Raw genomic sequence first — 72,089 nt, 5'->3', positions numbered from 1 at the left:
CTTATTGATCAATATATATATACACGTAAGAATTACCCTAGTTCACAAGGAAAGGAAATCCTATCAAACTAGGAAACATATAACACGTAACTTGCTATATATATATATATACACGTATACACGTGAGTTAACACCCCCCCTCAAGTTGGAGCATGGAGATCACAAATGCCCAACTTGCGAAGAAGAAACTCGAACTCTTTGCTGCCAAGTGCCTTTGTGAAGATATCAGCTAGCTGAATATGAGTAGACACATAGGCAGGCCGTATGTTGCTTCGTTGAATTTCGTCTCGGACAAAATGATAGTCAACTTCGATGTGCTTGGTCTGTTCATGAAACACGGGATTGGCAGCTAGATGAAGAGCAGCCTGGCTGTCACAATACATGTGCATGGGTCGTGAGTGATCAACTCCGAGAGACATCAACAACCCTTTGAGCCACTTGAGCTCACATGTAATTGTTGCCATGGCATGATACTCGGCCTCAGCAGAGGATCGCGCAACAGTGTGTTGTTTCTTAGATTTCCAGGATATAGGAGAGGATCCAAGCATGACAAACCACCCAGATAAAGAACGCCGAGATAAGGGGCAGCTTGCCCAATCAGAATCACACCACCCATAGAGTTGCAAATCACAATCTAAGCTTAAAAACACACCTTGACCAGGGTTACCTTTCAGATAGCGAACTACCCGCAAAGTTGAGTCCCAATGTCGCTCCCGCGGGTGCTGCATAAATTGAGAAAGCAGATGAACCGAATAAGACAACTCTGGCCTTGTAGCGGAAAGATAAATTAATCTACCAACGAGTCGTCTATATGTCGCAGGATCAGAAAAATAAAGGCCTTCGGCCAAAGCTAGCTGATGATTCGGTTCCAAGGGAAATGGGGCTGGTTTTGCACCAAGTAATCCAGCCTCAGAGATAATATCTAACGCATACTTCCGCTGAGACAGGAAGATTCCTGTCGGATTTCTTGCAACTTCAATACCCAAAAAATATTTCAATGGACTCAGATCTTTCATATAAAAACAATCACTCAAATACATTTTGAATACTCGAATAGTTTCGCTGTTGTTTTCCGAAACAATTATGTCGTCAACATACACAAGCACAAGTAGATGTATGTTATCCAGATGCAAGGTAAAAAGAGAATAATCCAAGCTCGATTGAGCAAAGCTGTAAGTCTTCAAAATTGCTGCCAACTTTGCAAACCAACAACAAGGAGCTTGCTTTAATCCATATAATGACTTTCTTAGACTACAAACCATTCCAGATTCGTTTGAGGTGAAACCAGGCGGTAAGCGCATGTAAACTTCTTCATTAAGCTCACTGTGTAAGAAAGCATTGTGAACATCCATCTGATGAAGCCCCAATTCTTAGCCGCAACAACAGCCAAAAAAGTTTGAACTGTAACAAGTTTTGCAACAGCAGCAAATGTCTCTGTGTAATCAATTCCTTCAACTTGCTTGTTCCCAAGGATCACCAAGCGAGTTTTGAATCTTTCAATTGTACCGTTGGCATTGTCCTTAATCCGGTACACCCACTTACAGCCTATAGCACGCTTTCCAGGTGGTAGAGACACAACAGTCCATGTGTTATTATTTTCCAGTGCCTGCAATTCAGAATACATGGCCTCACGCCATTTAGGATCTCTTATGGCTTCAGCAAAAGAGGCAGGCTCAACTCTTGTAGTAATCGCTACTAGAAAAGCACAATGTCGAACAGAAAAATTATTACAATTAACATAATCAAGTATGGGATAAGGACTACCTGCAGGAAGTGATTGAGTGTGTGAGCATGAAGAGGGCCGCGAAGAGGGACTCAAATGCTAAACAGTATGTAAGACATAATCTTTTTAACTTAATCGATTATTGCCGCTGTCTAAGATGGCGCCCCAACGCCGGTTGTTGTTGCAATGATGTCTCAATAGCTTCAATGCCCCCCCTGTCATCAGAAGCATGCTTATCAAAAGTAGGAGAAGCGGGTACTGGTGATGGAGTATTAAGAACATCGCATGTATCCTGTGAATCTGGTAAGACAACAGGAGCGCTTAAATCATGTGATAAATCCTCAGCTAAAACCGGTTCATTACGCTTAGGTGCAAGCATGACAGTAGTAGTTGGTTCGGTTAGAGCCTTGTAGGGAAAGTCATGCTCAACGAACGTTACATCCCGGGAAGTAAAGAATGACGCACTCTCCAAATCATATAAATACCATCCCTTTTTACCAAAGGGATAGCCTATGAATATACAGCGACGACTTCGACTAGCGAATTTATCACCGCGATGACCATGGTTGTAGGCATAAGCGAGGCAACCAAATGACCGAATATTTGCATAAGATGGTGCCTTGCCAAATAGTCGTTCATAAGGAGTCTGGCCGTCAAGAAGAACAGAAGGTGTTCGATTGATCAAGTAGCAAGCAGTTAAGACACACTCACCCCAGAATTCAATGGGTAAGAAAGCCTGAAAGCGCAGAGCGCGAGCAACATTGAGAATATGCTGATGCTTGCGTTCAACTCGACCATTCTGTTGAGAAGTACCCACACAAGATGTTTGATGATGAATGCCATGCTCAGCAAAGAAATCAGATAAGTGTATAAACTCTGTCCCATTGTCTGTCCGTATGATTTTAACAAGTTTATGGAATTGTCTAGAGACCATACTCAAAAAATTGCGTAATACACGCCCAACCTCATTCTTCACGATTAGCAGATATGTCCAAACACCGCGAGAAAAATCATCAACAATAGTCAAGAAATAATGAGCACCACAAGAACTAGCTGTGCGATAAAGTCCCCACAAGTCACAATGAATCAATTTAAAAATATCTGAAGCTTTGTTATGGCTTAAAACAAATTTGTCATGATGCTATTTTGCTCGAAAGCATACATCACAATTCTGAAAACTAGACAGACAAGAAGCCGAATCAATAAATGGAAGCAGCTGAACAACTTTAGAGGAAGGATGCCCCAACCTTCGATGCCATAAATCACAAGCTCGGTTGGCAACACTAGATAGACCGGAGGCCGAACCAATGTCCCAAAAATAATAGAGTCCCTCTCGCTGCTCACCCGCTCCAATCAGCATCCTCGTAATGCGGTCCTGTATCACACATAATTGATCATAAAATTGGATAAAACAATTGACATCTCGAATCAGTTGCGATACAGAAATTAAATTGCAAGTTAAACTTGGCATAAATAAAACATTATTTAGTCGTAGGTGGCTCGCAAGCACAACTGTTCCTTTTGTATTTGCTATTGTCACATTTCCATCAGGTAGCCGAATAGAACAGGGAATAACATATATACTGTCGCATAAGATTTTTCTGTTTCCTGTCATGTGATGTGAGGCCCCAGTATCAAGAATCCACTCCATTGAATTACGCTTACCACTGATTCGTGAGTGGCTGTCTTTTTTACTGTTCAAAAGATTAAGCAATGTGTTCCACTGCTCACTGCTCAAACCGCTGAGACTGCTTGCAGCTGATTCCGTGCGTTCTCCAGATGGATTGTTAGACCCTGTCGCGACTTGAGCAACGTTGGCTCGAGCAAGACCTCCACGACCACGCCCATTGTTTCCACCATTCTGTCGTGAATTGCCGCGACCACAACCTGCATTCCTCGTGGCTTTCGGTCGTTCACCCCACCATTCGGGATACCCAATAAGCTGGAAACAAGAAGATTCTTCATGTCCAATCTTGTTGCAATGGGTACAAAGTACAGAAGTCTTATCACGGTTATCATGTGATCCTTGCGCGGCTTGAACGGCAAATGCTACAGGTTCACTTCGTTCTTCTTTAGCATATGTCATTGACTGAACCTGCTCCTCCTGAATGACTATGGCATAGCATGGTTCAACTTTGGCAGCGGCTCGGTGCTTAGAATATGGGACCGCACACCACCGTACACGGCTTCATCAAGACCCATCAAGAATTGATGCAACTTTTCTTCATCTCGTTTCTTATCCCATTCCACACCTAGATTACGCGTACAATTGCCGCATAGACAAGCAGGCGATTGCTCGTAGTTACTAAATTCTTCCCACAACATCTTGAGTTTTCCATAATAATTCAAAATAGTCATACCTTGCTGCTTGCAATTCGCCAACTCAGATTTGAGTTGCTGCACACGTGGTCCATTCCCAACAGAGAACCTTTCCTTGATATCATCCCACAACAACTTAGCAACTTCTGTATAAGTCACAGTTGATCGCAGGTTCGGTTCAATTGTATTCTGTATCCAGGAGACCAACATTGAATTCACCATCCACCAATCCTCCAAATCAGCCGAGTCATCAGCAGGAGGTTTCACGGTTCCATCAACAAAACCGAATTTCTTCTTGACGCGCAATGCAGTCCGCATAGCCCTTGCCCACTCGTCATAGTTGGTTCCTCGAAGTTGCACTTGAGTAATGATAGTTCCAGGATTATCACTGGCCGAGAGAAAGTAAGGAGACATCATTGTCTTGCCCAATCCACTTCCGCTAGCCTTTTTATCTTTTGTTTTTATTTGAGTTTGGTCTTCCATCTCGCTCTGATACCATGTAGAATTTTACGATGTAAAAACAACAGTGGCTTGCATGGTCTGACCTTTGCACTCTTATTGATCAATATATATATACACACGTAAGAATTACCCTAGTTCACAAGGAAAGAAAATCCTATCAACCTAGGAAACATATAACACGTAACTTGCTAACGTAACTTGCTATACATAAACGTAACTTGCTATAAATATATATACACGTATACACGTGAGTTAACATATATATATAGATAAATTGATTGATTGATTGTTAGAGTGCAATTTATGCACTAGTTTTGCATTATTTACTTCCCTTAATATTAATGTTTTATACTTAATAATAGTGATTTACTTGTGTTTTACTTTTGTAGGTGCAATTCTATTGATTGATGATAAAATTGAGCTATAAGATGATGTTTAAGGATGATTGTTCCCTTGGAGAAATTATGAGCGTCAGAAGAACTTTGTTGATAAGGCGTGGGTGCGTGCTGTCAACTGCGGACCTGCAGTTTTTAGTTTAACGTGTTTTGTATTTTTGGTTATTTTTGTAATTACGAATTTAATATTTCAGATATTAGGATTTTATTTTAAATAGAATTCTAAAAGAGAAGAGAGAGAGAGTATTTAAGGGAGGAATCTATTGTGAAAAAGGGGGGATTTTTGGATTGGAGAAAAAGAAAGAAACCCTAGATTTAATTTTTCTCTCCTCTCTATGAAGAACTAAACCTATTTTTCTGGTTGAAGGATAACGAAGCTTTGATTCATCACTACTGTGAGATCTTTCTTGTGCTTTAATTGTTTATTACTTTTTGGGTATTTGTTTATTCTCTGAATTAGTTTCATGATTATGTTTGTTAATTAGGTAATTGGCCACTATTTAATTATCAACTTAATCTATTGTCAATTAAAGGATTCATCGTATGAAGAATTTAATGCTTGTGACAAATAACATAGCAGAGAGTTGTGTTGTGAGAATAAACAATCTAATTTAAATGAATCATCATATGTGTTGATTAGGATTTGGGTCTCTCTGGTTTTTCAGGCCGTCAATTGATTAAATTCTATGATCGTATCTAGGGTTGTCTATTGATTAGGGAAATAACCAACGGTCGTACCTTGGTTATCGACTAGTTAAGGAGAGATTGGCTATTAGAGGGTCTCAGTAGCTATAACCGGTCTATTCATGAGTAATAATAATCTATATTTGAATCAATGATCAGTAGTCGAATCAAGCTGAGTTAATTCCTTCAACCAGAGCTTTCTCTAATTTGAATTACAACTTTAATTTGCATTCTTGTTATTTTAATTTGATTTTTATTATTGTCAACAATTCCCCCATTTTACGTTTTACGTTGCAAAAGGATTTAATTAATTACCGATCTCTGTGGACACGACCCTGCTCAATCACTATACACAATTTATTTAGAGTATGAATTTATTTTTGTTGGCTTCGACACCCATCAAATTTTGGCGCCGTTGCCGGGGATTGGTGTCATTTATTTAATCCTTTTTACGTTTTACTTGGTGTATGGTTCGTTCTTCTCGTACAGGTACACTTTCGTTTGATCCTGAAATTGAGAAGACAGCTCGCCAGCTGAGACAGCAGACGAAGCAAGCTAAACAACGATCATCGTCGCCTTTGCTTTCTGAAATAGATACAGTACCTGATTTAGTTGAATCATCTAGCGATTCAGAAGAACAAGTGATGGATAAACCTGCACCTGTAGAAAGAACTCTTAGAGAGTTAGCTGAACCAGACTTGAATCAACAACCACTCTGCATTCAATATATAGATTTGGAGGTAAATTTTGAATTAAAGTCTGGTCTTATTCATTTATTACCCAAGTTTCATGGTTTTGCAGGTGAAGATCCTCATAAACATCTTAAGGAGTTTCATGTTGTGTGCTCAAGTATGAGGCCACAAGGCGTGACTGAAGAGCAGATTAAGCTGCGTGCTTTTCCGTTCTCTGTAGATGGGCTAGCTAAAGATTGGCTATACTACTTGCCTCCTGGATCGATTACAACGTGGAATGGTTTGAAGAAGCAGTTCCTTGAGAAGTACTTTCCTGCTTCAAGAGCTGCCAACATCAGAAAAGATATTTGTGGGATCAGACAACTTCCTGGGGAGACTTTGTATGAGTATTGGGAGCGATTCAAACAATTGTGTGCCAGCTGTCCTCAGCATCAGATTTCTGATCAACTTCTTATTCAATATTTTTACGAAGGACTGTCATTGATGGATATGAGTATGATAGATGCTGCTAGTGGAGGCGTGTTGGTGAACAAGACCCCTACTCAAGCAAGGGAGTTGATCTCAAATATGGCTGCCAATGCACAACAATTTGGCAGCAGACAAGATGCCACTTCAAGAACGGTGAATGAGGTAAATATTTCTTCTGTTGAACAACGTTTAGATAAACTTACTTCTCTTGTGGAAAAGTTTGTTGTAGGTAATGTGCAACAGGTGAAGACTTGTGGCATTTGTTACAATATGGGTCATTCAACTGATATGTGTCCTACACTTCAAGAAGAACCCGCTGAATAAGCCAATGCAGTTGGAGGATTTCCAGGCATGCCTCAGAGGAGGTATGATCCTTATGCACAAACATACAATCCGGGATGGAAGGATCATCCCAACTTCAGCTATGGAGTTAGGCCGTCAGGATTCCCACAACAGTATCCACCAAGACAACCAACACCTCCACAGTCAAACTCCAAGTCAGGTATATCTCTTGAAGAAATTGTTAAATAACTTGCGACTAACACTCAACAATTTCAGCAGGCAACTACAGCAAGCATTCAGAACTTGGAGAACCAAGTGAGTCAATTGGCAACTACGATGAGCCGTCTAGAGTCTCAAGTATCTGGGAAATTGCCTTCACAATCTGAGGTGAATCCAAAGCAAAACGCCAGTGCCGTCATCCTTAGAAGTGGGAAGGAGTTGCAAGAGCCTAGTAAGAAAGTGACAGAGCATGTAGAAGATGAGCTTGAAAAGAATGAATTGATGCCTAAATCTCAGGATGCGCAACCCACAAGAGCGAAACCCCTACCTATTGTGATACCTCCTCCTTTTCCAAGCCGGTTTGCAAAATCCAAGAAGGAGGAACAAGAGAAAGACATCCTTGAGACATTTCGCAAGGTTGAGGTAAATATTCCCTTATTAGAGGCTATAAAACAAATACCTCGATACGCTAAATTTCTTAAGGAACTGTGCACCTCTAAGAGAAAATTAAGAGGAGATGAAAGAGTTCATATGGGGGAGAATGTTTCAGCAGTTCTCCAAAAGAAATTACCTCCCAAGTGCAAGGATCCAGGTATGTTTACTATCCCTTGCAAAATTAGTAGTGTTAGAGTTGAGAAGGCTATGTTAGATCTAGGAGCTTCTATTAATGTCATGCCTCGTTCTATTTATTCGTCTTTGAATATTGGTGCATTAAAAGAAACTGGCGTGATAATTCAACTAGCTGATAGGTCTAATGCATATCCTGATGGGGTATTAGAAAATGTCTTAGTACAAGTTAATGAGTTGGTTTTTCCTGCTGATTTTTATGTACTTGATATGGAAGATGATAACTCCTCTAATTCTATCCCAATTTTGCTAGGAAGACCTTTTCTTAAGACTGCTAGAACTAAAATGGATGTACATAAAGGGACTCTTACTATAGAGTTTGATGGAGAGGTTATAGAGTTCAATATGTATGATGCCATGAAATATCCCAGTGAGGAACATTCGGTATTTTCTATGGATGTTATTAACCCTATAGTGCAGGAAGTTTTTTATTTGGATGTTGAAGATTCATTGGTAGCTGCTTTAAATAACAGTTTGGGCCTCAAAGGATTGCAAAAGGATGAAAATGAGTTTGTTTTAAATTCTGTATTGCAAGAGACAATTTATGAATTAAATTCTTTGAGAACTTTAACTCATCATATGTCTAATAATGAATTACCTTCATCTAATGCAAAACTTCTTCCATCTATTTTGCAGGCACCAAAAATAGGGCTTAAACCATTGCCTAGTCATCTAAAGTACATGTTTTTAGGAGATGATGAGACACTTCCGGTGATCATCTCTTCAAAGCTTAGTACTTTGGAGGAAGAGAAACTTATTAGAGTGCTACGAGATTACAAAAAGGCTATTGGGTGGACAATTGCAGATATTAAAGGGATAAGTCCGTCCACGTGCATGCATAGAATACTGCTGGAGGAAGATGCCAAACATTCAATTCAAGCTCAACGCCGTTTGAATCCACTCATGATGGAAGTAGTGAAGAAAGAAATTCTAAAACTTCTTGATGCAGGTATAATCTATCCAATTTCGGATAGCAAATGGGTAAGTCCGGTACAAGTGGTACCAAAGAAAACTGGTATAACAATTGTTGAGAATTCTTATGGTGAGTTAGTTCCTACCCGAGTTCAGAATGGGTGGAGGGTTTGTATTGATTTTAGAAAGCTTAATTCACTCACTAGGAAGGATCATTTTCCTATTCCTTTTATTGATCAGATGCTTGAAAGGTTGGCAGGAAAATCTCACTTTTGTTGTCTTGATGGCTATTCAGGTTTTCATCAGATACCAGTTGCGCCTGAGGATCAGAAGAAGACTACCTTCACATGTCCTTTTGGAACCTTTGCGTACCGACGTATGCCATTTGGTCTTTGTAATGCTCCCGCCACTTTTCAGAGGTGCATGGTCAGTATTTTTTTAGACTATATAGAAAACACTATAGAGGTATTTATGGACGATTTTACAGTCTATGCTGATTCTTTCGATGATTGTCTCTATAATCTGAAGAAAGTGCTTGAAAAATGCATTGAAACAAACCTTGTCTTGAATTATGAAAAATGTCATTTAATGGTAGATCAAGGCATTATTTTGGGTCATGTAGTCTCTGCTAGAGGAATTGAGGCAGATAAAGCTAAAATAGATGTTATTAAATCTTTACCTTATCCCACATGTGTGCGGGAAGTTCATTCTTTCCTTGGTCATGCAGGTTTCTATAGACGATTTATCAAGGATTTTTCGAAGATAGCTCAGCCTTTATGCAAGCTTCTTCAGAAAGATGTGACGTTTGATTTTAATGAAGCATGCAAGGTAGCATTTGATAAACTTAAGGAGTTGTTGACTTCAGCTCCAATTATACAGCCACCAGACTGGAGCCTCCCTTTTGAGATAATGTGCGACGCCAGTAATTATGTTGTTGGTGCTGTTCTCGGACAAAGGGTTGGAAGAGCTGCTCATGTGATATATTACGCATCAAGAACACTTGATAGTGCTCAGTGCAATTACTCAACAACGGAAAAAGAACTTTTAGCTATTGTTTTTGCTTTAGAAAATTCCGTTCATATTTATTGGGTACTAAAGTGATTATTTTTTCTGACCATGCAGCTCTCAGATATTTGCTCGCCAAGAAAGAAGCGAAACCGAGACTTATCCGCTGGATCCTATTACTTCAAGAATTCAACTTGGAGATCCGTGACAAGAAAGGAACAGAAAACTTAGTTGCAGACCACCTTAGTAGATTGACCACGAGTGAAGAAGCAGCACCTTTGAAAGATGATTTTCCAGATGAGCATCTCTTTGTAACTCAAGGTATGGTTCCTTGGTACGCTGACATTGTCAATTACTTAGTTACAAGAACACTACCTAGTGATCTGACGAGGGCTCAAAAGGATAAAATTAAGAGCGATGCTAAATACTATGTTTGGGATGACCCTTACTTGTGGAAACATTGCTCTGACCAAGTCATCAGAAGGTGCATATCTGAGTTTGAAATTCCTTCTATTCTTCAATTTTGTCACTCATATGCATGTGGTGGTCATTTTGGTCCCAAAAGGACAGCATCCAAGGTGTTAGAATGTGGTTTATTTTGGCCTACTTTATTTCGTGATTCATATATGTTTTGTAAGTCGTGTGAGAGTTGTCAAAAGACTGGTAATTTAAGTCATAGAAATCAAATGCCACTTACCCATATTCTTGTATGTGAAATATTCGATGTGTGGGGCATTGATTTTATGAGACTTTTTCCCTCATCTTTTGGCAATTCTTACATTCTTTTAGCAGTGGATTACGTTTCTAAGTGGGTAGAGGCTAAGGCCACCCGGACTGACAATGCTAAAGTTGTTGTAGATTTTGTCAAGTCTAATATTTTTGCCAGGTTTGGTGTACCGAGAGCGATGATAAGTGATAGAGGCACTCATTTCTGTAATCGAATGGTGGAAGCTCTGTTCAAAAGATATCATGTTACCCACCGAGTGTCTACCGCCTATCATCCACAGACAAGTGGACAAGCTGAGATATCAAACAGAGAAATCAAGTCTATTCTTGAAAAGACAGTTAGTCCAAATCGAAAGGATTGGAGTTTGCGATTAGATGATGCATTATGGGCGTATCGCACCGCTTACAAAACTCCCATAGGTATGTCTCCTTATCGTTTAGTATTTGGTAAGCCTTGTCATTTACCTGTAGAACTTGAGCACAGAGCATACTGGGCGGTTAAGCAATGCAATATGTGGATGGATGAAGCGGGAAAGCAGAGGAAGTTGCAGCTGCAAGAGTTGGAGGAGATTAGAAATGAATCCTACGAGAGTTCGCGATTTTATAAGGAAAAGACGAAGACATTTCATGACAGAATGATTTTGAGAAAGGAGTTCTCTGTTGGTCAAAAAGTTTTTCTCTTTCACTCTAAACTTAAACTTTTTCCTGGTAAATTACGTTCTCGTTGGGTAGGACCTTTTATTGTTACTAATGTTTTTCCTCATGGTGCAGTTGAGATTCGGAGTCTAATCTCTAATAAAGCCTTTAAGGTTAATGGTCATCGTTTAAAACCTTTTTACGAAGGTTTTTCGGTGAATATTGTGGAGGAATTGGCTCTCGAGAACCTATTTATGGAGATTGATACATAAATGTGTCTAGCCAAAGACATAAAACAAAGGCGCTTTTTGGGAGGCAACCCAAATGATTTGTTTATTTTGGTTTTTGTTTTATCTTCTTTAAAAGAAAAAAATGAAAAAAATGAGTTTGCTTATTTTGGTCAGAAGAAAATTTTTGATAAGGCGTGCCCACGTCTTAGCTAATAAGTACTTCTGTAATTTTTAATGTCTCAAAGTTTTAAGGCGTGCCCACGTACTTATTAGAAAAGTACTTCTGAAATTTTTAGTGTCTCAAAGTGATTCATCACTAAAAAAAAAAAAAAACCAAAAATCGAAAATCATCATTTATTTATTTATTTTCGTTCCTTTCTTTCTTTTATATATTTATTTATATATACCAAAAATCGAAAATCACTGTTCACAAATCCCTAATTCAAAAATTACTGTTGATTATCGTTTTACAGCAGCATTAGCCCCAGCCACAACCAGCAGCATCAGCTCCAGCCTTCACCGCGCAACCAGCAGCAGCAGACGAGTACGCCCAGAACCAGCAGCAAGCTCCAGCATCCCCAGCCCGCGCGCGCAGCGCGAATCAGCCCCAGCCGCCGCGCACAGCATCGCGCACCGCAACCAGCAGCAGCGCGAATCAGCCTCAGCGCAGCACATCAGTCCCGCGCGTGCAGCGCAACAGATCCGCAACGCAGACCCGCAACGCGAACTGGCTCTCGCGCGCAACAGTCCCGCGCGCGCAACACAGCAACGAACCAGCACCCGCAAAGCAAGCCTCAGCAGCGCGCACAACCAGCCCCAACTCGCGCAACAAGCTCCAACCGAGTAGCAAGCGCAACACAACCAGCCTACGCCCTGTATTCCAGCCGGGTAAATCGAAATCCATGAGTGCAATTATTGTAACAATGCCGAAGAGGAAAGCATCTACTTCCAAGTCGTCGAAAAAGACACCCGTCGCAAAGAAATCTAAGATTGCCGCTCCCACTACGGTTCCATGGAACATAATTTCAGATTCACGCCAAGCCGTGCGACAAAGATCGAAGCATGGAAAAGGCATGAGTGTTTTGCCACTTGTGGAATCCAATCTCGGAGGGTGCCTCGCATTCGCGACTCAACAAGAGAAAGAGAGGTACAAAGATATTTCCACGCGCAAAATACTTCCAGCTAAGTATATTCATTACCCGACTCTTGAAAAATTAAATGTTAAAGATAATTTTGATTCTTTGATAGATAAGATTGGGTTGCGTAAGTTTGTTGATGTTGATTGCTTGGGTTATGTTGAGTTGATTAGGGAGTTTTATGCTACTTTTCAATTCACTATGCCGAATGATTTTACTCTGCATACCCCGGATGTCATTAAGTTTAGGTTAATGGGACGAAATTTTTCACACTCTATCACGGATTTTAACCTAACTTTAGGATTCATTGATGATGATTATTCTACTAGTGATGAATATTTAGGAACAACTTGTGACTTTAGCGAAAATTTTGAGCCTTATGGTCTTTGGTGTAATTTATCTGTTGATCACAATGCCTATGACCCGAGTAAATCAAAGAGTTCTTTCTTACGTGATTCTGTTTTGAAATGTGTGCATCGATTCTTAGCATATAATTTTTTAGGCAAGAAAGATCACTCAGGAATTTTCTCTAAAACTGAATTTTATTTTATCTGGTGCATGTTAAATGATGTGAGGCCTAATTTAGGTTTTTGGTTAGCGGATCAATTTCAAAGTGTGCTTAAACGGTATAGGACTTTATTTCTTGGTCCATACATTACTCTGTTAGCTATAAACCTATGTGTGCTTGATCCTGACAATAATGATTTGCATCCTGCTTGCAAAAATGAATTTTTGGATATGTCTGTGTTTGAAAGAACAGGTGTGGTCGAATTCAAGGAGGGGAGATTTCAGTTTACTGAACCATGACCCACTCAACTTCCGAAGAAGCTTTATGCTAGGAGTGGTGCTACCTCTGATGACGAGTTTGACGACGACACTGTTGCCCCGCCAACTATTCCTTCTACATCCGCACCACCTTTGAGCATTCAGTTAAAGAAAATGGAGCAGAATTTGGCCGCATACTTCGAGAGTGTGGGATTTACCCCACCATTTCCGCCAAACCCATAGACGTTATGTGGAACAAAGCTCACAATTCAGGGAAGTTTCTTTTTGCCCTTAAACTTTTATCCTTACGTTTTAATTTTTATGTGAGCTTTGATTATCTTACATTGGGGACAATGTAAGTTCTTGGTGTGGGGAAGGGATTTTTGCATTATTGATGTCTGGAAGTAGTATTTTCACTCTACTCATTTATTTTCACTCTACTCATCCTTAAATGATTTTGGAGTTAGTATGCTTTATATATTATTATTTTATCTTTTCTTTTCTTTCTCACTATTTTTTTTCCCATCTATCTCAAATTATTTACATCTATTTTTTTTTCATATCATACTCTTTCATCACTCACATTTTATCTTTCATTTTTTTTTACTACATACATCTTTCTCACTTATTATCATTTTTACCTTTCCTTTTATATCTCATTCATACCTTCATCTCATTCTACACCACTATTGATGATTGATTCATTTGAAGAGTGTACATGATTTGATGGCAAATTTACCAACTTTGTGAGGATTTGAGCCTATGAGCAACCACTTTGCTCTAATTATTTTTGTTATGTGAATATCAATCCTAGTTTGTTTATTCTAGAGCTTGCTTTATTATGCATGTTGAAGCCACATTACGGGATTTTATGCATTAAAATGATAAGGGCAAACCATTTACCATTTTTCTATTCTCGCATTTTCCTTTTTCTTTACCCGAAGACCTTTATTTGCTACCTTTGTTTGAGCCTTAACCATTACCCATCTAATTCTCTCCGTCTACTTAACCATTTTTCTTCTTTTTGAGCCTCAATTTAAGGAGATTTTTGGACTCATTGTATGGATATATTTTGTTGCTTTTTCTACCTTGTATTAAAGTTTCTCAATTAGATCAACAAGCATTATGCTTGAATTCAATTGTGCAAGGTTCGTTTCTTTTGTTTGATTCGAAAAAAAAAACAAACAAAAAAAAAGAAAAAAAAAGAAAAGAAAAGGAAAAAGAAAAAAAAAACCAAAAATCGAAAAAAAATGTTTACATTCTTGGTGACTTGAGTAGAAATAAGCATTTTGATATCATAAGTTCATTCAATGAGTTTATTCTTCTCGTTTTGATCTCTTTTTCTTTCGTAAACCTTTCTTTTTCATTTAACCCCATTACAACCCTTTTAAGACCCTTAGATTTTTGCATTTTATTCATGTTTTGTGGATTGAGATGTGATATATAAGCAAGCTTATGGTAATAGCATTCTTTGATTTGATTTGAGTGCATAAATGACACCCTAAACACTTTGAGTGCATGGAGTGAAGTCAATGAGAGGGTTATTAAATCTTGTTGCACTTGAATTTTGAATGGATCTTCTTGGTGGTTGAATGTTCTTATTCTATCTTATGAGATTCTATGCTTTAAAAATCCTTGTCTCTCGAATGTTGATCGACTTAATTTCTTGAGGTATGCTTGCTTAAAATTATTTTTGGATGAGTTGAGATGAGAATTTAGTGGAGATTTGAGATTAGTCTTGAGTTATATGCTTGAGGACAAGCATCATCTTGGTGTGGGGGAATTTGTTAGAGTGCAATTTATGCACTAGTTTGCATTATTTACTTCCCTTAATATCAATGTTTTGCACTTAATAATAGTGATTTACTTGTGTTTTACTTTTGTAGATGCAATTCTATTGATTGATGATAAAATTGAGCTATAAGATGATGTTTAAGGATGATTGTTCCCTTGAAGAAATTATGAGCGTCAGAAGAACTTTGTTGATAAGGCGTGGGCGCGTGCTATCAACTGCGGACCTGCAGTTTTTAGTTTAACGTGTTTTGTATTTTTGGTTATTTTTGTAATTACGAATTTAATATTTCAGATATTAGGATTTTATTTTAAATAGAATTCTAAAAGAGAAGAGAGAGAGAGTATTTAAGGGAGGAATCTATTGTGAAAAAGGGGGGATTTTTGGATTGGAGAAAAAGAAAGAAACCCTAGATTTAATTTTTCTCTCCTCTCTATGAAGAACTAAACTTATTTTTCTGGTTGAAGGATAACGAAGCTTTGATTCATCACTACTGTGAGATCTTTCTTGTGCTTTAATTGTTTTATTACTTTTTGGGTATTTGTTTATTCTCTGAATTAGTTTCATGATTATGTTTGTTAATTAGGTAATTGGCCACTATTTAATTATCAACTTAATCTATTGTCAATTAAAGGATTCATCGTATGAAGAATTTAATGCTTGTGACAAATAACATAGCAGAGAGTTGTGTTGTGAGAATAAACAATCTAATTTAAATGAATCATCATATGTGTTGATTAGGATTTGGGTCTCTCTGGTTTTTCAGGCTGTCAATTGATTAAATTCTATGATCGTATCTAGGGTTGTCTATTGATTAGGGAAATAACCAACGGTCGTACCTTGGTTATCGACTAGTTAAGGAGAGATTGGCTATTAGAGGGTCTCAGTAGCTATAACCGGTCTATTCATGAGTAATAATAATCTATATTTGAATCAATGATCAGTAGTCGAATCAAGCTGAGTTAATTCCTTCAACCAGAGCTTTCTCTAATTTGAATTACAACTTTAATTTGCATTCTTGTTATTTTAATTTGATTTTTATTATTGTCAACAATTCCCCCATTTTACGTTTTACGTTTCAAAAGGATTTAATTAATTACCGATCTCTGTGAACACGACCCTGCTCAATTACTATACACAATTTATTTAGAGTAGGAATTTATTTTTGTTGGCTTCGACACCCATCATTGATAGATAGCCACTTCACAAAAAAAAAAAAATTGTTAATTTTTTGAGTTGACAACCAAGATCGGAGAACCTCTACCAAATAGTATCGGAGCTAGACTTTGGTACATGGTTGAAATATGATGGTTTTAAAATATCACTCAAAAAGTGAGGATAGATCTCAAGGGCACTACAACGACAATTACCCGTTTATAGTTCAATTAAAATGGACGTCAATTAAGTTAATTCAGGTTATGGTTACTATACAATTCATGTAACAAAAAATTTGGGAGATATAGCATAAATTTGGAGAGACGCTCCAAATATAACATAAATACCTAATTACATCCTTTACGATATACAATTTGATCTACCCAAACGTTTCACCTTCTTCTGATCGAACCACCCAGCTACTATACAAATATTTTCCATGCAACAACTGTAGAGCTAGCTAGTAATTAAGAAGTCCTTAACAACCCCACCAAAAGAAAGCACTTATGAGTTTTGACATTTCAATGGCCTTTTAATAAATATTTGGGCACAAATAGAACAACCGTGAGCATAATTATTAGTAGTTAAGCAATTGAACGTGAAAAGAGAAAGAAGCAAAATCTGAGCAAGTATTGAATATTTATTGATGGCACCTTCACATGTCTCGGCAATGCTTGTGGGTTCGTGGGGTTGGTGATGTGTCGGTGGAGTTCCTTCAATTCACACCCATGACGTGGCCGATTCGCTAGATCGGGTTGGTCGTCGGTGACTGGGACTCTCTATACTGTTTTTTTGGATTCGGTATGATACCATTTGGGTCCCTTCATTCTTAGTTTTTACAAAGTAGGATTATAGTTCGTCCATTTATATCAAATAGGCCTTCGACTCTTTGTGAAATGAGCAAAATACCTATTAGCTAGTATTTTATTATATATTATGTATGAAGACTAAGAGACTGTTTGTTAAATATCTAAAGTCTGAAATTGTATTAATTTCAGACATTTTTCTAAAATATACTTGTTTGTTTTTTGGAACTTATGTATGATTTTCAAACATTTACATCTGAATAGAAAAAATAAACTTTTGTGACTTTTATCTTAATAGAAAAAGGTTTGAATGACAAGTAAATATTATATTCTAAAAATATCTCTATAAAATAACTTATTTCCTAAACTATAAAATCTAATCCTCTTTTTTTGTTTTAATGCATAAGGACATAAATATCAAATAACCAAGTTTAAGATATTTTTTATTGTAAAAACAAACAAGATCCCACTTATATTCAAATATTTTAAAAAAAGAAAAATAAATGTCATTTAGATTTTCGTATTCAGACTTTAAAAAAATTCAGACTTATTTAGATTTCAGACAAAAAAAACAAATGCTACCTAAGTATGACTCAATTTTACTCAATGATGAGTTATTTTAAATGCATCTGTTTCACAACTTAACGCTAAAAACTTGATAAGTTATATCTAGATAAACACAATTGATTCATAAAAGAGTCATATTTAAATCTTATTAGATTCTTATACATCTTTTCTTATTGATAATATTCATAAAGTTAAATATGTAAAATCAATTTTTTTAATTTTAAGATATTTGAATCAAGTGCTTAAAAAATAAACAATTTATTTAGATTGATATATACTTATGCATGCAGATTTAGTCAAATTAATTCATATTTATTTAGGATTCAGATTAAAGAAAATATTGTCTTGTGTTGTGATTGTTAAAGATAAGAATCAGAGACCTATTTTATATAAATAGACATTAGTGTCCTTATTTTTTTAAGAACATAAGATGTTAGGGATCCAAACGTTATCAACCCTTGTCGATATCTGCAACTTACTTAGCATCTTTGATTTCAATTAATGAACACCAAACACCAGAGGCACCGTTGGTGAGACTGATCAATAGTTCAACGAGAAATTGGGAATGTTGTAGCACAATATTAATTGTTGCAGATGAAAGCAACATATTGACCCATTAGCTAAATCGAGTTTTTTTTTCTTTTTTAACACTAAAAAGGATTTTAGATGTGTTTTAAAATATAAGAAAATCTTGATTAATTTTATCATACAACAAGAAACCCAATAAACATTTCGTATATATGAATGAACGATCCAATAAGCATTGAAGAATTCTATCAATCTTGTTCATTCCACTAAAATAACAAAGAAAAAGATGGATAAGAAACCCAACAATAGTAGCTCCAAAATAAAAGATATACAAGATATTCTTAAATGTTTTATTCATAAACGATCCTTAACTAACATTAAACATTATCCACGACACATGCATGAGTACACGAGAGATGAGACAATTATAAGATATCTTATTTTAAGGATGGAATTTATAAAGTATACGTTAATGTATTAAAAATATATTTTAAATTGGAGGAAATAAAATTAAAAATAATATAAAGCAATTAGTGAGGGCACATGGAGGTGGGTTCTTTAGATTGGGGAGAAGAAGTTTGGGGGAAGAAAGAAGAAACCAAAACAATAATTCGATTCACATGCATTTGAGTTTTGAGATTTTGGACTCTTTTTTTTTCCCCCAATTAAATTATCATATATATTTTAGAAATATGACCATTTGCAAATTTCTCCTTTGGCCTTTTGGCTTACCGGTGTAAAGGGGTGAGGGAGAGGCCACATTGCCCTTTTTGTCTTTGTTGTGACCCTTCCCGTATGCAAAAGTATACTCATCACTATACGTGAGGATTAGGGATGTCAATTGTACCCGCAAACCCGCCCAAACCCACCCGCCAAAACCCGCCCGTTGCGGGTAATTTTATCCGTTGCGGGCGGGTTTAGTATTATAAATTAAAACCCGCATATGGATGCGGGTGGGTTTGGTATTAACCTTATACCCGGTGGATACCCGCATGGATATCCACCAAACCCGCAATAATTTTTTTCAAATATTGTTAATTTAATTTAAATATAAAAATATATAAAGAAAATAATGTAATTAATCAAATTACCGAATAGCCAAAGGCTCAAAGTTGTGTATGTGTGTATATGGCTCATCTCTTATTCTAAAGTCATAACCTAAAGAAAACTAAAGGCATTTCCCTTCGAATTAGTATTTGAAAATAATAATCTTAATTATTATTTTAGGCATTGTGTTAGATGGGTGCTTATGGTGGTGAATAAAATAAATATATTCTCTTTGATCTTGTTTTAAATGATAATATGAAATGTAATTATTATTTTTAGATATTAGTTTGTGTTTTTTAAATAGATTTGTATAATTTATACTTAAATTTGAGAATTTGTGTTGAATTGATGTGGAAATTTTAATTTTTCATTTACATTGTTTAAATATAAAATTGAATATGTTATATGGAACTTGAGGTTATTATTATAAATTTATATATTAAATATTTGTGATTTTAAATACGGAAACCCGCAAAAGATCCGCTGGATACCATTGCGGGTTTGGTAATTGTTAAAACCCGCTGCGGGTTGCGGGTGGGTTTGGTAATTCAAATTTTGTGCGGGTTTAGGTTTGGTAATGGCAAACCCGCTGCGGGCGGTGCCCATTGCCATCCCTAGTGAGGATAGACATCACAAAATTTTATTTTAAAATTATTAATGTTTATCGACTACTGAATAATTTTTTTATATTATAATTTTGTGACATTCAATTTCTTTCTCTCCCACGTGAGTGGAATGCGAATCGGATATCATTTATTTTCATTTAAAAGATTTTATTAACTGAATTAATTAGCACCCACAACTACTGAATCAATCCATTTTACATAACGAGTAAATTTATATTGCCATTGTTGTAAATCAAACACCCCCTAACTTTAATACCAAACTTAACTTGAGTCTTAATTTTAAATGATAAACTCAAAAAAAAACATCAGGAAAAATCGAGGACTCTTTAACTTTGATTTAGCGACCCGATAAATTTGAATTGGTAGGTACAACTAAAATAAGAATAAATGAAATAAAAATTGAATCTGACAAAAAAATTAAAATATTAAACCATCAGGAAATCTAATGAAAAAAGTAGAGGAAATTTTTTTATGTATTTTGTTTTCATGGTCGCAATATATGAAATTTGTCATTGTAAATGCAATGCTTAAATTCTATGTTGAAAAGAATGTTTGGCAACAAATGGATAGGAATTATGGCTTGATGTAATATTGAATAGGGTTAATGCCAATATGCGACTGCCCATCAAAGTGACACTTCAAAATGCTTGTGAGTATTTAAAAAAAAAACAAAAAAATAAGTTGGAGATTAGTGTTTCTTATTGAGTTTTAAGAACATATTTATTATTCTCAGGAAATTTATAAAAATAGCCAAAAAAAATTAAGTGTTTTTCAACTTTAAACCCTCAAAGTTTTTTCTATCATAACTAGCCAAACACCCTATTTTTGGACTACATTACCCTCATCACTTTCATCAGATTTACAAAGGCATGCCACTATTCCCTTTTCAATTCTAGCACTTCCACCACTTTTCTCTTTTCAACTTAACAAACTTCATCACTCAACAAACTCCATCACTCTCAATAAATTAACAAATTTTATCAAACAAGCATTACATAATTGAAGATATAATTATCAATTGGAGAGTTTTTTAAGGTTAGTTTATACTCTTACCATAACCTAAACTTTTAATCTATTGATTTTATCATTTGGGTTCAAAATTGAAGTGAGTTTTTATTGCAAACGTTGTTATTTTTCATTAACAAAACAATGTGACGTGTTAAAGTAGTTAGTTTGAGTTGATAAATGAAAATCAATCATTGAAACCCCTGAAAAATCGAGCAAAACAGAAGCCCAGAACAAGTGAGACAGGCGCTTGTCGCACATATAAGCCCACTAGTTTTATGTGTGACAGGCACCTGTCTCACTTATTATCATTGGTTTTATGTGAGACAGGCAAGTGGGACATGTGCCTGTCTCACTTGTTCCCACTGGTTTTATGTGAGACAGGCACCTGTTCCACTGCCTGTCTCACTAAATTTGAGTTATTTTCCGAAAGTAATAACTTGGGCTACATATGTCCGTTTTAGGCGTATAATATATCGTTTTGAAGCTTACGATGAGACGAAGCAAATCCAAAATTGTATACTTCATTTCATCCACATAAATGCACTACATATTCACTTTACTAGGTTTTATAGCGTGAAATCTTATCTCTTTTGTTTTTTTTATAGGTTTAATGGATTCCGTTGTACTTCAATTATGTTATGACGGTTGGTGCGACAGTCGCGGCCTCCCGCGCGAGATGCTCCCCTTCACTTCCCCTTCCCTTTCTCTTCTCTTTCTCTTCCTTTCCTTTCCCTTTCCCACATGCATGTCACCCACCACCGCCATTAAACACCACCAACAACAACAACAGCCCAAACAACAACAACAACAACAACATCAACAACAACAACAATGGCAATAACAACTCACCTAGGGTTTCCAATTTTTGTCTTTGATTTTGGAGATCTCCGACGATTTTTAACGTGATTTAGCTTCTTTCAGCCGCCGACAACTTCCTCCGCTGCCGATTTCCGCCGCCGACGATGTATACGGGATTCCAGTGATGAGATTTTGGTGAGAGGGGGAGGAATTTGCTTGAGGGAAACGTGAGAATGAGGGGGGTAATTTCATCCACAATTTGGTGATTTGGCTAATGTTGATTGAAAAAACTTGGAGGAGTTAAAGTTGAAAAATACTTAATTTTTTTGGCTATTTTTATAAATTTTCCATTATTGTCACTCATAAATGGAAGCAGTTTTTCTATGGCTCAAATTCTATGTTCAGATTTCATGAATGCTTGAATTAATTTGAAAAAAAAAATCTGAATTATTCTCACTAATAATTTTATGCACCCATCAAAATTTATTCCCCTTTAATGCCGTGTTTACAAATATGTTTTTGTTATAAACTCATAAAATTTTAAATTCATAAAATGAAGCTTTAATAACCAAAATCCCACCGAACAAAGTAAGACGTGGCACGCCCTCGTCCTTTCGACCTTTACTTAGATAGAGTTGCTATAATTAATTTATTAAATGCTGTAAAATAGTAAAATAAATAAATAATTATTTTTTATTCAGAAAAAGCCTGAACGGAAAAAGAATGGGGAAGCGAGTAGCCGCGCGAAAAGGATACGCGGGTCCCACGTAGCGTGAGGCGGTGAGGGGCATCCAGAGCAGCAAGCAAAATACCAAATGCGAACATGGTCTCTGTTGGTTTTGTTATGTTACCACAAGGAAAGGACAAAATGGTCCCCACAATTTACGCGGTTTTCTCCATTTGGGCTTTTTCCTTTTTCTTTTTCTTTTTTAATTTTCATCCAATTTTGGCGAGTAGCTTTTTTCATTGGGGTCCCTTGACATGGCATCGGTTTTCATTTTAAAAGGTCATTGTTAAAAAAATAATATTGGAAAATAATAAAAATTAAGATAAAAGAAAAAAAAATGAAATAAGGCCAAAAGTGTGATGAAATCCCAACGGTGAGATAATAGCGCCGCTTGGAAACGAAGTGAAGTGGGTTCAAGTTGGCTTGATTAAATGATATGCGATAGTGCATGTCGTAAGCTGCCTAATATGTTTAATATTTCTATTTAAAGAATTCAAATCGACTTATCTTCTTGACAAAATATTTATCGTAAAAGGATAAAATTCATCACTTACCATTTTCAACATTCTTACCAATCTCGCATGTTCCCACTATATTATCTTAATTATCATCAGCTTAAAATTAACTTTATTCTCTTTTTATTATTATTAGCGAAAAACGCATTCGCAAAGAACAAAAAAAAACTAAAAATAATAATTTATTATCAACAATGATCATTATTTATCATCATTAAATAAATTATTATTTTTAGTTATTTATTTTTTGTTGGTTGAGCTTGAGCCCAAAACCACAAAAAATAAAAAAAATAAAAAAAAAGGAAGGAGGACCAACTAAACTAATCCGAATCTCAACTTTACCATCTTTTTACTCACAACACCAGTCATAAAAAGTAGAACATATTCACTCAACTAAGTCCATAGAATATATTCAACGTAACGGATGATAGAAGAAGTCAAAGCAATGAACCTAAAAGTATTACCATCTAACGACGCTTAAACTCGCATCAAGTGTGAACACGAAGAAACCAAAGCCCCCGTGTTTCAATCAACCAGCACATGGCAGTGCCATCCATTTGATCGCCCTACCCCTCATGTGTGGGGTCGCATGTAATCCCCCATTGGTCCACTAAAAACAAAAAAAAATTAAAATTAAAAAAGAATAGATCTGAAGAGACGACGAAGACTAGCAGTAACAAATGGGGGCATTAAATTACATTCACTCTCGAGTGTCTATTCACATTCACTAACCCTTTTCTTTTTTCACTCTTTACCCTAACGTACCCCTTTAAGTACCCCCACTTCCTTCCCGCTTTCTCCATTCGCCACCTCCTGCGCGCTCACTCACTCACTCACTCAACTCTCTGTCTCCCTCTCTTCAACTCCAACAATGGCTCTTTTCAGAATGCTCTGCTTTTTCTCAGTGGCACTCTCCTTATTTGCGACGGCCAACGCCAAGATTCCCGGTGTCTTCGCCGGTGGCCCCTGGCAATCGGCCCACGCCACTTTTTACGGTGGCAGCGACGCTTCCGGCACTATGGGTATACTTTAGTTCTATCTCCTTACATCTCTCCATTTCTCATTTCTTTTTTTTCTTTTTTTTCAAAGAACTTTTCTAACGGTGATATGTGTATATATTTTTTTGTGCAGGTGGTGCTTGTGGGTACGGGAATCTGTACAGCCAGGGCTATGGAGTGAACACGGCGGCTCTCAGTACGGCGCTGTTCAACAACGGCTTGAGCTGCGGCGCGTGCTTCGAGTTAAAGTGCGGCGGCGACCCGCAATGGTGTAACCCGGGTAACCCGGCCATTCTGATCACGGCGACCAACTTTTGCCCCCCGAACTTCGCTCAGCCCTCCGATAATGGCGGGTGGTGCAACCCTCCTCGCCCTCATTTCGATCTGGCCATGCCTATGTTCCTCAAGCTCGCCCAGTACCGCGCTGGTATCGTCCCCGTTTCTTACCGCAGGTGAGTGTTAGAGTTGCTGTCGATTTTACTCAAATGCCCCTGCTAAAGTTTACATTTTTATTTAATATGTGGTTTCTTTTCTTTGTCTCCAAGTTTTGTTTGAATGTCTTCTTTGGAAGAAATACCGGAAACCCGGGAAAAAGTCGGGCTGTTTAATGTGTGTTTTTATTTTAATATTTTCCCTTTTCTTTTCTTCGCAAACAAACAGAACCCGGAAATAAGTTTACTGATCAGTAGTTTATGTCGTTTATCCCAACACAGCCAACGGCAAACCGTTCAGCCCTTGTGCCCTTTTCACCCTTGTACTTTTCGGTGTTGTTTAAATTATAATTATTTTTATAACTAAAATATGCTCGCATGTATGTAATTGTTTAATTTCTACGAGGACATTGTCGTCAAATAAAATAAGGGTGCTTTAGTAATTTTACGTTTCTCAAATATTACCGGAAAATCAGGATTGGGTGGTGGTTCTAAGTCAGAAAATCTGGGGCACAGTTCACGTTCTCCCACGCGTGTGTCTGTTCACCATTTTTTGGGACCTTGTACCTAATTACTGAAGTATTTATTTTTTAATTTTTTTAATTTATTTTAACCAGTCAAGGTTTTAGTCTTCAAACGGGGCCTAAAAGTTGCCCTCAAACCGTAGGGCACTGTTATGGCAGGTCTTAACTGCGACGTTACCCATTTTTTAAATAATAATTATTATTTTGTCTTTGCAGGGTGCCCTGCAGAAAGCGAGGCGGAATCAGATTCACAATTAACGGTTTCCGTTACTTCAACTTGGTCTTGGTCACCAACGTCGCGGGCGCAGGGGATATCGTGCGCGTGAGCGTGAAAGGGGCCAACACCCAATGGCTGAGCATGAGCCGCAACTGGGGACAAAACTGGCAATCCAACGCTCAGCTCGTGGGCCAGGCACTTTCGTTTAGAGTCACGGGCAGTGACAGAAGGACCTCAACCTCTTGGAACGTGGCGCCAGCGAATTGGCAGTTCGGTCAAACCTTTTCGGGAAAGAATTTCCGCGTCTAGTGATATTTAATCTTTTTTCAACATTTTCATGTTTCCCGCCTTCCAAGATTTTTTTCTCCTTTATTTTCCCGGAAAAAAAATTGAAGCGAAGGAAAAGGGGGTTATGGGGGGTCGTGTTAGGTTTTTAAAGTAAAAGTGGGTCAAAATCAAAATGATGGTGATAGGTAGTAGAAAAAAGTGACAAAAGGATGTAGTGTGTGTGGGTGGGGTAACTTCTGTTTATTTTCAGTTTTTACTGTTTTTGTTTTGTTTGACTTGTTTACCGGGGCTGGTGGTAATAGTAAAAACCAGTCTCGTGGGTGAAAGTGTAGTGGCTGAAGTGGCTGCAGGAACAAACTAAAAAAACATGTAGCCCGCAGCTGATATGATTTACTATATATGGTATAATTAATCTTCAATGTTTCAAATGTCTATTGTTAAGTAATAATGCTAATGTTGTTATAAGTAATAATGCTAAAGTTGTTATACTTTGAGATAATTAATTTCTTTTGAATATTAACATATTAATTATAATAATTTCACCAAATTTTCTACATGAAAACTTGTAATACTTCAAGCTCAGGACAAGTCAAATAATATTACCAAACAAGAAGAGTGGAGGCAAGTTGAAAGTTGTTGAAGGCAAAAACCATCTTGAAATGGGCAAAATGCAAACAGTGCCACCCATTTGTCGGTGGATGTGTTCAGAGCACCATGTGCGTTTGTTCTGAGCTTTAATATTTTTTGCATCATAAATGCATGCATTTTTATCATACTTGATCGCTTCAAAATCGAGCATAATGTGAATGGTCTGTTCATTAAAAGAAAATCTTGAAAGCAGAAATAATTACTTTGTGAAACTTTGCCTCCTATGCCCACTTAGTGTTTTTAGAATGTTAATGTGTTTATACGATACAAAGAGTTTTGGGGGCAATCAACTCACAACTACAAAGAGAAAGGGTGTTACTGTTAGAATAAAGTTTGTGGGGCTTTTATTTTTGCAGCAAAATCCCACATTTTTTATGTAATTATAAACAATGCTATAATACATGACACCGTCTACTTAATCGGTAACTTTTAACTTTTATTTACAAAAACACATGATCACATCACATGTGACATTTTTTTTGGGTGGGGGGGGGGGGGGGGCATGATACTCACATTTCAAGCTTATACATAATTACCTTCCAAGTTTCAAATACATTGGTATTCCGATTTTACTTTAAGGGAAAAAAAAAAAAAAAGGTGACAGTTTTGGTAAACAATAGGCCGGTGATAGGTTCTGTTAGGATAAGTGCGTGCTCCCAACGAGGGAGAGATTAAAAAAAAAAGAAAAGAAAAGAAATCCCGTCTGCTTGTACAGAAAGAAAAGTATATACATACATGTACAAAATATCGGGCATTTATACCCTTATCAAATATGTCATCAATAAAGAACCTTCGGTATGAAAAAAAAAAAAAAAAAAAAAAAAAAACAATAGGTAATATCAAATATGGACCCACTTCACATTTTGATTTCAGAAGCCTAAAGGCATGGCAACAAAATTCTGTTAGGATATATATGTTCTATCTTTCTATTTGCTGGTACACTTGACACAAGATTGAGAACCATTTAACAGATGGGCTTGTAGGGTGTATAGGGACAGTCGACAAAGGAACTTGAATATATACCAAGATGATGATGATGATGATGATCCTTTCGTTTTGTTTGAAAGTCAGGAATCCTAGCTAGCAATTGTCCGCTACAACTTGAACTTGCAAGTGCAATTTTATGTTAAATTTTGTATTTTCTGGTTACATGAACACAAAAGATTGTGTATTTAGCCCACTGACCATTGGATGGGTTAGCATTGTGGCTTGGGCCGAATGTGATTAGTCCAATAGTAGAGCTTCCAACATCCGTTTAGAACTCTTAGGGTGCATTTGGCAGCTCGTAGTATATTGTATTGCAATATTGCATTGCATTAAAGTATTATTCTTATATAATGATGCTTGACATTAAAGTAAATAGGACTCAAATCAAATCAATTTTGCCTATATATATGCCTTATATTCTCATACAAAATATTCTAGAGGAAAATGCTTATGTTCTCTCACTAAAATTCTTTATTTTAAATTTATATTTCCAAAAATTCGATAGCTAGTTTGACCATTGAAAGGTTTATGCAGGCAAAGACATTCTCTAATATTTTTCTTGTGTTTGTAGAGTATCATCTGACAAATTCGTCCTCATCACCTAAGGAAGTAGACTCATAGGAGAAAATCCAAAAACCCATTAAGACCGGTCCAAAGAAGAAATTCATCATTGTCAGATTCAATAAAAAGGAAGCTTAGTCCTAAGAGGACCATCATTTGTTGTAATTACTACATAATAATTTGGGACAAAATTTGCACCAACAAGAACATAAATTTTTTTTGGTTCATAAAATAAAATTTATAAAATTGAAGAGGCTGATAGTGAGAATATAATGAAAAAGTAGTGTTTTAGTCCAATTGTTTTTCTTTTGGAAGTCAAATTACTATTGTAATTACTATACTCTTACTCATTCTAAAGAAATTACTTTTTTTTTCTTTAATTACGAATTGACATTACTTTTTTTTTAATTACAAATCAAAACTATTTTTATTCTCCCTTTTAATATGAACATTACCGCTTGACTTTTTTTTTTTTAAATGAAAAAGGCCAAAAAGCCTTTTATCGGATCTAAATCAATGACTTGCGCCCAACCACAGAGTTAATGAATCACTGAGTTAAAAAAGGAGCCACTAGATGGATGAGATAGATTTATATCTATCTATTCATGTATATATATTATGGTGGTATTTGGTTGGGAGGAGAGAATGTAGGAGAGGAAATTAATTTAAATTTTCTTTTTATTTCTATTGTTTGGTTTGACAAAATATATAAGAATTTAATTTCCATTAAAATTTAATATCCATCATAATGTAGAATTTGAATTCCATACTAAATAGTAAAGAATTTAAATTCCTCTTATATTAGAAACTAAAGTTTCTAAAATTACCCTTCAATTTTTTAACTTATTTAATGCCATTAATAATAATAATTATTTATAATTTTATTTTATTGATTTAATATTATAAATGGACATCCACCGAAAATTCATCGAACCACCGCCGGACCATGCTGGAAGGTCACTGTACCACCGTCGGGCTTCACCGGAAAGTCGCCGGACCTCCGCCGCCGGCCACTGGACCGCCATTTTATTATATATATATATATATACATATTATTACTCATATAAATAGTTTAATATTTAAGGTAAAATGATAAATTTGTCTAAAGAAAAAAATTATAATTCATTTCCTTATTAAATTTTATATCAAACCAAACAACAAAATCTAATTTCACTACTCTTCTCCATTCCTTTCTTCTCCCTTCCTCTCCATTCCACTCTTTTCATCTCCTCCCTTTTCTTCAAACCAAACATGACCTATAAGTATATGCAGCTAAGCGGATAAGATAGATCTACACCTATGTATGTATGTATATTATAAGTGTGTGCAGTAGACTCATAGCGACTAATGGCCCGCAAGGGAATAAGAATTTGAATTTAATTAATAAGTATCTGTTAACTAGGATTTATTCATACTGGAATTGGTAAATATCACTGAAATGAATTTATTATAAAGAAACTCTCGTCCGCTTGTTGTAGCGTCCTCACATTCAAGTGAAATGAACATGGTTGAGACCGTGCTTTTGTCCATTTACAAAAGCTGAATGTGGTGGGGCATTTTGCAATAATAAGAAGTTTAAAGATGAATTTGGATTTGAAATAAAGTTTATATTTATGTGTTTATGCTGCATTCTTGGTGTTTGGTTACCAATAAAACAGAGAGATTGTGAAATAGGAAAATGATAGAATGCAAACGAATCTCTTAGATTTGTGTTATAACCAAATTTACCTAAAGAAATACAAATTATAACGACCATAGTAAAGGCAATTAATTCATACTGTAAGCTTTCAAAAATAAGAAACAAAATATGGGATTTTTTTTTTTTAAGAGGAAAAAAAAAAGAAAAAGCAACAAATATGGCCTAGTAATCAGGCTTATGGGCCGACTATGATAAGGGCCAAAAAAAAAAAGGTAGAAAATAAACTGAAATACGCCGTCTGTGGGAATCGAACCCACGACCACATGGTTAAAAGCCATGCGCTCTACCGACTGAGCTAAGACGGCCGATTGCTTTGTCTCCAGAAAAACCATATATCGCATCGTTGATTTACATACACGACCACAACGCCGACCACCGCCAAGTCAAGCTTTGAGGAAGCAATGACACAGAGCAATGGCAATTGAATTAAGTTCATACATTCTCAAATCACGTTACATTGTAATTTTATTGATATTGAGAGCTCAAAGAGCAAAGACTTGATAATCCATCTGATTTCGTTAAATAAATCAGATGATCTTTGCTGATTACATTTGATTTAATTGTGTAAACTCAGATTCAAAAGGAACAATAGAAGACACGTATAAATAAATCAGTTGTGATACAGATAGACGATGCACATTCGCTAGCACAATTTGCCTGTTCTGTCAACTGTCATTCTGCTGGATGAGAGAGCCTAGGCAATTGAGAGCCTGCTATAATCTTCAAAACCAATTTTTTAACTATGTACCAATGCGGCAACAGAACCTGTTTTGAGCTCGAGATAAACAAATATACTACCTCAGAACTCTGTTTGTGCTAAGAACAAAGTTTTCTTCACCGGCAACTGTGGAGTGCAGCCTTCCTGCTGCCCAACCATTGTTCATTACACGAACCGCGGCCTGGGCAGGATCCCGAGTTACACGGCTTCCGTGAATTTGTTTATCGAATTCTGGAAGACCACTCGCCCTTCTCTCTCTCCTTCTCTTCCTTTCCTCATCTCTTTCCTTCCTCAGCCAACTCTCCACTGTTCTCTGCAAGTTATGCAATTTTAACTAAGAAAGTAAGCACAGAATCCAAATTAAAATAAGCTAAGAAAAGCCATCTCAATCAACGATGAAAAGGCAAGGGCAGAAAGTCAAGATTCCATGTTTAGATATGGAAAGCTAACCATTAGTGACAACTTGCTAGCCTCCTTAACTTTATCCATCGGCATTGCTAATTGCAACTTCCCATGAGCTACATACACCTGCAGATAATGCAAGAGTTTTGACGGTGAGAAGTATATATAATAACCCATATTTAAAAGATATTATTACCTTCTCAAAAAAGAAGAAGATATTATTACAATACTAGATAGTTCTTGAAAACGAGAAACCAAGACATACAATATGTGATGGCCAGTTCTCCAGACCATCAAATATGTGGGTTGCGTAGATAATTGTGGCACCGCGCTCTTCACATTCTTTTCTCAGAAACCTGAGGAGGTCAGCTCTTGCTAGCACATCAAGATCAACAGTTATCTCATCCAGAAGAAGAACCTAGGTAAGAGGAAGGTACATGAATAAATTCTTAAGAATATAAAGATTCTAAAGAATTCCACAAAGCGAGAAAATGAAAGCATAAGGAATGAACCAAATATAGCTGATACAATTGAAGTATTGAAAGAAGGAAATACCTTGAATGGCTTGAGGAGGCCCATGCAAATTTGAACACGTCTTCTCTGACCATCAGACACCTTGTGCATCCTCCATGATAGATCAATGTCTAACACCTAAACAATCAAGAAAACAAGATGCATATATATATTTTTTCCTTTTAAATACTGGCCAAGCCCCAGAAATCAATAGAGGTTAGCAGCTACGATTAAAAGAGAAGTCATAAGATTTTCACCTTGATCAGTTCAGCTCTTCTCTGTGGATCAATTCCTGCAACTCCAAAAATCATTTTCTCCGCTGACACATCCATTTGAATCGGAACCTCAAACCCAGCAAATGCAACCTCTCGCCTCCACTGCAAAAACATAGCTATATTTGGTTTAATTATCATGCTTCCACTTAATTTTGAAATCACAACCATTAAGGAGTTTGCTAGACACTCTTTAGCTAACAATTAGCCACAAATGATTCCATTTCAATGTTCACAGCAGTGGTGGATTAAAAACCATGAAACCTAAATCTCAAACAAACGCTAACTCAATATGATATTGCTACAACAAAATATAGTCACATTCATCCAATGCAAGTCAAGATTCACTTTGGATCACTGAATTTATATTTTAGTGAGAATTTCAAATAAACTTTTTTTTTGGGGTTAAAAATTAAAAGATAAAATAAAAATAACCAACCTCTCCTCCAAGATAGAAGAGATCACCAGACGAAGTCAAAGCGGTGTCGTGGAAAGCAGACCTTCCCAGTGCTTTCACCATTTCTGGTTCTACCATGTGCTTCCCTCCAATTATCTTTAATATCGTTGTTTTTCCTGTATTTAATCGATTAAATAAATAATTATCATTTTTTTTCAGTTTATGACAAACAATTAAAGTAAAAGAAGAGGAAAAATGGAATAAACCAGCGCCGTTGGATCCAACGAGGAGGCACCGGTCTCCAGCATTGAGAGTGAGAGTGAAATCGTTGATTAATGGAGTGGACCCCGGCGGAGGATGGCCGTCGATTCCCGGATACGTGAACTTCAGTGCGTTGATCTCCACCGTTGGTTTTGAATTCTCCATCACGGCCATCTTTCTTTCTTCGTCTTCTTCAGTTTTGTGAAATGGAGTAATGTCTGCTATACATGTAATTCGCAAGCTCACCTAACCAGGCACCGTCTTCGTTATTAAAAAAAAAAAAAAACAAAATAAAATAAAATAACACACGTCTTTTGTCTGACGGTTCTTTAGAAACCACAAAGTGAGAAAACGCTGCGTATTGAGGCCAAATTTTAAAAGCCTTTTTCTACGTGGCCCTATGACAGCCGTCTGTAAATAATTTATGCACTTTTGTTCTAATAAATGAGGATAAAAAGAGTTTGGTGGTGCTTGGTTTGAACTTTGAAGGAGAGGAGCGAAAAAATTAATTATTATTGTTTGGTTTCACATTAAATTTGAAAGGAAAAAATATTATATATTTTTTATTTGGATAAATATATCCATCATCTTTCATGTTAATATTGTTAATAAATAAAAAATAATTAAACTATGAATTAATTTAATCTAGAAAATAAATTAATAACAAAACCTTTAATTTTATATTATATTTTTAATTAATTCATTATTATTTTATAATCAAAATAAGTAACATTGCAATAACTAGTTATATATTTAAGGTAGTTTTTAAATATTTATAATTATTGAAAATAATAATATATTAGCTATTGAAATTACCCAGTTAAATAGAGAATTTTATTTATTTTTAAATTACAGCATCAGGTCCTCCACAACAGTTGATCGCCGCCGGCATTGACCGCCATTTATTTTATTGCATTAAATACATAATAATGATCGAAAATGGACGATTTACTCATGGGAAGTGTTATCTTGCAGAAAATACAGTATATGGTCGAAAATATGAGAGTTAAAAATTTTCCAAACATGTAAACACGATTTGAGGTAAATAACAACGTGTATTAGCATTTCTAATTTCATGGAGTTGTAGATCGGCTCATGAGGATTCCATTGGTACCGATTTTGGGTGAAGCGCGTCTCCGGTGTAACTCCGACGAGTCTCCGGTGACTGTCCGACGATCACTTTACTACTTTTTCTTTTTTCAAATAAGTTTATCCTATTAATTTAAGAAAATAAATATAAATTATTTGCACTTTAACTTATTTAAAATTAATTTTATGTAGAGGATAATATTGAAATTTAATAATCCAATAGATGAGGAATTTGAAATCCTTACCCATTGATGCGGAATACAAGTTCTTCAATTTGATGAAAATTGAATTTTAATGGAAATTCAATTCCTTCAAACTTTGATCCAACCAAACAGTGGAAAGTGGAAAAAAAAAATCAAATTCTTTTCCTCTCCTCACTCCTCTACCTGGAAGCAAACATGGCCTTAAGGTAATTATCATTTTCATCCTTATAGTAGCCCATGCTAAGGTAACCAATACGTCTTCAAGTTTAACACTAGTCTCAATTTTGTGTATAGAACATAGAATACCACACTTAGGGAAGGCAAAATCCTATGGGGATGGGGTCTTGAGGGATTTTTTTCATTGGGTTATTATCATTTTACTACTTTAAAAATTGACAAATATCAAATGATTACAAGAAGTATTGTCTTCTATCATTTTCCTACTACATTTTTATAAAAAATATCATTTTACTACTTTTCTGTTACAACCGTTAGTTGACCAGTTAGTTGACTAACAAAATACCGATTTTACCTTTTATGATTAAAAAAAAAAAATACTTGAAGCTTATTTACAAAATCAGCTCTTCAACATTTATTCGATCATCTAAGTTTCATTTCCAACATTAAAATATAAAAATGGAATCATTAATAAGACGAATTTGTAATCCATTTATAAAAATAGATACAAAATACCAACATAATTCTTTTTGCTAGAATTATGATATATTGATTACAAATTTATCTTATAAATTATTCCATATCTATATCCTAACGTTGGAAATAAAACTTGGATGATCCAATAAATGTGAAAGAACTGATTTTGTAAATAAGCTTCAAATATTTTTTTTAATCATGAAGGGTAAAATTGGTATTTTGTTAGTCAACTAACGGTTGTAACAGAAAAGTAGTAAAATGATATTTTTTTTGTAAAAATATAATAGGAAAGTCATAGGGGACAATACTTCTTGTAGTCATTTGATATTTATTAATTTTTGAAGTAGTGAAATGATAATAACCCTATCTCATTTGAGAAGGGTATATAGATAATTTTATATTTAATCTCTTATTTGAGGGAGGGAAAACACTATTTTTTTATCTAATTTCTTATTCAGGGAATGAATGAGAATAAGTTGGAATCCCCATTACTGCCCTATCTTCCCTTTTCCCCATTTTAATTTTTTATTTTATTTTTATTTTTGTAGAATTATTATGGAATAAATAATAAAATTTAAATTGTAAAATATTAGATACTTAGGTAAATAACAATATCAAAATATTTATACAAATAAGATAAATATTAGTTAATATAAAGACTTTAATGTAATTTAAACTTAACCACTGCCTAAAGTCCACAACCTCGCAAACTTATAATCCACAAATCAAGCTCTAAGCCACTCTCTCGTGGTCTCACTTATCATTTCTAAATTATTTTCGCTGCAGCCAGAACTACCTTGTCTTTATCTCATCATATCTTAGTGGCACATCGCGTCATTAGGGGCAAAGTAGCCTAGCTCGCAGTGTTTTTCATGCCTTAGTTAGTGACCAAGAGGTATCAATGTATCATTGCTCACGGATAACATTCACGTCAATATTATATAAAAAATCACATTATTTGAATTTTTTAAAAAGCATTATTTAAATATTATATATACCCAAAGTTTGATGGAGTAGAATGAAATAAGACCCATTCATGATCGTTCTCATTTAAGTTAAGAAACTAAAAAAACGTATCAACTACTTGGTGATCTAGGATTCTCGGGACCCTTTGTTATTATTTGGAGACCCCATTCCATCCCCTCAGGTAATTCTAACATGGATGGGGAAGGAATAGGAACATATGCGGGATATCGGGGATAGATACCGAGATGTCGGTCCCCTTCCCTCAACTCGCCTCCCTATTGCCATCCCTAACTATACTCAAGTCAAGTGTGTCTTAAGGAAAATGATTTAGTATTTAGATGAGTACTGAATTAATGGTTATTCGGTAAGAGAAATAAAAAAAAATAAAAGCACAAAATAAATCTTAGTATTGATTATTTGTTTGGCAAAAGTAAAGCTCGGCATTGAATTCTAATATGCGTTTGAGTCATTTTCTATTTTATGGGAACAAAAATTAATAAAACTTGGTTCACATTTTCTATGAGAATGTGAAAGAACAAATCATTTTTGTTTGGATTATTATCTATTAACTATTTCAAAAATTATAAAATATCAAATGACTACTATATCTTTGAAAAACCTTTTATTTTACAATGTTTTTATTAACACAAAACAAATAATCCAACATTGATGTCATGCTAACATTATAGGGGTAAAAGTATCCTTACATTCAAAACCAAGATATAATTGTATGTACTCTAAAATTACAAGGGCAGTACAGTTATTATTGGTTAAAAAACAAGGAAAAAAAAAGGGATTACGTGAGTCCTAAATATCCAGTGTCATCATCTTCTTCTTAAAATTTTTTAATGCATACAAGCCATGCATGACATTGATGAGTGTCATCTCAAAGAAGAATTGGAGGAATTTACATGATAGTCGTGGGTGTGGAATTTCTTTATTTTTGTTTATAATTTATCTCTAGGGATACAAGATAAATTTGGAAGTGTGTTTTACATATTATTTTTTTGAGATTTGTTTTTCAATTGATTATTTTGATTTGGTTATGGAATGATGGTTTTATTATTACGAGTTTAAAGGATTCTGACAAAATAGAAACTGAGATTGATAAAAAGCATATTAATCTTCAAGCTTTGATGGCAATTTCAATTTGCTATCTTCAAGCTTTAATAACGGTTTCAATTTGATATTTTGATGAGAGCAAGATTAGCAATTTAGCACAGAAGAAAGATAATTAATCACACATATTCTTCAGCTGGCTTTGATTTTTTTTTCTTAGACTTTTATTTTATTAAAAATTTAATTAATTTTTAAAGTAAGGGCATAGTGTTAAACATTAGTAAAATGAAGAATTTTACAAAGATATAGTAGCAAAATAATATACACTAATATTTTTTATAATTATTTGATATTTTATAATTTCTAAAATAGTCAAATAATAATAACTCTTTTTGTTTTACTTTATGTATGAAGAAAGTTAAATTGATGTGCTCTATAACTTTGTGTTTGTGAAAAATACACTTGTGGAGACTACAACTTATCATTTACTTTTGACATCTTAGATATCCTATGCCTTTCACAATCCCAATGTTTAAGTGGGTTGATTGACACCAATGGGCCTTTGATCCAGTAGGAGAACCCTTGCACTTGCAATATTGAGAGTAAGGGTTTGAGCTTCCATAAAAGCATTATGATAGTTAGTTTTAGTTCTCCCTCGATTATCAAATAATTGAGTGGAACCAGTCTATTCCTCACGAAATGTGAGTGAAGTGGATACCCCGCGAATATTAGAGAGAGTTTAAAGAATCTGGGTCTCGCTTTAGAGGAGTACATGCCATGACGAATGTCCCAATTATATAATCTGTTTGTAAATATTAATTGTAATATCTGATGTAATATCAATAACAGTCATGTATAACAGTATTAAAAAAAAAAGTGAGTTGATTGACAAGTCACTTGTGTGTACGGTTGATTTTAAGTATAAACTAAATTTAGGAGGTCATCTAGGGTTCTATATTTTAGAAAGATTCAATTTTTTTTGGTTATTTTCCCAATAATATTCGAATTAATTTTTTTTAAGCCATATATAATAGAAAAATCTATTTTCTAGATATTTCTCTAATTAATAACCATCCTATAATTTAGATTTTTTTATAGGAATTCTATATTTGATAATCTTAATGTTAAAGAGGTATAATTAATAATATCGTCTAAATATTAATTAATTAATTATTAATTTTTCTAAGGAAAAAAATTAACTTCTTTATCTTTATAGTTTCTTAAAAGGATGTAATTGACAATAATTTTTTTTTTGCACTCTTCTCTACAAAGAAAATTATTACATTTATTGGCTCAATTTTAAAATTAAAAAAATAGTTTCTTGAAATAATATTTATAAAGCAAGTAGAAAGATATCTTCTTAATTATTTCTTCTTTAAATTTCTTAAGAAAGATATCTTCTTAATTATTTCTTCTTTAAATTTCTTATGATCATGTTGATTTAATTCAAGATATAGTTAAAGATTGATTGAATTTTAAGTTTTTTTTTTCTTTAAGTTCAAGTTGCTCTTTTTTTTTTTTTTAAAGTTCAAGATGCTAAAAGCAAAAAGGCCTCATAAAAAATTTGACCCGGCCTTGGTCTGATCGAGTTAACCCAAAAATTTCAGACCTCGGCCTGAATTCCAGGGTCCAAGGCCGGGTTAGGTTTCAAGGTATCAAGGCCCAATTATGTTTTGATCAATGTTAGTTCTACCCAAAAGTCTTGACGCAACGATTGACCCTTAAATTAATTTTTAATTTAAAAAATAAAAACACAACACTTAAACACATTACACAGAGTCACAGACAATTCACGCGCGTCTTATGTATATTTGTCTCTACTTCATATTAAAATTATTTGGGCAATTTACATAAATAACCACAAAATTTTATGATTTTTCCATTTTAACCCCATAAACTAATTTCTATCAACATTAGCCAAAAATAAAATTTTCAGACCAAAATACCCCTCTCACTCTCTCCCCCAAGACTCTCTCTTTCACGTAATCTCTCCTAGAGCCAAGAACACCCATAGTCGGCAGCGACGGCTCCACCCATCATCGGCGTCTGATCTACCTTCTACGGCAGGCTGTCTGTCGCACCAAATTACAGTTTTTATTTTTTTTTTAACGTGAAATTAATTTTTCTATTATTTTATTATAAATGTAATCTAATAATGTTAAAAATATTATAGATACATGGTGAAATCAAAAGTATAAAGAAACAAATTGGGCAGGATGAAGTTAGCTTATGTCGATCACTTTCCGGGGCGAATTTCGAGCATATGTAACTTTTCTACGGTCGTAAAAGCCATCGAGCGAAAATTAACAAAACAGCAGCTGTATCTGTTCAAGAAAGACATATTTGAGCATTTCTTGAAGTGCTGAAGCTTTCCGTTTAGTGGTGTAATTTTGCACAATATTTTTCCTAACAAAAAAAAAACATTCACATACTCCATACGGCCATATTTTAACGTCTTCCACAAACTATCATAACACAATTCAAGCACAACTGAATCCATTAAGCCTGAAATTATAAAAAAAAATTAATTGCGCACTATCAAACTAATAAAGAGTCAGTTGCAATGAACATGCACCTGTCGCACTATCAAACTATCAAACAACTGAATCCATTAAGCCTGAAATTATTAAAAAAAAATTTAATTGCGCACTATCAAACCAATAAAGAGTCAGTTATAATGAATCTGCCTTTTGATGTGACCGATAGACTGTCGCATGAATTTAGTGCGACATGTGCATGTCGCACCAAGATTCAATCGCACTAAAACTCTCCGTAAGTTTAGAAAATAACTCTTACCACTTAGTGATGCAGATTGGTGTTGGATCCCGATGGATTATGATTGGAGTTCACTTTTACCGTTCGCCGTCGGCGTTTGCCTTTGCCTTTTGCCATCGTCGGCGTTGATTCAAGAGTGTAAAGCTGCGTTTGGTTTGATAAAAGGGGAGAAGGAAAGTTACTTTAGTTTGTAAATAAAGATAATTTGGGGAGAAAACTTTGTGTTTGGCTAATGTTGATAGAAAAAAATTTAAAGGGTTAATTGTGAAAATAACAAAAGTTTTTGGGTTACTTTTATAAATTTCCCAAATTATTTTATAATTGATTTATTTCCTTCTTTGTAATTTGGTTAAATTGTTATAAAATGTTGCATTGTTGTTAAAGCTAAATAATGTATTAAATTCCTTACAACCAAATTTAACATAAAAATAGAAAGTATTATTAACAACGAATCAAGAATAGGAGTCTCATTTTAAAACAATAATTAAAAGAATAAAAAAGAATGGTCCAACCCTAACTTGATGAGGGCCGCGCTTGGCCTAACCCTTCAAACTAAGAGTTGGATTTTTTAAGGGATCAAGCCCTTCATTTCGGTTATAGGATCAGCCTAAGGCTTGGACAACCATGAGCCCAACCCGATTTATTGACATCCCTATTTATGTGTTAATTGCATATGCTTTTCTTTTATGTTATGCCCAAAAAGAATAATGATTTTATACAAGGGAACTGCTACCTTACATAGTGTGGGTTCCACTTGGACCTACCAGCCTTGTGAAAGGTTGTATCTTACGTTGCATGTAAGGTAGCAAAAGCCTTTATACAAACCATTTTATACAAAGACGTGGCATTACATGAGTGCTTTAATTAATGGCTCACATTATTTTTTTAATTTTTTTTATATTTTTATTCAACTAATTATATAATGTTAGATCTGTTTATACAAAAATAATTTGTACAAATTATTGCAACTATACTATTCCTAATCTAACTAATTATTTTATTTCATTCAACTAATTCTTTTATATTTTCATTCAATTAATTATATAATGTTAGATATGTTTATACAAAAATAATTTGTACAAACTATTGTAACTATACTATTCCTAATCCAAAATCACTTCTTTTAATCATTTGTGCTTAAATATTGTGAGTATTTTTGTCTAGTAAAATAAAATTAGAAAACACAAAAATCTTTTAAATTAACCATCACCAAATAAGTTTTTAACTTTAAGAAAAATAATCCATTCACCATAGCACCGTAGTCCATATCATTAGCAGGGATGAATTAAAGGAAATTAATAAAGCTGTAAATTTACTTGTTATTGTTCCAATCCACAGGGAATAATTTGTTAATAAAGAAAAAATTACAAAGACCTTTTGACTCTCTTCTTCTTGTTCTTCTTGCTTCCAAGTTAATAGATTCAGAAAAAAAGCGTTTTCCGATGGCAGCAATTTATAGCCTTTACATCATCAACAAATCCGGCGGCTTGATTTTCTATAAGGTACCATCTCTTTTCTCTCTTTTATCAGCTTCACTTATAGAAAATCAAGAGTACTTTTATTGAAAAAAAAATATATTTTTTTTTCTGAAAAAATAAGGATTATGGATCTGCTGGGCGAATGGATACGAATGACAGCTTGAGAGTGGCGAGTTTATGGCATTCGATGCACGCGATCTCTCAACAGTTATCGCCAACCACAGGCTGTTCTGGCATCGAACTCCTTGAAGCTGACACTTTTGATCTCCATTGCTTCCAATCTCTCACTGGTATTTTTTCCCTTTCATTAATTGCTTAAATGCTGCTCTTTTTTTTTTTTTTTGAATAGATGGGCTTTCTTGCATTGTAGAGCTAATTCTATTTACAAGAGAATTTGAATGGAAATTATGAAAGGGAAATTTAGGAAGAGAATGCAATTTGAAGAACAATCGTGATTGGTAAAATGTACTCTCGCATTGCCATTTGTTTTGTGAAGGGAAAATTTTGGCTTCAAACGTCATTTATGTACATTTCCCTTTTAACTACAATCCTAGATAAGACTTGAATTCATACCAACTGTTAGGATCACTTTAACCTCAACCTTGTGCAAAGGGAGTGAACTCAAAATTATAAAAGTAAATTAAAAAAGGAAAGGAAAGAAAGAAAGAAAGAAAAAAGTACGTATCAAATAGGCCTATTGCATTTCAGATATGTGAGGTAAGAACTCTCGGAATGTATAAGTTATACCCATGGTTAAATGTAGAGTGCATTAGGAAGTAAAATGCTTTCATACAGTTGGAATCCTTTATATATATTTTGTAGTATTTGGATGGTATAGACTAAGATGTTTCTGATAAAAAAGCATTTGAAGTTATTTTTGGTTTAGCGCACATGATATTCGCTCTTAAGATAGCACTCATTGAATTATAAAACCGATTGGAATGGTTTCTGGAGAAGCTTTTGATATGTGCTTCTTAGTTTTATGTTTGCAAGTACTCTCACACCTCAAAAGGGTTGTTCTGACCTTTCTTTTGGTGTCGATTCTTGTGTCTTTTCACCTTTGCAGACTCTTAGTATTGATGTAAATGTAGGGGGAGCAAGTTTTGACATGACCTGCTAACACAAGACAAAGTAATGGGTTTGGTTTGGTTAAAATTGACATGATTATTAAAGGGCCGTTTTTTATCACCTGTTTAATAATCATGTTGGGTTCGGGTTTAGAATTTCCCAGACAATGACCCATTTACGACACAATTAGCAATTTAATTAATCAAATTATTTGTGGTATTTTTCTCCAATGAAACTATGTTGAATTTGTCATATTTTAAACAAAATTGATTAGAGCTTGAGGTTGTAATATAAATATTTTGGATGATATGTTGAATGAGTATTTTTAAAAGAAAATAAAATTAAAAACTATGTTAAATTGTTGATATGATAATAAACAGATTCGGTTCAGGTCGACTCAAATTTTACCCGACATGATTACAAATATTGCCGCGCTAGGTTTACAAACATTTGATTAATCATTGAGAGTTGAGATAGTTATAGCATAACTGTTTTTATTGTGATGTAATGCTGGCATTCTTCTCTTACAAATGGTTAATTTATAACATCTTTGTTTTTCATTTCAACATGCAGGGACAAAGTTCTTTGTAGTGTGTGAACCTGGGACTCAGCACATGGAATCTCTATTGAAAGTTATCTATGAATTGTACACGGATTATGTATTGAAGAATCCCTTTTATGAGATGGAGATGCCTATACGATGTGAACTATTTGACATCAATCTATCACAGGCAGTACAGAAGGATCGTGTTGCCATGTTGGGGCGATAAACTCCTCTGAAACATACATCATACTAAATTGTATTTGTTATGCTATCTTGATTTGTTTCTTTGCATTCGTGCAGTAGAAGCTTAATTGGTTGTAGTTTGTGTACGAACATTTGACTGATCTTTGACAAAATCTGGTGTTTGGTCATCGATGCAGAAATCATGTAAGATGTTAGATATTTTTGTTTTTGTTTCCACCAGATGATCCATGACTTTATAATTAAGTAGCTGAATCGGGTTCAATTGAAAATTCATCTCACGTATACATTGGGGGGAAAAAAAACCCAAAAATATACAAATAAAGTTTAAAAACAAGATTGAGAAATAAAATACTCTGATTGTATCAGAGATCCATACATCCAATACTGCTACATATACAATCATATGGTTGCATAATCAATCCAAAAACAAAGAAAAGGTACTCAAATGAGCTCAATTACATTTTCATGTAATGTTGTTGAGCTCAATTACATTTTCTCGTAATCTTGTACACATTTCCGCTCTGATTTCAAATGTAACACATATTTGGACTACTCTTAGACTGCTTTCTTGCACGCTCAAAACCTGAATTAGACCAGAAAACATTCACTGCATAAATAGATTATCCTAAACTAGAACTGTACACGGCTCAATCATAGATATGTATAACACGTGTCACGAACTCTTCACCTTCAGGCATGAAATCTTTTTTTTTTTTTTAAAGAAAAAAGAATCCTGCACCAAATTACTTTCCTCTAAATACGTAGTGGGGAAGCAGAAGGCCTTGGATAAGTAGTTGCTCGACCCTTGAAATGAACGTGACCTTTTGCCTGGTGTTCTTTTTGGGGACGTTTGTGCATATTTCTCAACTCCTGAAGCTGTTCTAACTCTTTTACCACTTCATCCATGTCTGGCCTTAATTTGGGTTCGACAGATAGACATTGAAGTGCAAGGCTGGCTGCCTTTTGTGCCTGAGGCAGTGAGAACTGGCCTTCTAGACGGGGATCAAGAACACGAAATATTCTGCGTTTGCTGGTCAGGTAAGGTTTTGCCCACTCCACAAGATTGTGTTCTCCAGTTGGCCGGTTTTTGTCTATAGCTCGTCTGCCAGACAATATTTCAAGAAGAACAACTCCAAAGCTGTATATGTCGCTCTTGGCGGTCAGATGACCTTGTCAATAAGAAAATGAAATTAGTGAGCAGGGACATCTATACATTTCCGTTCAGTATATTCCAACAATAAAGGATGATTAAATGCAGTTCAGAACATAGCAGAGATAAATGAGGAAAAATCAATCTTTGATCTACCAGGAAGGCTGGTTGTGGATTAATTATCCAACCATATATTGGACAGTTCTGAAAAGAATGTTAATATTAACAAATAAAGAACATTTATAAGGATAAAAGGCATTAAAACTAATTCTAACAGCAAAAGAAGCAGGTATAGGAATCTAGGATTTGTGGAACAAACAATAGAGGTAAGCAGCACCTGTTGCTAAATACTCGGGAGCAGCATATCCATAGGTACCCATGACCCTAGTAGATACATGGCTCTTATCACCAGTTGGTCCATCCCGTGCCAATCCAAAATCAGAAAGTTTTGCATTGTAGTTCTGGGAAACATAGACAAGCAAATCAGCAGCAGAACAGAGAAGCGCAACTTAACCATAAATCTGAAGGAATTCAACTATTTAAAAACATCGTTCAAAGGTGCAGCCTAAGCCATACCGAATCAAGCAGGATATTAGAAGCCTTGAAGTCACGATATATAACTTTTGGTTCAGCACTGTGAAGGAATGCCAGACCATTTGCAGCACCAAGGGCAATTTTCATCCGGAGGCTCCAAGAAAGAGGCTGGAAGTATGACCCCCCTGTTCCAATATCAATAACAAGGCTTCAATTACAATTTAAAATATTATTAGAGGCAGTACTATTGGAATATGCTTCCTCTCCCACCAAAAAAAAAAAAAAATTAATGCTAAAAATGCTACAGTGTAGATAGGATGTAAGAAACTTACTCCTAAATAGATGATTTTCCACGCTACCTCGAGGCATGAACTCATAAACCAGAAGCCGGTGATCATCCTCTAAACAGTAACCAACCAACTTCACAAGATTAGGATGATGCAACTGCCCAAGATAGTTAATTTCTGTCTGTATTTCAAAAAATATGATAGAGAATCAATAACATGCTGTAAGAGATGTACTTAGAAGCAGTTCAATTAATGGCTTCTATAAGTTAACATCACCATTTCCTAAAAAACGCACTAAAATATAATGGTCATGTCGCTTGGAATAGTTGATTATAAAGGCTGTACCATGCAGATGCTGTATCATGCAAAGGCAACTTAGAAAAATTAATAATAAGAACTCATTTCATATAAAATCCTAGGTTCTCCTAATCTGCTAAGAGATGTGAAACTCTGGTGTAATTTTAACGCAAGAAGTACTGTGGATAAGAAGTTGATGCCGGTCATGGAAAATAAATGTGAAGATATTAGAGGGGCCAGATTTAAAACTTACTAGCCATTCCTTGTGACCCTGGAAACCTTCTTGGTTAAGCCTCTTCACAGCAATTAACATGCCAGTACCAGGCCTTGTAGAAGTAAGTGAATGCTCGTCAACCCATCCTTTGAAGACAGAACCAAAGCCGCCTTCTCCCAAAACACTATCAGGGCGGAAGTTTCTGGTAGCTGTCTTAAGGTCGCTGTAGCTGAAATTCTTTATATTTGATGACTGCAAGATCTCACCCTCACTCCGTGGTGTTTGAGGCAGGGAAAATGAAGAGGCCTTACCACTGGAACTGCTTAAACTCTTTACATCTCTGCTAGAATATTTTGAATTCACATCTACAAAAGAACAGACACAAGGATTAAGTTTTTCCAGAGAAAAGCAATTCAACATCATAAATCATTCGACCTAATGTGGAACTGCATTTCATTTCGGTTATAAAGGAAAAATCTGTAGTGAACAAGGCTCGAGGCTTAGAAAATCCTAAGTATTTTATTTGAGCCTATTCTGACATTGTATTTCCGTTCTTAAGACAGGTATATTATTGGCTTTTTTGGCCCTAAATGAAAGGTTTACTTTGCTCTCAAAAATAATAATAATAACTCATTACAACAATAATGACTAGCAATTATATTGCAGGAAATCTTCTAATAAAGTCTCAAAAAACAAAATTCCACTGCATTAAACTTCAATTCCAATGAAAACAAAAGGCTTGTAATACCTAAAAACAAAATTCATTACAATAGCCCAATAGACTCACAAAAGGACGTTACAGAAAATTAAAACATTCTTAAACAAACCCATTAACCCCATCTACAAAAACAATCACTATAGAAGTATGTATTAATCTCAATCAATAGAAACAGTCCCCAAAATAGAAGCTTTCAGCAATCGAGATCAATACAATTAACCAAAAAAAAAAAAAAACATATTTATTTAACAATCATCAACTAAACAGCTAACAACACAAACTAGAAAACTACCAGTATGAGAAGGAGTCTCAGCCTTAATCCTGTTGCTACAGCAAGCTCCCATCCAGACAAAACAAAATACCCAGATCTTATTTAAAGAAATTTTTTTCCTTTATGGTTTTGTTTTGTACTCTCTCTTTCTATCCTCAATGAAACAAACAGAACCCAGAACTCCAACTCAACAAATGATCACAAATAGATTTTGGGTGTGATCTTTTTCACTTTTAGGGTGGGATTTGGGTTCAATTCTGGATTAAGAAGCACCCAAATGAGAAGTTAAAAAAAAAAAAAAAGGTCTTTGCTATTGTTGATTACTTGTTTGCTTTTCCCCTCTTTTTGTTAAAACCTTTTTAGACTTCGCCAACCAAAGCCGGTTGACTGGCCTTTTAGCTTCCTTGTCTTTTCTGAGTCCAACAAACAACCATTAACAAGAAAGAAAAAAACAATTCAGGTTCTAAATTTCCAATGTTGCGCTAATAACATATGACCCCTTTTATTTATATATTTTTCCAAATTAAATATATTGTTATTAATTGTATAAAAAAGTCCACAATCCATTTTTGCAGAGGTGCTGAGGTGCCGAGGTGGGGACCTATTTGATTCAAATGGAAAACGTATGCCTTAACATGAGAAAATGTAAGAAATTGGAGATACGATGTTATTATTTCCTCTAATATTTCATTTTTGGATTGATGAGAGAGTTTATGTCACTGGTGACGTGATTAATGGGTAATGACATCCTTACCATTATCTGATTGATTATTTGATTTTGGCTGCGGTGATTCGTGGCCGTTGGATTCTATTTTGAACAATTATTAGTGTAGTTAGATCCCTCAATGATTAGTCAAAATTGATTACTCGCCTTTTTGGTCACAATAGAAAACGTGACAAAAAATTGGTCCGCTCTAGCATGTGCAGTCTCTATCTACCGTTGGATCCATTATAAACTTTTTGGAGATCTATGATTTCAATTTTAAAATTCAGAATATCTTTGATTTTTCTTCCAACTATTTTGTAAGAAGGGCACTGATCTTTATAGGAAAAAAAAACTAAAAATAAAATCTTATAAGCGAATTATTCCAAAAAAAAAAAAATTTGGGTTATAATAAATTTATATTATGATTTTAGTTATTTTAATATATAAAAGTGCACAAAAAATTTGTAAGAACTCTTTTATGACTAGTATGAATATTTAAATTTTAATTTTTTTATCAATTTAATTAGCTAATTATCTTTTTGTGGTGAAATAGATATTCCTGTCAAAGTAGAAATTTTAATTATGCTATTTAAACTTGACATCAATACTTTTTTAATTATAAATATCAATAAGTTTCTGACTGTAATATAATTAAAAAATAATAGGGACTAAAAAATAAAGATCCACCTATATTACAACAGTTATACCGTACCATATTTTTTACACCATACAACAGTTTTACCATATTCAATAATATTTTACTTATTATTTAAAAAAAAAGATGTGATTGCATATTTTAAAATTTCCAAGGACAGGGGTCAATGATGATGCCGGTATTGGCTGGGAATGCAACCCATGCAATAAGAACAGCATTCATCATTCTTTCATTATAGAATTAAACGACCAAATATATTTAAATTAACAAGATCATAAAATAGTTCAATTTAATCTGACTCAAAGAAAAAGTAGTCGTCATGTATAATCATACTAATATAGGTAGGTTACAATGCATGTATCAATCACAAAAGACATGCAACAAAATAAATTTTATCTAATTTGACCTTTTTTTTTCCTCGAAGAGAAAGAAAAAGTTGACCATAAATTTGGGCACGTCTCCATGTCTCACTAAGCAACCACTATGCAAAATTTTAGGTTCCCACGTTGGGCACAAATTGTTACATTCATCCTTCAATTCCAATCATTTGGAGAATCAACTGATGGAGGATCTAAAAATTATATAAATTAATCATTTAAATTAAGAACTACAGCCACGTCCATATTGATTGTTGAATCATGATTTTGGTTCGATAGGGAAATAATGAAAGATCATAAACTTAAATAGACAATAATATAAAATCTATATAATTGAGGAGACTAACAATGAGGGTCATAATGCTAAAATCACAAACACTAGTGGGATGAAACGAATTATATAAACATAAAAAGGGTTAAAATAAACTTGGCGGAGAGATTTCCCCCTATTAGTAATTACACATTTAAAACTCCACAAAAATTCTTAAAATTGTTAAAAATTTATTAAAATAAATGTGGATGTTTAAAACATATATCTCTTAATCTCCCCACTATCTCCCATTAGTAATTTTTGTCTTCTTTATAACTCCTATTATCTTACAAAGAATTATGATCCATAATGTTTCCATTAATTTCATGGAGTGATTATGTAACTATAAAAGGAGAGCTTATCTCTTTGTTTTGTACACACTTGAAATGAATAAAATCACTCTATAATATATTACTCTCTCATTTTATTCTTTGTTCTGTGTTGCTTCTTTATTTTGTGTTGCTAGCTAATAATTTTTCTAACAAAAATCATATTATTTTGTAAATAAATCCCACTTATTACCAATTTACCCTTACCGTAACTAATTTTCTTCATTACTTTTAATCTCCATGGGCATCCTTTTCAAGTTGTAAAAAGAAGTCAACACAAGAAACTATAATGGAAGCAATTGACTACTACTATCAATTTATCTTGAACAAATATGCAATTGACTGCCACTGTCAATTTATCATGAACAAATATGCAATTGACACTGAAATATTGGCTCACAAATAAACCTAAATTATTCATGTTGATTTTTCTAAATCAATCACACAATTTATTTTATCAAACTGAAGTCATACCTTGTTGGTTGATGTGGAAACAAATCGTCACAAATCTGCAGGTATAAAGAATAGAATCCCTCTAATCTCCAAGAATGGATTGTAACAAGCTTATGCCACCGATGTTGATTTTTTAATCTAGCATTGTTAGATCTTTAATCCAACGTTGAGAAGGCTTACCACACGAATTTATAGTAATTCAATGTTACGAATTCAGGTACGCTTCCGTATAATTTTTTTTTATTCTTGGTGATGCAACATGAATGTTCCTGGATTATAGGTGATGGTTTTTACTAAAAGGATTTCTTGTTTTAATAAGTGGTGTCAGAGCCTTTTCATGATGCATCATTGAGAATTGAATTTATTTTAATTAATGATTCAATTTTTGGTACTCTCAAAATTTAGTATCATTGAATTTGAGAGAGAGTAAGATTGTTTTTAAAGGATGAATTAGTTAAAAAAATTGATTTTTTAAAGAATTCAAGCCTACGACAACCTAACCACCATTGAAGTCTGGGTAAGGCATGGCTGTTGGGCCACGTCGTCAAGCAAGCGATGGCCTGATCAAGTTAGCATCAAGAAATTGAAAAAAAAGATCATTTTTTTTCTTAAGGATTATAACCGGTGGCATGATAGCCTCTGTTGGCGTTCAGGAAAGACACGACCCAACAACCGTGCCATCAAGCAAGTGGCCGCGGTAGATCAAGTTGAAAACAAAATGAAGTGGCTGTCTTTTCGGCTGGCAAAGGAGTGGCCATCAGGCCACGACGACTTTGGTTAGAAGAATGGAGAATTTAAAAAAAAAAGTTAGGGTTTTGGATTTTTTATTTCCCGCTGGTTCAGGTTGACTCGAATTGGTTTAGCCTTGAATAGTTCAACGGTTGACTGGTTAACCGTCAACCTTTAACTGTTGACATTAACCATTGACCAGTCTTCGAGCTGAAATGTTTTATTTTTGGTATTTTTGGTGTAATTTTAAATTCAAATATTTGTAGTTATATATATATATATATATTAAGATAAATTAATTGAAGCAACATCTCGCCAAAGTGACCTCTCTTATGAAACTTAATTTATTTTCGAATATAAACGGTTCTGTATATGTAATTTTTGTAAATATCAATCGGCCCAAAAGAAGGTCCATGTTGAGTAGAATTACAGATGTACTTGTGGTAATAAGCACGTGATAATTATTCGGTTTTACATGTAAACAATAGATCGACCCAAAGGAAGATTTGTTGTTTGACATGTTCTTATTATCATTGTTTGATTACTACATTAAGATATTACTTACAAATTAATATTTTGTCGAAAGATGAAATATTAATGGAGTGTCTGGTATCTTGAGTGGGGTTTACCTTTATTTGAATTTATTTTTGTTTTAAGACTTACAAGAGCTTGTTTTGTTAATTTGTTATTCTCTATTCAGTTATGTCTGTTACTAATATTACTGAAGAGAACTTTTTAATAGTTTTCGCAGATATGGATCTTGACATTGCGTTAAAGATTGATTCTTCCCTATCTTTTATAGATGAAAGTACCCCTGATGATAAAAGGAAAACAGAAAGGTGGGAGAGATCAAATTGTATGTGTATCATGATCATAAAGAATGTCATTCTGAAAGCATTTAGGGCTTAATGTCTGAAAAAACAGCTACAACTAAGGAGTTCCTTGTAAAAATTGAACAGAGATTTGTCAAGAATGAAAAGACTAAAATTAGTATGCTCTTGACAAGCCTAATTTCAATAAGGTATAAGGGCAAGCACAAGGGCAAGAAAAGAAATAAGGATATGAAAGCTGCAAATACAACACCTCAATAGAAACAACAAAAGAAATTGGATAATCTGAAAGGTATTGCTTGTTTCTTTTGTAAAACTAAAAGGCATGGTTTGGTTTGTTTTGAGGTTAACTTAACTTTGACACTTAGACACATGTGGTGGATAGATTCTGGAGCAACAACTCACATCAGTGTGTTTATTCAGGGTTGCTTGAATTGCCAAAAACCTAATGATGGTAAAAGATACATGTATGTTAGCGATGAGAAGATAGTTGAAGTTGAAGCAATTGGAAAATATAGATTATTATTAAAGACCAGATTTTTTTTTTGATTTTGATGAAACATTTATTATTCAATCTTTTAGGCGGAATTTGATTTCCATTTTCACTGTGGACAAATATGGTTATTCTTGTTTATTTAAAAATGAAAAATTCAGTTTATTTCATGATTCAGAGTTGGTTGGTTTTGGTTCTTTATCAAGTAATGATAGTCTTTATCTGCTTGATACAATAACTTCATTTAATGAATCCTTACAATTTAGTACATGAGGTTTAAAGAGCAAATTAATCAATGAGAATTTAGCTGCACTATTGCACATGAAATTGGGTTATATCTCCATATGGAGAATAGAGAGACTTATGTCAGACGAAATTCTTGACCTTTTAGATTTCATAGATTTTAATATATGTGTTAATTGTATCAAGGGGAAAGAAACCAACAAAAAGATATTTAAAGCCAATAGGACTTGGATGTCTTAGATAGGGATGGCAAATTTTTCCGGACTCGGCCCGGACCTGGACAAACCCGAATGATCCGGTCCAGGTTAAGCTCGGACCGGGTTCATGAAAAATGCAGATCCGGGCAGTATTTTTTCAAACTTGGATACATGTGGGTTCGGTTGCGGGTTCAGCTGAACCCATTTCCGGGAACCCGAATCCGCACTACAATATTAATAATTTATTAATTAATTAATTTTTATTATTAAATATAAATATAAAAGCCAAAAGTTAAAATAAAAGAAAGAAAAGAAAGGAAACCCTAAATCCCTACCCCAACTGCCACCTCTATTTTCTTCTTCCTCAACATCAATTCAATGATTCATCATCTACGATAGTCAATTCATCATCAACAACAATAACAATTAATATTATCCTCAAAATCAATTAAATCATTGTCAATTCATCATTGATAACAATCTTTGGCACCGTCAAATTCGATCTTATCTCTCTCTTGTTCGTGGATGCTGGATCTCAAACCTTGCTCGATGCTTTCATGGCTGCCTCCTCCTGGGCTCGCCGGTGCCTCAACCGACACCTCAAAGAAATTGTTAATCCACTTTTACCGGCACTCGATCTCATCTCTTTCTTGTTCGTGGATGTTGGATCTCAAACCTTGCTCGCTGCTCTCATGGCTTGGACTCATTGGTGCCTCAACCGACACCTCAAAGAAACCGCTAATCCACTATTGTCGGCGCTTCGGTATTTATTTAATTTTTTTGTTGTTATGAACAGCCAAATGCAACATTTTAACACATAATATTGATGTAATTGTAAATTTTATTATTGAAGTAAGCAAATTTAGCTCAGATCCAATGAATTTGTTATTCCTTTTTATTGTTTTGCAAATTCTAGAGAGTTAAAAGGGGCATGCACAGAGGCTTCATTGTTCCAGCCTCCATTCAACTTTCTGGGTTTAAAACCCGTAATCCGAAAACTTGAATTTTTTCTGGTTGAACCCGTATCGGACCCACAAAAAGAAATTGTGGGTATTTATCCAGATCTGGGAAGGAGAATTGTCATCTGGGTTCGGAACCAGAAAGGCCAAACTCGGACCCGGACCCGATTTTTGCCATCCATAGTCTTAGAACTCATACATACAGACATTTGTGAGCCATTTTCTGCAGCTGCTTAGTGTTGAGTGTTAGAAAATATATATTTATAAAGGAGAAAATCGTCATTTTACATTTCAAGTCTTACTAACACCCTTACGTTTATGTATTTAAGCTTCTTGTGATTTAATTACGTGTGTTTTATTTTAATTAAGTATTTTATGTATTTTAGGGGTATCATGGTCATTTCACAATGAACGAGAAATCAGATGGCAAACCGGACATCACTTTTGAACTCAGGACAGTCGAAAACCTTAGAAAGAACATAAAAGGAAAAATGTCACTGTTCACATGTACGGTACTATTCACATGTACGGTATTGTCTACGTTACTGTTCACGACACTGTTCACATAGACAGATCGATGATGTGACGATTCCATTGGAGAAAATTCTTATGCACTGTTGATCAGTGACGTGGCAGCATGTTAGTGGACCAAAAATTACGCGTACGGTACATGCATATACACAGGATTATTTTCAACTAAATATCGTCACTGTTCAAGCTGGTTGACTATTCAAACCGCGTGGTCAAACCGCATACTGTTGACTGATGACGTGGCACAATCCTGAGCGTTCAAACTATTTTTAATTCGATGACCATGATTTACTCAATGTATCTATAAAAAAGGGGCCTCCCCCCCTAATTTGGCATCTCTGAATCCATTTTCTGTAATTCATTCTCCATATTGTATTTTCTATGTATTTTAATAAATTTTCATTTTGCCCCTGGTTCAATTATGAGTAGCTAATTTTCTTTCAAGTTTGGGTTGAAGGTGAAGTCTCAACATGTGTCATGAGCTTTATTTGATAAATTTATTTTCTCTTTCCCTATAGTTTTTATGGATATTTTGACTTCTTGCCGACAAATAATAATAATCTTGTTTAGATACCACCCTGATTTTACCAGCTCCCTAGTACAAGGTTATTATTATTTGACACGATAAGCCCCTAGTACCATATTGATTAGAGTGTAGTTCATGAGGTGTGGATTCCCCCCTCATGATTTAATTGGCATTAATAAGGAATATTTAGCTCATAGTGCATGTTGATGCAGATTCAGATACCCAAGTACGTCATTTTAATAAATTTTCACTTCAATTTATTCTTGCCATTTTAATTTGAATTTTAGGATAATCCAAATCATTTTCACCACAAATACAACCACCCATTTAGAAAATTAATTCTACATACAATTAAAATTCACCTCCTCGTGGGATCAACACTCGTCACCATTGATCTATACTACAATAGATTCGTGCACTTGTGAGTTCAATAAAATTTGTACAACACTTAGAATGGTCGATAATATTTTATGACGTTTATAGACAATTTTCTAGATATAGCTATATATATCTCATCCATGAAAAGTCACAGTCCTTAGATATGTTCAAAAATTTTATGGGTGAAGTTAAGAACCAACTCGGTAAAAGAATTAAAAGCATTAGATCTGATTGTGGGATACTATGATAGATATGACGGTTCAAACAAACAACGTCTAGGACCATTTGCTAAATGTATAGAGGAATACGGTATCGTCCCATAGTACACTATGTTGATTCACCCATTATGAATGGTGTTGCTGAAAGACGAAATATGATGCTTAAAGACATAATGAAGAGTATGATTCGTCATTTTACCTTACCAGAATCACTCTGGAGAAAAGCACTTAAGACTGCAGTGTATATCCTTAATAGAGTTTCAACTGAAGCGACTGCTGAAACCCTTTATGAGTTTTGGACGAGTAAGAAGCCTAGTCTAAAGCACTTGTGTGTTTGGGAATGTTCAACTAAGGCAAGGTCTTATAGGCCTAATGAGAAGAAACTAGACTCAAGGACAGTGAGTTGTTATTTTATTGGATACTAAGAACAATCTAGGGGTACAAGTTTTATGATCCCATAACTAAGTCGATTTTTAAGTCGAGAAATGCTTGGTTTTTTGAGTTTGTCGAGTTTGCAGGGGTAAATACAGTTAGAGACTTTGTCTTTAAAGAAGAATATGTTGATATTCTATAAGTGTTGTTGGCATTGATTATGGTCGTATTCCTGACTTTGATCAAGACACAACAGATCGAGGCAATATTGTGGAACCCTATATACAAGAAGTTACTCCCAAAGAACAAACTTTACTACCTTAAGAACCTATGCCATTAAAGAGATCCACTAGAGAAAGGAGAAGTGCAGTGCCAGATGACTATATTGTATTTCTATAAGAATATGAGGTAGAAATTAGAGTGATATCAAGCCATGGAAAATTCTAATTCTCAGAAGTGGATAAATGCTATGAATGAGGGGATGAAGTTCATGAAGGACAATGACGTATGAGATCTTGTCCCATTGCCAGAAGGTACAAAACTTATTGGTTGCAAATGAATATTCAAGACCAAGAGGGATTCAAAAGACAATGTGGAGAAATACAAGGCATGTCTTGTCGTAAAGGGTTTTACACAGAAAGAATGCATAAATTATAATAAGACTTTTTCTCCGATTTCTTCGAAAGACTCTTTCGAGATTATAATGGCATTAGTGGAACATTTTGGTCTTGAGTTATATTAGATGGATGTGAAGATAACGTTTCTGAATAGTGACATTAATAAGATGAGCTATATGTTGCAACAAAAAACCTGTGTTATGAGACCCAAAAAATATTGTTTGCAAACTTAAGAAATCTATCTATGGACTTAAGTAGGCTTCTTAACAATAGTATTTCAAGTTTCATTAAGTGATAATCTCATTTAGGTTTGAAAGGAATATGATATGCTTGCATACATCATAAGTTCTATAATAACAAATATATTTTTCTGATTTTATATATCGATGATATTTTGCTTGCCTATAGGTTTAGTGTTAACATAAATATTTTTTTATTATTGATTTTGATGATAACAAACTTGATTAAGATTGATTAATCTTTTAAAAACTCAAAATAGTTTTCATATATTTTTAAATCATCATTTTCACTTTATAAAGGTTTTATATTCTAATTTTTTTTTATAAAATTGGTTATGTTAATGGTTTCAATTGAAAAAAGTTTTGAGAATTTTGATAATAACAAGTATTGCTCAAAATCCTGAAAATGGACCTATTTGATAAGTTTTATAAAGTTTTGGGTAATAGTATGATTTTATAAAGGTTTGGTGCCAAACTGTAATTTTACAAAAATAGTTCATTGTAGCAATTACTGTAGAAAACGGCGATCCGACATCGAACAGAATTGAAGAGTAGTCTCTAGACACTAACGGCGATCCGACATCTAGAAAACGATGATCCGACAATTTGAAAATTTAGCCCAACGGTCATATTGACCAGTCAAACGGTGATCCAACATCTAGATAACGGCGATCCGACAGTGAGCAGAAAATCAATAACGGCTAGTTTTCAACCCCAACTATAAATAAGCTCAATCAAATTCAAACAACAACAATTCCAACAATTATTATTGAGCAAAGTCTTGAGCATACAACATTCATTGAGCCTTAAATTCTTGTATTCTTCTCATTTACTCACACTTTGGATCTTCATTTGTAATAAAACACATTGTATGAGAGAGATTTATTTTGTAATATTCTTTAAAATCAAATTGAGTGATTGTAAGTGTTAGGATACACTTGGGTTAAGAGTTTGGAAATAATCTCTTGTTGTAAAGGTTTATTGACACCTTAGAAGTCAAGTGTAAGTATTTGAAGCCTTGGAGGCTTGCTTAGTGGAATCCTCAAGCCCAGAAAGCTTGGAGGCGTGGACGTAGGCGAGGTTGGACAAACCACGTAAAAATCTCCGTGTTTGAATCTCTCTTCCTTTATCTTTTTATATTGTGATAAATTTATTTTTTATTGCTTTAATTTCGTTTTAGATTTGCATTGAGTTTTGCTTTAAAATTGAATAATTTTTAGAATCCCAATTCACCTCCTCTTGGGTTGCATAATTAGAATTTCATTTGGTATCAGAGCTTGGTTTTCTTGTTAGGACTTAACCGTTTAGAGTAAAAGATCCATGGCTGAAATACAAGTTATGCAACCCAAGAGGGGGGTGAATTGAGATTTTAAAATTTATGCAATACAATTCGTACAACAATTTAATCTATTGCCTTAATCAAATAAAAAATAATAAATTCAATCAAGCACAATATTAAAAGAGTAAGGGAAGAGAAAACAAACACAAGAATTTTTACGTGGTTCGGCTATCCCCGCCTACGTCCACGCCTCCAAGCTCACCCGGCTTGTGGATTTCACTATCTAAGCCCCCCAAGGCTTTAAATGTTTACAATTGGCTTCTAAGGTGTCAATGGACCTTTACAACAAGAGATTATCTCCCCAATCTCTTCACCCCAAGTGTTTCTCACACTTGTACACTCACAAATTAATGAGAAATGAAAATCACAACAATGAAACTTTCTTTAAGAGTGGATAACAAATTATAGCTCAATAATGACTCAATAAATGATGATTTGTGAAATGAAAGCTCAATATATGTTATATGATCTTATTTATACTTGTATTGGTTCTTACAATGAAGTTTGAGTTGAATTTTTATAGTTAAAGCCTGAAAATTAGCCGTTATAAGTAAATTCCCGCGCCCAAGCGGTTAGTTGCTCAAGAACAGTGATATTACTGTTATTTTTGAATTTTACTACAGTAACACTGTTCACTAAAATTATATTTTGGCCCAAAACATTTTATAATTATACTACGACCCAAAATGTCATAAAACTTTACAAATAGGTCCAATTTTAGAATTTCCTAAGAATAGTTGTCTTTCCAAAACTTTCTGAAATTATAATATGGCCCTAAAGATATTATTCGCAAAAAGGTCCTTTTCAACATAATACCCATATTTTTCAAAGTTCTCAAAGCCTTTCACTTTAGTCCAAAATATTCATAAATTATAGTATTGCCCAAAACATTTTAAATCTTTGTAAAAACGTCGAACTCCGAAATTTAATAATAATACTTATTAAAATCAAAGATTTCAAAAATTAGCATTTAAGTCAAAATTACTCAAATCCACAAAATACTTTACTTTATAAAAATAAACCTTTTAGTTTATGAAAAGTATTTAATTAAATTAATCTATTGAGCTTCTCAAATGCTAAACCATGCATCAATTAAATCATACCGGTTTTACAAGAATTTATCGCACTAATTTGTCTGTTGAGCTCTAAAATTTCTACTTGATTTTGCAGTTGTTCGTTGAGTGTCTTGAGCTTGATTTCACTTGATTCACTTGCATAAATATTACCCTTAAAAAACTAGTGAAAATGTGAAATACAATATCTATTAAATTATTTAATACATATGTTTGTTATCATCAAAATTACATTATGTATAGCCCTTTAGGCTAACAATCTCCCCCTTTTTGATGATGACAAACATCTCATGTATTTTATCATTTATACTCCCCCTTAATACATGGCATATATAATTAAATATATAAATTAAATTCAAAACAAAAACTCCCCCCGAATATTTCAAAATTATGCACAAATACTTTATGATCAAAATACATATTATATGTCTTCATATTTAAAATACATGACTTCTCCCCTTTCATCATCAAAATTACTAGAAATTCATGCTAAGACCGATAATATGTCAATGGTTAATCGAGAAACATATAATAACCAAACATCCAATTAACCATAAAATCATATTGTATGCTCCCCCTAAATATATGGCCAATTTAAAATTTTAATCAAAATGATTTTATCCAAAAACATATCATATTTATTTCCCCTTTCATAAAAAAATAGATAGATGCAATCGAAACAAGAGTATAAAAAATAATTCGATAAAGATATTACCAATTTTGTGGGAGCAAAAATTTCGACAAAGTCTCCCCTTAAAATGAACAAATCCTCAAATACACAACATGGTTAAAAACACTTCCATATAAGCTTAAACAATTATAATAAATCAACAACTCCATCAATTCTTCAAGCGACACACATATAATCATCAATCATCAAATTCAATATGAATTCCCCCAACACTTGTAACAATTATATCCAAGGATCCCATAATCATATTCGAATAAAATACCTTAACTAAATTTTCATAGTATTGCTCCTTAATAACTAAAACATTTTTCCAGCCCATAGCAATGAGAAAATAACTAAGAGATTTGTGACAAATTTCTAAATTCTTCAAATTACGAAGATTAACAAAATAGGGAGCGATAACTGACCTCAACATAAAATTGTCGTGAAACCATTTCCGAAGAGGTAGATTTTGAAAGTGGGTTGATATGAACTCCGTATTATCTTCATAATCGTCCTTGCGTCTCTTGGCAACTTGTTTGCCCTTGGATTTTTCACCACCCACCATTGTTGGAACAAAAACAAGCTTAAAGATCCAATTTCGGGTTTACAAAAAATTGAGTGCAATGGATTTGTTTGAACCTAGAAAATCGATCCTAGAGATGAATGAAGCTAATATATGATGTAGATTGGATAAAAAAATGAGCTAAAGGAAGCTTGAAAATGAAGAGAGAGAAACGGGTAGAGTTAGGTTTTTGATTTTGAGTTTTATGTGGAGAGTTGATGAAATGAAGTTTTGAGAACGAAAATTGAAGGAGTAATGGATGAATAATGATTTGGATGATTGATTTTAATAAGAAAATGAGTGAAAGATGAAGAAATTTGAGAGAGAAATGGAGAGGTACTGTTTACGCGTGAGAGATGATGATGAAATGATGAAGAACAAGTGAAGAAATGATGATGGAGAAGTGCTTAATGAAGATGAAATGCATGTGTATCAGTTTGAATGATTGATTTGGGCATAAAAATGAGTGAGAAATGATAAGAAATTGAATGGAAATGGAGGAGAGTTGTTCACGGGTTTGGTGAGAGAGAAACGAAGAAGAACAAGTGAAGAAGAAAGGAAAAAAAAAGGGAAAGACCCGTGACCAAGCGGCTAGCCGCTTGCTCTTGGGTTTGGGCAGTGCCCAAGCGGCTAGCTGCTTGGGGCAGGCGGTTAGCCGCCTCATGGCTGCCCCTCTGCACAAATTTTGCTCTCCGGCTATTTTTGATTGATTCCAAGGCCATTTTGTGATCCTGAATTTATAATATATTCATCATGCATATACATCACAATTAGGAGATACGATATCACTTTATGGTTGGAATTATAAACATTTAAGACATAATTAATTCACACATATAATTCATCAATCATGCATATATTTTACACAATCATTAAACATATATGCATTCAAAGATTAATAAGCATATCACTCATTTATCATGCTTAGGCATTACATAATCATTAAAATCAAACAAATCCATCATGATGAGTTGACAAGCTATCATTATATATATATAACCATGCATCATGATAAAGCACTCAATGTTAAACACAATGATAATTCAATCATGTAAACATACAAGTATACTTTCACAAATTCAAGATACTATCCATTTTTCATGATTCACTCAACATGATACCAAATGAATTATTAAATACTTACTAAGCTTAAAAGACCAAATACTTACTAAGCTTAAAAGACCATCACTTATAATCAATAAGGCAATAATTGTTACCAAAACAATTAAATTATATTGTCTCATCATTTTTGCTTACACCATGATCAAGTGATTATTCTCATAAGCTTTTATCAAGGAACTCTCCGCCATTCCTTAATTGTGGTGTCTACAAAAAAAATTCAAGTTGTGTGCTTTGGTACCCAAATATTCTTGGGTCCTTGAGTGTTAGTAATGGTTTCTTTTGGAACTCTAATACATGTTACTCCATAATATGCATTTCTTTTAACCGGACATCTAAGCTTCATGTGACCATTTTGATTGCAATAATGACATACAATTTGATCATTAATGGAGGTAGTTTTAACAAAATAACTCTTATAATATTTTTGTTTCAAATTTAGCTTATAACCAATACCTCCTTTATCAAACATACATTTTTGTGAATTAAGCAAGTTATCCAACATCTTTTGCCCATTTTTGAATTTTAACACAATTTGATTTAGCTCATTGCTCTTCTTCTTAAGCACTTCATTTTCTTTCATTAATTCATCAACATGTGATTTCTCATGCTCATATGAAGTACGTTGTTTGCATTTAAATTATGCAATTTTATCATGCAACATTTTATTATCTAACTCTAGTCCTTTAATCTTGTCATTTAATGAATCATTGCATTTTTGTAAAGCATCCTTTTCATTTTTCAAGTTATCTACATATGATTCTAGATGCTCATGTGAAGTGCTAGGTTTCTCATTTGATAATGCAACTCTATCATGCAATGTTTTATTATCTAATTCTAGACATGTAATCTTTGCACTTAGAGATTCATTCTCATTTGTGAGCTTTACTATTTTCTTTTTAAGACATGCATTCTTTTTACCAATTTTTATCCAATTATCATGCAATTCTTTAAAAGCATCATATAAGTAGAAAGATCATTTAACTCATCAAGTTCATTATCCGATTCATCTCCAATTGCCATGAGAGCTAGATTTGTCATTTCTTGATGCTCTTCATCATTACTTGTTTCTTCATCGCTATCATCCCATGTGACTACCATTGCTCTCTTCTTGAGCTTGTTGAGAAGAGGGCATTCCGTTCTTATATGACTAGGCTTCTTGCACTCATAACATTTGATTACTTCATTCTTCTCCTTTCGGTTCTTGAGATCTCTAAATTTTCTTCGCTCACCGGATTTTTTAAAAACTTTTCTAAACCTCCTAGCCAGCATATCCATCTCCTCCTCATCCAGCTCGCTTTCCTTATCACTTTCATGTTTCGAGGCTTTGAGAGCAATGCTTTTCTTCTTCTCCTCATTGCCTCTTTCGACTGCCAAGTCTTCCTCATAAGAAATAAAAAAACCAATTAAATCATCAATAAGTAAAATATGTAAATCTTTGGCTTCTTCAATGACAGTCCTTTTTGGTCTTTATTCCTTAGGTAGCGACCTAATGATTTTCTTAACTTTCTCGCTATTTGAAAAGGTCTTTCCTAGGGCTCCTAGAGTGTTCACTATGTCCGTAAATCTAGTATACATAGAATACACACTCTCATTTTGTTCTATTTGAAACAATTCATATTGTCGAGTGTACTTACTAATTTTAGACTCCTTCACTTGATTCGTGCATTCATAAACAACTTCAAGTTTGTGCCAAATTTCATTAGCACTTTCACAACTAGATACTCTATGAAACTCTTCTTATCTAGTGCAAAAAACAAGGCATTCATAGCTTTGGAATTTAGAGAAGCTTTTCTTTTTTCCAATTCATTCCATTTCCGTGAAGGTTTTGGAATATTTTTCCCAACTTTGTTTTTAGTTAAAGGCATAAATGGACCATCACAAACAATTTTCCAAATTTCATAATCTAAAGCTTGTAAATAAATTCTCATCCTAGTTTTCCAATATGGGTAGTCATTACCATCAAAGAATGGTGGTCTAATTGTGGATTGTCCTTCCCTAAAGGTTGAGTCATTATGGGTTGCTATGGATCTTTAACTCTAGACGGTTAAGTCTACACAAGAGCACCTTGCTCTGATACCAAATGAATTACAAGTTATGCAACCCAAGAGGGGGGGAGGTGAATTGGGATTTTAAAATTTATGCAATACAATTCGTACAACAATTTAATCTATTACCTTAATCAAATAAAAAATAATAAATTCAATCAAACACAATATTAAAAGAGTAAGGGAAGAGAAAACAAACACAAGAATTTTTACATGGTTCGGCTATCCCCGCCTACGTCCACGCCTCCAAGCTCACCCGGCTTGAGGATTTCATTATCCAAGCCTCCCAAGGCTTCAAATATTTACAATTGACTTTCAAGGTGTCAATGGACCTTTACAACAAGAGATTATCTCCCCAATCTCTTCACCCCAAGTGTTTCTCAAACTTGTACATTCACAAATTGATGAGAAATGAAAATCACAACAATGAAACTCTCTTTAAGAGTAGATAACAAATTATAGCTCAATAATGACTCAATAAATGATGATTTGTGAAATGGAAGCTCAATATATGTTATATGATCTTATTTATGCTTGCATTGGTTCTTAAAATGAAGTTTGAGTTGAGTTTTTATAGTTAAAGCCCGAAAACTAGCCGTTATAGGCAAATTCCCGCGCCCAAGCGGTTAGCCGCTTCATTTATCCGGCTAGCCGCTCAAGAACAGTGATATTACTGTTATTTTTGAATTTTACTACAGTAACACTGTTCACTAAAATTATATTTTGGCCCAAAACTTTTTATAATTATACTACGACCCAAAATGTCATAAAACTTTGCAAATAAGTCCAATTTTTGAATTTCCTAAGAATAGTTGTCTTTCCAAAACTTTCTGAAATTATAATATGGCCCTAAAGATATTATTCGCAAAAAGGTCCTTTTCAACATAATACCCATATTTTTCAAAGTTCTCAAAACCTTTCACTTCAGTCCAAAATATTCATAAATTATAGTATGGCCCAAAACATTTTAAATGTTTGTAAAAACGTCCAACTCCGAAATTTAATAATAATACTTATTAAAATCAAAGATTTCAAAACTTAGCATTTAAGTCAAAATTACTCAAATCCACAAAATACTTTACTTTATAAAAATAAACTTTTTAGTTTATGAAACGTATTTAATTAAATTAATCTCTTGAGCTTCTCAAATGCTAAACTATGTATCAATTAAATCATACCGGTTTTACAAGAATTTATCGCACTAATTTTCCGTTGAGCTCTAAACTTTCTTCTTGATTTCGCCGTTGTTCGTTGAGTGTCTTGAGCTTGATTTCACTCGATTCGCATAAATATTACCCTTAAAAAACTAGTGAAAATGTAAAATACAATATCTATTAAATCATTTAATACATATGTTTGTTATCATCAAAATTACATTATGTATAGTCCTTTAGGCTAACAATGGTAACCCAAAATGACTCAACCTTTAGGGAAAGACAGTCCACAACTAAACCACATTTCTTTGACGGAAATAACTACCCATATTAGAAAATCAGGATGAGAATTTATTTACAAGCACTAGATTATAAAATTTGGGAAGTTGTATGTGATGGTCCGTTTATGCCCTTAACTAAAAATGAAGTCGGGGAAGACATTCCAAAACCTTCACGGGAATGAAATGAATTGGAAAATAGAAAAGCTTCTCTAAATTCCAAAGCTATGAATGCCTTATTTTGTGCACTTGATAAGAAAGAATTTCATAGAGTATCTAGTTGTGAAAGTGCAAATGAAATTTGGCACAAACTTGAAGTTGTCTATGAAGGCACAAATCAAGTGAAAGAGTAAAAAATTAGTAGGTATACTCGACAATATGAGTTGTTCCAAATAGAACAAAATGAGAGTGTGTACTCTATGTATACTAAATTTACGGACATAGTAAACACCCTAGGAGCCCTAGGAAAGACATTCTCAAATAGTGAGAAAGTAAAGAAAATCATTAGGTCACTTCCAAAAGAATGGAGACCTAAAAGAACTGCTATTGAAGAGGCCAAAATTTTAAATACTTAACCTCTTGATGATTTAATTAGCTCTCTCATTTCATATGAAGAAGATTTGGCAGCAGAGAAAGGGCATGAGGAGAAGAAGAAAATCATTGCTCTCAAAGCTTCAAAATATGAGAGTGATGAGGAGAGTGAACCGGATGATGAGGAGTTGGCCATGCTAGCTAGGAGGTTCAGAAAATGTTTCCAAAAAAATTGGTGAGCGAAGAAAATTCAGAAACTTAAAAAACCAAAAGGAGAAGAAAGAAGTAATTATATGCTATGAATGCAAAAAGCCCGATCATATAAGATCAGAATGCCCACTTCTCAACAAACTCAAGAAGAAAGCTATGGTTGCTACTTGGGATGATAACAATGAAGATTCAAGTGAAGAAGAAGAGTCGTAAGAAGTATCAAACCTAACACTTATGGCAATAGGAGATGATGATGATCTCAATGAGGTAAGTGATCAAACCTATGATGAATTGTATGATGCTTTTAAAAAAATACATGATGAGTTGATGAAAATTGGTGAAAAGAATACATGCTTTAAAAAGAAATTGCTAGAACTTACAAATGAAAAGGATGCCATGCAAAAATGCAATGATTCATTAAATGAAAAGATTAAAGGATTAGAATTAGAGAATAAAACCTTGCATAATAGAGTTGCATTATCAAATGAGAAACCAAGTACTTCACATGAGCATTTAGAGCAGCATGTAGATGATTTGAAAAAGGAAAATGAAATGTTCAAGAAAAAGAATATTGAACTTAGTGATATTGTGTTAAAACTCACAAATGGGCAAAAGATGTTGGATAACATGCTTAACTCTAAAAAATGTGTATTTGATAAAGGAGGACTTGGATATAAGCCTAATTTGAAGCAAAAGTATTATAAGAATTACTTTATTAAAGCTACCTCCACAAGTGATCATAAGATTGTTTGTCATTATTGTAATCAAGATGGTCACATGAAATATAGATCTCCCGTGAAAAGAAATGCATATTATGGTGTCAAATGTGTTTGGGTTCCAAAAGGAACCGTTGCTAACGCTCAAGGACCCAAAAAGGTCTGGGTACCTAAAACATAAGATTTTCCTTGCAGGGCTTGAAAAAGAAGAAAAATAAATGGTACTTGGATAGTGGTTGTTCAAGGCATATGACTGGAAACTATAGATCTTGGCCTTTGGTATCCTAGAGGAACTTATATAGATATAACATGTTATTCGGATGCAGATTTTGCCGGTTACAAAGATGATAGGAAAAGTACTAGTGGAACTTGTTATGTTCTAGATCATTCACTTGTTTCATGGTTTAGTAAGAAACAAAATTCGGTTGCACTTTCAACCACCAAGGCTGAATATACTGCCGCAGGGAGTTGCTGTGCACAAGCTCTTTGGATGAAACAAACACTTAGAGATTATGACATTAATCTTGAACAAATTCCTATTAAGTGTGATAATACTAGTGCTATAAATCTTTCAAAGAATCCCATTCAACACTCTAGAACCAAGCATATAGAAATTAGACATCATTTCTTGAGAGATCATGTTCAAAAGGGAGATATTGCATTAGAGTTTATTTCTATGGAAAAAACAACTTGCCGATATTTTTACAAAACCACTTTGCGAAGAACAATTTTCAAAAATTCGGCATGAACTTGGGATGATGAAATTTTCGCATTAACATCTTTATTCATGTTATTGAGTTTATTAAAATTGATTGATTTATGATTTGATGTTTTAATGCTTAATCATGATATACATGTGGAGTGTGTGTATTTTTTGAATATTGAAATACATATATGTTCATGAATTATGCATTGAACTGGCACTTAAAACATTTTGGATCAATGAAATGATCTTGAAATGTATTATTTGTGGCCAAATACTAAAACAAATGTGCGAAATCATAAGTTGTAGAAAATGAATTGCCGTTATTTTGATAAACGGCTAACCGTTTTAGGGCCTTAACGGCTCGCCGTTTTCATGAAAAATTTTGGGGAGCTCACTGGACGCTGTCGGTTCGCCGATAATTCATTAACGGCTCGTCGTTTTCATGAAAAAATTTTGGGAGCTCACTGGACTCTGTCGGCTCGTCGTTATCATGCGTTAAGTGCATAGTGACCCATCTTCTTCCCCATTTTGTTTTTGCTCTTAAAACATTCTCTTTTTAAAACCGCGATTGCAACTTCGTCCCTATCTCAAATCCACCATTTTTCTTGCTCTTTTTCACCAAATTAAAGTATTAACAACAATTTTATCCTCTTTAGAACATTTTCAACCGATTAAAATCAGTTTTTACTTCAAAAAATTGAAAATACCAAATTGAAAACCCTAGAACCAGCTGCACTGCTATCGCCAAATTTGACCCAAATTTGTTCCATTTTCTATCAACTTTCAACTTGTAATCACTCTCTCATCTTTTAAACTTTATTTCTACCAATTTAAATTCCTCCAAAATCATCAATGGCTTCACGACTGCGGCGTACCTGAACTAAGCAAGCAGTTCCACGCAATCCCAGTTCCTCCAGACCTATTTCTCAAGATTTTGACAGCCTGCATTTTCCAAATGGTCAACTGGCTTAACGATTTCACGAGAAATTCATGGGAAAAGCGGTAACTCCCTCATTCACATGTACGGTACTGTCTACGTTACTGTTCACGACATTGTTCATATAGACGGATCGATGACGTGACATTGACCGATGATGTGGCTTTGACTGATGAGGTGTCACGATCCTGTTGGACTAAAATTCTTATGCACTGTTGATCGATGACGTGGCAGCATATCAGTGGACCAAAAATCTCGCGTACGGTACATGCATTACACAGGATTATTTTCAACCAAACTGCGTCACTGTTCAACCCAGGTCAAACCGTGTTATTGTTCACCCGCGTGGTCAAACCGCGTATTGTTGACTGACGACGTGGCGCAATCCTGAGCGTCCAAATTTTTTTTAATTCGATGGCCATGATTTACTCAATGTATCTATAAAAAGGGGACATCCCCCCTAATTTAAGAGCTCTGAATCCATTTTTGGAATCCATTTTCTGTAATTCCTTCTCCATCTTGTATTTTTTTATGAATTTTAATAAATTCTCTTTTTGCCCCTAGTTCAATTATGAGTAGCTAATTTTCTTTCAAGCTTGGGTTGAAGGTGAAGTCTCAACATGTGTCATGGGCTTTATTTGGTAAATTTATTTTCTTTTCTCCTCTAATTTTTGTGGATGATTTGACTTTTCATCGATAAATAATAATAATCTTGTCTAGATACCACCCTGGTTACATCGGCTCCCTAGTACAAGGTTATTATTATTTGACACGATAAACCCTTAGCACCATATTGATTAGAGTGTGGTTCATGAGGTGTGGATTCCCCCCTCATGATTTAATTAGTATTAATAAGGAATATTTAGCCCATGATGCATATTGATAAGGATCTAGATACCCAAGTACGTCAATTTAATAGATTTTTACTTCAATTTATTCTTGCCATCTTAATTCGAATTTTAGGATAATCCAAATCATTTTTACCACAAATCCAACCACCCATTTAGAAAAATTAATTCTATACACAATTAAAATCCACCTCCTCGTGGGATCGACACTCGTCACCATTGATCTATTCTACAATAGATTCGTACACTTGCGAGTTCAATAAAATTTGCACAACAATATGCTCTCTACCACTTCAGTGTCTAACATGTCTCTTCCATATGGTAGCATTATTAGTAAGATTCTGAGACACTTTCATGTTCTTTTGACCGAACCTGTCTATGTTAAGACCAAAAAGTTGAGTAGGGAAATAATTTCGGGGATTGGTTTTCATTTGAGGCAAGGCAAGTGGATCAAAGTTACCTCCTCTAAGAATGAGGATACTTTGGTAGCACCGGAAGATAACCGCATGCTAAATGACGTCTATTCTGAGGATGAGTTACCCAACTTTCACCTTGGAGCTAGACCACGTGCCCCTTGCCGAGCAGCAGCAGCAACAGCATCCTCTCAAGATGATGAGCCAGCTGTACCTTTTGCAGTATCTTTTGCTTCTGAGGACTGTCTTCAACAGCTTTTCAACAAAATGGATGCACTTCAATCCGACTTTGCGATTTTTCGGCAGCAAATGTTAGATCAGCAGATGGAGTTAGTTGCTGAACAGCGCCGTATTCTTGGTCACCTTGGCTATGATCCCGGCAGTTCTTCCTCAGCGCCCCCATCTTAGTTTTCTGCACCTATATTTTTCGCACAGACATCACTCATTTCATGTAGTTATTATGATGTTATTTGTCTTTTGATTGTGCTTGTGATGCTTTTATGGTGATTTTGTTGGATATGAGGACTTTGCTTATGATTTAGTTGATTTTGATGATAAGTTTGGTTGTTGCTTATGATTATGTTAAATTTGTTGGTATGGAGGTTGGTTGCTAAATTGAAGTTTATATAGGAGTGTTTTAACTACTTTGTTTTTGAGGATATGTTCATTTTTAAGGGGAGATTCTGCCGAAATTTTTTTTTTCTGACATGGGTAATCTCTGACTTTCTCTTTTTAATTTTTTCGTGCTCATTTCTTTTTTATGATAAAGAGAGAGATAATTTATATATAACCTGTTGAAAAAAATTTCCTTTTATTAATTTTTTTTTATGAGTTTAAAAATTGATGGGCACATATTTAGGGGGAGCAAAATTGCACAAGTATTTTCTTGAAAAGTTTGTCATCATAAAAAAGGGAGAGATTGTTAACATAAATATTTCTTTATTATTGATTTTGATGATAACAAACTTGATTAAGATTGATTAATCTTTTAAAAGCTCAAAATAGTTTTCATATATTTTTAAATCATCATTTTCACTTTATAAAGGTTTTATATTCTAATTTTTTTTTATAAAATTGGTTATGTTAATGGTTTCAATTGAAAAAAGTTTTGAGAATTTTGATAATAACAAGTATTGCTCAAAATCCTGAAAATGGACCTATTTGACAAGTTTTATAAAGTTTTGGGTAATAGTATGATTTTATAAAGGTTTGGTGCCAAACTGTAATTTTACAAAAATAGTTCATTGTAGCAATTACTGTAGAAAACGGCGATCCGACATCGAACAGAATTGAAGAGTAGTCTCTGGACACTAACGGCGATCCGACATCTAGAAAACGATGATCCGACAATTTAAAAATTTAGCCCAACGGTCATATTGACCAGTCAAACGGTGATCCAACATCTAGATAACGGCGATCCGACAGTGAGCAGAAAATCAATAATGGTTAGTTTTTAGTCCCAACTATAAATAAGTTCAATCAAATTCAAACAACAACGATTCCAACAATTATTATTGAGCAAAGTCTTGAGTATACAACATTCATTGAGCCTTAAATTCTTGTATTCATCTCATTTACTCACACTTTGGATCTTCATTTGTAATCAAACACATTGTGTGAGAGAGATTTATTTTGTAATATTCTTTAAAATCAAATTGAGTGATTGTAAGTGTTGGGATACACTTGGGTTAAGAGATTGAGGATAATCTCTTGTTGTAAAGGTTTATTGACACCTTAGAAGTCAAGTGTAAGCATTTGAAGCCTTGGAGGCTTGCTTAGTGGAATCCTCAAGCTCGGAAAGCTTGGAGGCATGGACGTAGGCGAGGTTGGCCGAACCACGTAAAAATCCCCGTGTTTGAATCTCTCTTCCCTTATCTTTTTATATTGTGATAAATTTATTTTTTATTGCTTTAATTTCGTTTTAGATTTGCATTGAGTTTTGCTTTAGAATTGAATAATTTTTAGAATCCCAATTTACCCCCCTCTTGGGTTGCATAACTAGATTTTCATTTAGTGCACGACAACAAGAGATTTCTAACTAAGAATTTTGAGATGAAAGATTTTAGCGATGTCTCTTTTGTGTTAAGCGTATACCAGGATTGCTCTCAGAGTATTCTTGGATTATAACAAAAGAACTATATCGAATCAGTTTTTAATAGATATAGCATGTAAGATTGCAAAACAGGTGATACTTCCGTGGCTAAGGGAGAAATGTTTAGTCTCAATTAGTGCACGAAGAATGATTTTGAGGAGAAAGAAGTTTGATGTATACTCAGGTTTATATGCGACCAGTTATTGTATACATTATTGGGATGTTGGGCATGTATTTAAGTAATTCAAGAGTAAACCATTAGAAGGCAGCCAAATGGGTTTTATGATACTTACAGAGAAAATGACTACATGCTCATATATTGGAGGTTAGATAAGCTTGAGATCGTTGGTTATAGTGATACCAATTTTTGCTGGATGCCAAGATAATATGAAATCCACTTCGGGTAAAATCTATCTGTTAGTTGGGGGTGTTGTCTCTTGAAAGAGTGCTAAATAGTCTTTTATAGCATCTTCTACGATGGCAGCAGAGTTAACAGTATGTTATAAGGCATCCAATCACTGAATATGGCTACATAATTTTTTCATGGGCGATGTATAGTAAATGGTGTTGATAGACCACTCAAGTCATTTTGTCACAATAAGTTAGTAGTGTTGTATTTTAGTAACAACAGGAGCTCGACAAAGTCGAAGTGTATAAACATCAAGTTCTTAGTGTTAAAGAAAGAGTTCAGAGTAGACAGTTGTCTATAGAGCACATTAGAAAAACTCCATGATTGTAGATCTATTTACTAAGGGATTGCCACCCAAGATGTTTAATGAGCATACTACTATATGGGTGTCATGGCATTTAAAGATATTTAGTTTTAGTAGTTGTGATTTTAGATGTTCTTATATTATAGACGTTTTCAATTATTTCAGTTTATGAATTTTGAAGGTTATTTTCTGTAAAAATAAAGTTTTAGTTTATTCACACTCTAATTTTAGTATGGTTTGATCTCACTAAGGTTTAAAGTAGACTAGTTGAAAATAGGCATATTAAGATTACATTGCATGAAATTTCTATGTTATGCATCCATATCATGATCCATGTCATTCAGTTGTATTGGTATAGTGACTATTAATAGGTTGAGTTACGATAGTTGTAACGAAGGTCGCTTTGATCCTATGTTGATACGATTGATGGACGGAATTGGTTATAGATATATTTTGGTAATGACAATAAAGTTGAGCTCATATGGTTATTTTTGCAAAGTATAATTATAAGGTTACACATATAACCCATGTAGGAGATTGTTGGATTTTTTAATCTAGCATTGTTGGATCCTTAATTTACCGTTGGCTTGTATGTGAATAATTATGTGTTGCGGATTGTCTTAAAAGTTTAAGCCAAATTAAAAGTGATCTATTACAATTTTCGGTAATATGGGCTTTAGGAGTAATTTCTATTTTTATGATGGCTGAAATAAGAATACTTAAAGACTACAGGAAAAATTGCTTATATAAGTAGTCATGGTCCCTAGGTCATATGTATCTTTTTATTCTTTCTAACATCTCATCATCAGGGAGAGAGCATAAAAGAAATTAAAAGATTTTCCAGGAGAACGTGTTGATCTGCAAGACCAAACACACGGCTCTAATTTATTATTGATTTTTGGTGATACAATATGAATATTCCTTAATTATATGTAATGGTTTTTACCAAAAGGATTTGTTGTTGTGACAACTGATGGTCGGAGGACAATCATGGGGTTGAAAATCCCCTTAATTCACGAAGCAAGAACCCACTACCTTGTTTTTCCCTTTCTCTCTCACTCTTCTTATGATGTTACTCTAATTGTTATTGTACGTATTTGCAGCCATAATACTCATTTTCAAGGTTTTTATAACTGAATACTAATAGAAGATGCTTTAATTCATTTCACTTTTGCAATTTTTTTAATTTTTTGATAGAATTTTTTACGCCAGTTTTATTGTGTTGTTGATTAGAAAAAAAATAAAGGGTCTGAAAAAAGCAAAAAGGAAAAAGAAATAAAGAAAGGAAAGCACGCCTAATGGAAGATTGGAGGGCATGGCCATGATGGCATTTCTTTGAAGACTAAGAACGAGAATCATGTTTTTTTGAAGGATATAACTATAATTATAAAAAACTTAGTAAATACCGGTGTTATCACAAAAGAAAAGTGAAAACATCACCACCCTATATATAATTGGTAAAATTTTAATTCAATCCTTCCCTTTGAAATTATTTTTTATCCGAGGCAAAATCCCCGGCCTCTATACAGTTTCTCCCCTAATAATACTTGCAAAGAGAATGGTTATAGGTCATAGGGAGAGGTTATTTCAATTAAATATGAATATTAAATAGAAACTTACGACAAATAATATATATACACATACACACAATATTTTATTGCAGTTATTGAACTTCATGTGGATGCTAATTGGTTTAACCCCAAAATTTTTTTAGCACAAGAGGTCTATAATTTGAAATATGCTCATATTGGTGAAACATTTGGGTTATGTTCATGGAATATCTAATAAGATAATTGACATTTTAATGATATAACAATTTATTGATAATTACTATAAAAAAATCTGTTGGAACCTCTTAAATCAACTCTAGGAAACACAATTTGAATATTTGGGCCTAAATTATGTTTAGTCTACTTTTAAATATTTAAAAAAAGTTATCATTTGTAATAAATTTTGGATTAATGGACTTCAATAATGAAATATGGTGATAACATCACTTGACCAAAGAGTAATTTACCCAAAAAAAAAGCAGAATAAAAAAGCCAAAAGTGTAGGTCTTTTGATACTCCATCAAAACTTCTTATTAAACTACTTGTTTAACTGAAATATAATTTAATTCATTTCTTTTTTATGGAAATTCAATTAAATATTTAAATAAATTATTCTTTTAAAAAACATTTTACACCCACCCCATTTTGCAATTTATATTTATATTTTAATTTTAACAAAGAAAATATA

At 34.2% G+C, this 72,089-nt stretch overlaps 4 protein-coding genes and 2 non-coding genes across 6 annotated transcripts; 2 read left to right on the top strand and 4 right to left on the bottom strand.

The window, feature by feature from the left end:
* Positions 1-6,605: 6,605 nt before the first annotated feature.
* On the bottom strand, positions 6,606-6,712 carry LOC127903612 (small nucleolar RNA R71). The gene has a single exon (XR_008056321.1). It is a non-coding gene; the product is annotated as a small nucleolar RNA R71 (small nucleolar RNA).
* Positions 6,713-23,604: 16,892 nt separating this feature from the next.
* On the top strand, positions 23,605-25,736 carry LOC102620571 (expansin-A4). Its single transcript, XM_006480770.2, has 3 exons — positions 23,605-23,872; positions 23,982-24,300; positions 25,020-25,736. The coding sequence occupies exons 1-3, from the start codon at positions 23,722-23,724 to the stop codon at positions 25,327-25,329; spliced, it is 780 nt and encodes a 259-aa protein (XP_006480833.1). The 5' UTR covers positions 23,605-23,721; the 3' UTR covers positions 25,330-25,736.
* A 3,699-nt stretch (positions 25,737-29,435) lies between these two features.
* On the bottom strand, positions 29,436-29,508 carry TRNAK-UUU (transfer RNA lysine (anticodon UUU)). Its single transcript has one exon. It is a non-coding gene; the product is annotated as a tRNA-Lys (tRNA).
* Positions 29,509-29,650: 142 nt separating this feature from the next.
* LOC102620284 (ABC transporter I family member 20) lies at positions 29,651-32,046 on the bottom strand. The gene is made up of 7 exons (XM_006480769.4): positions 31,772-32,046; positions 31,548-31,681; positions 31,094-31,213; positions 30,879-30,974; positions 30,589-30,741; positions 30,372-30,449; positions 29,651-30,234 (listed from the first exon to the last, which is right to left on the bottom strand). Exons 1-7 carry the CDS (start codon positions 31,938-31,940, stop codon positions 29,998-30,000), a joined length of 987 nt encoding a protein of 328 aa, XP_006480832.1. The 5' UTR covers positions 31,941-32,046; the 3' UTR covers positions 29,651-29,997.
* A 7,798-nt stretch (positions 32,047-39,844) lies between these two features.
* LOC102619996 (uncharacterized) lies at positions 39,845-42,022 on the top strand. Its single transcript, XM_006480768.4, has 3 exons — positions 39,845-40,014; positions 40,112-40,280; positions 41,632-42,022. The coding sequence occupies exons 1-3, from the start codon at positions 39,955-39,957 to the stop codon at positions 41,826-41,828; spliced, it is 426 nt and encodes a 141-aa protein (XP_006480831.1). The 5' UTR covers positions 39,845-39,954; the 3' UTR covers positions 41,829-42,022.
* Positions 42,023-42,142: 120 nt separating this feature from the next.
* On the bottom strand, positions 42,143-45,696 carry LOC102619716 (probable serine/threonine-protein kinase PBL11). The gene is made up of 6 exons (XM_006480767.4): positions 45,299-45,696; positions 44,328-44,653; positions 43,823-43,958; positions 43,533-43,675; positions 43,294-43,417; positions 42,143-42,975 (listed from the first exon to the last, which is right to left on the bottom strand). The coding sequence occupies exons 1-6, from the start codon at positions 45,348-45,350 to the stop codon at positions 42,560-42,562; spliced, it is 1,197 nt and encodes a 398-aa protein (XP_006480830.1). The 5' UTR covers positions 45,351-45,696; the 3' UTR covers positions 42,143-42,559.
* Positions 45,697-72,089: the final 26,393 nt, after the last annotated feature.

This window comes from Citrus sinensis, chromosome 6, assembly GCF_022201045.2.
Source record: "Citrus sinensis cultivar Valencia sweet orange chromosome 6, DVS_A1.0, whole genome shotgun sequence".
In the NCBI taxonomy this organism is placed as follows: domain Eukaryota; kingdom Viridiplantae; phylum Streptophyta; class Magnoliopsida; order Sapindales; family Rutaceae; genus Citrus; species Citrus sinensis.
This window is presented reverse-complemented; position numbering and strand designations above follow the sequence as displayed.

Excerpts from the sequence above, each read along its gene's own strand:
- LOC102620571 (XM_006480770.2), top strand. The coding sequence starts at position 23,722 with ATGGCTCTTTTCAGAATGCTCTGCTTTTTCTCAGTGGCACTCTCCTTA. Across the intron at positions 23,873-23,981 it reads CGACGCTTCCGGCACTATGG|GTGGTGCTTGTGGGTACGGG; the intron begins GTATACTTTAGT and ends TTTTTTGTGCAG. Across the intron at positions 24,301-25,019 it reads GTCCCCGTTTCTTACCGCAG|GGTGCCCTGCAGAAAGCGAG; the intron begins GTGAGTGTTAGA and ends TTGTCTTTGCAG.
- LOC102620284 (XM_006480769.4), bottom strand. The coding sequence starts at position 31,940 with ATGGCCGTGATGGAGAATTCAAAACCAACGGTGGAGATCAACGCACTG. Across the intron at positions 31,214-31,547 it reads TCTTCTATCTTGGAGGAGAG|TGGAGGCGAGAGGTTGCATT; the intron begins GTTGGTTATTTT and ends ATGTTTTTGCAG. Across the intron at positions 30,235-30,371 it reads CTAGCAAGTTGTCACTAATG|AGAACAGTGGAGAGTTGGCT; the intron begins GTTAGCTTTCCA and ends CATAACTTGCAG.
- LOC102619996 (XM_006480768.4), top strand. The coding sequence starts at position 39,955 with ATGGCAGCAATTTATAGCCTTTACATCATCAACAAATCCGGCGGCTTG. Across the intron at positions 40,015-40,111 it reads GCGGCTTGATTTTCTATAAG|GATTATGGATCTGCTGGGCG; the intron begins GTACCATCTCTT and ends TGAAAAAATAAG. Across the intron at positions 40,281-41,631 it reads TTGCTTCCAATCTCTCACTG|GGACAAAGTTCTTTGTAGTG; the intron begins GTATTTTTTCCC and ends TTCAACATGCAG.
- LOC102619716 (XM_006480767.4), bottom strand. The coding sequence starts at position 45,350 with ATGGGAGCTTGCTGTAGCAACAGGATTAAGGCTGAGACTCCTTCTCAT. Across the intron at positions 43,959-44,327 it reads AGGGTCACAAGGAATGGCTA|ACAGAAATTAACTATCTTGG; the intron begins GTAAGTTTTAAA and ends TTTGAAATACAG. Across the intron at positions 43,676-43,822 it reads GGAAAATCATCTATTTAGGA|GGGGGTCATACTTCCAGCCT; the intron begins GTAAGTTTCTTA and ends ATATTGGAACAG.